This window comes from Manihot esculenta, chromosome 17 (genome assembly GCF_001659605.2).
Source record: "Manihot esculenta cultivar AM560-2 chromosome 17, M.esculenta_v8, whole genome shotgun sequence".
Lineage (NCBI taxonomy): Eukaryota > Viridiplantae > Streptophyta > Magnoliopsida > Malpighiales > Euphorbiaceae > Manihot > Manihot esculenta.
The window spans coordinates 14,917,182-14,989,270 of NC_035177.2; the positions used below are offsets into that span (position 1 = coordinate 14,917,182).

At 40.3% G+C, this 72,089-nt stretch overlaps 1 protein-coding gene across 1 annotated transcript; it reads right to left on the reverse strand.

The window, feature by feature from the left end:
* Positions 1-38,937: 38,937 nt before the first annotated feature.
* On the reverse strand, positions 38,938-41,383 carry LOC122722225. Its single transcript, XM_043952409.1, has 3 exons — positions 41,179-41,383; positions 39,997-40,916; positions 38,938-39,561 (listed from the first exon to the last, which is right to left on the reverse strand). Exons 1-3 carry the CDS (start codon positions 41,381-41,383, stop codon positions 38,938-38,940), a joined length of 1,749 nt encoding a protein of 582 aa, XP_043808344.1.
* Between the last annotated feature and the right edge of the window lie 30,706 nt (positions 41,384-72,089).

The following is a 72,089-nucleotide window of genomic DNA, read 5'->3' on the forward strand; positions in this document are numbered from 1 at the left end:
ACTCCCATAGCGGAGGATCCCCTTACTGTCAAATCTGAACTCACTGTCCTTGCTTGACTGAACAGTCCTGGCAACCTTCACTAACTCTGGGTCCTCATGCTGTTTCTGAGCCACTTGCTTCAGAAACACAGGTGTCACTCTCATCTGGGCCACTAAAGCACTGGTACCAGACAACTCCAACTGTAGACCTTCATCAATGAGCTTGTAAAACTCCTTCACCACTGGTCTCCTCTCTGCCGTGATGTGGGATAGACTGCCTAGTGACTTCCGGCTTAGGGCGTCTGCCACGACATTCGCCTTACCCGGATGATACTGAATCTTGCAATCATAGTCACTCAGCAGCTCTACCCATCTCCTCTGTCTCAAATTCAAGTCTCTTTGACTCAGGATGTACTGCAGGCTTTTATGATCTGTGAAGATCTCACATTTTACCCCATAGAGGTAATGCCTCCACATCTTGAGTGCAAAGATCACTGCTGCCATCTCAAGGTCATGTGTGGGGTAATTCAACTCATGCTTCTTTAGCTACCTAGAAGCATAAGCAATCACCCTCTCATTCTGCATCAGCACACAACCCAGTCCCACACGGGACGCATCACAAAAGACTGTAAAGTCCTCATCACTGGATGGCAGAGCTAAAACTGGTGCTAAAGTCAACCTCTTCTTAAGCTCTTCAAAACTCTCTTCGCACTGGTCGGTCCACAGAAACTTCTGATTCTTCCTGGTTAGTCTGGTCAGAGGAGCTGCTATTTTCGAGAAGTCCTGAACGAACCTCCTGTAGTAACCTGCCAAACCCAAGAAACTTCTAATCTCTATCACTGAAGTGGGTCTAGGCCAGTTAGCCACAGTTTCTATCTTCTTGGGGTCCACCTCTATCCCATTCTCTGACACTACATGCCCCAAGAACGAAATGCTCCTCAGCCAGAACTCACACTTAGAGAACTTGGCATACAAGCCATGTTCCCTCAAGGTCTGTAAAACCAACCGCAGATGATGGGCATGCTCCTCTGCATTCCTGGAATACACCAAGATATCATCTATGAAGACAATAACAAAGTGATCCAGGTACTGGCTAAACACTCTATTCATGAGGTCCATGAATGCTGCAGGGGCGTTAGTTAACCCGAACGGCATTACAAGGAACTCAAAATGCCCATATCTGGTCCTGAAAGCCGTCTTTGGCACATCCTCATCTCTGATCCTCAGCTGATGGTACCCAGATCTCATATCTATTTTGGAGAAACAACCCGCTCCTGCTAGCTGGTCGAATAGATCGTCGATCCTAGGCAAAGGGTACTTGTTCTTGGTAGTGACTTTGTTCAACTGCCTGTAGTCGATACAAAGTCTAAGGGACCCATCCTTCTTTCTGACAAACAAGACTGGAGCACCCCAGGGTGAGGTACTCGGTCGGATGAAGCCCTTGTCTACCAGCTCTTGCAATTGTTCTTTCAATTCTTTCAACTCGGCTGGAGCCATCCTGTAGGGAGGGATAGAGATCGGTCGGGTTCCAGGCATCAATTCTATCTCGAACTCTATCTCCCTGGCAGGTGGTAAACTTGGAAACTCGTCTGGGAAGACGTCTAGAAACTCCCTAACCACTGGCACCAAGGCGGGCTCTCTAACCTAACTGCTAAGCTCTCTCACATGAGCCAAATACCCCTGACATCCCCTCCTAAGCAACCTACGAGCCTGAAGAGCTGATATCAGACCTCTAGGTGTACCCCTCCTGTCTCCTCTGAAGACTACCTCTGACCCATCCTGACCTCTGAATCTGACTACCTTGTCCCTGCAGTCCAAGGTAGCACCATGGGTAGATAACCAGTCCATCCCTAGAATGACGTCAAAATCTGTCAAATCTAGAACCACTAGGTCGGTGGACAAGCATCTTCCCTCTACAAACACAGGACTATACTGGCAGACTGACTCTGCCACTGATGGATCACACTTGGGTCCACTGACCCAGAGAGGACACTCTAACCCAGAGATCATCAACCCTAACCTCTGAACGGCTCTCGGAGCAATAAAAGAATGAGATGCACCAGGGTCCATCAAGGCATACACATCTGAACAACCAATGACTAAGTTACCTGCCACCACGGTGTTAGATGCGTCTGCCTCCTGCTGAGTCATCGTGAAGATCCGTGCTGGAGCTGATGGACCTTCATCTCTGAAACCCACTGAAGAAGAGGCTGCCCCTCTCCCTCTGCCTCTGCCACTGGCCTGAGTCACGGCTGGAGCTGCTGGCTGCGCTACACTACCTGAAGCTGTCTGCTGGGACTGAGCCATCGGGGCTGCCCTCGGACACTCTCGAGACATATGCCCCTCCTGACCACATCTGTAACAGGCTGTCATCCCAAACCGAGATACTCCCCTGTGTGGCTTACCACACCTTGCACAGACTGCATTATCCGCACCAGAGCTTGAGCCACTCCCTAGTCCCAGACTGGACTTAACCTTGTTCCAGAACTTGTTCTTCTTAGACTTCCTGGGACCTCTGTCCCACTTATTGCTACCTGAAATTGCTGCACTCATTGAAGAAGAGCCTGGGGTCTTAGAACCAGAAGGCTATGCCACTGACTGTTTAACTGTCCCCTGAACGATGGCACTGGCCTCCATTTTCCGGGCCATATCCACTATGGCATGGAAGCTCTCCCTGTCTGCTGACTGGATCAAGGAGGAATATCTGAAGTGGAGTTTCATGATATACCTCCTTGACCTTTTCTGGTCTGAGTCAAGGTTTTGCCCTGCAAATGGCAACAACTCCAAAAATCTGTCTATGAACTCCTCTACACCCATCTCATCAGTCTGTCTCAACTGCTCAAACTCTAACATCTTCAGCTCTCTTGAACTATCTGGGAAAGCCCATCCTGCAAACTCGTTTGCAAACTCCTCCCAAGACATGCTATCCACTTTCGGGTTCACATAATTCTTGAACCACTCTCGTGCCTTCTTGCACTTAAGTGTGAACCCAGCCATCTGAATGGCTCTACTATCATCAGCCCCAATCTTATCTGTGATCACCTTGACCCTCTCAAGATACACAAACGGGTCATCCCCTTTTTCATACTGGGGAGCACCCAACTTCATGTAGTCGGTCATCTTGACCTTGCTCCCACTGGCTGAGTTAGGTCTAGAAGGTTGAGCAACTGGGGCGGCTGGTTCTGCTGGAGGAGGAGGAGGTGCAGCATCCCCTGGGGTAGGGTTTGCTGGATTTGGATAGTAAGGTGGGGGTGGATACATTGGGTATTGTGAATATGGTGGATAATAAGGTGGGTATGGCATCTGTGTGGGATAAGCGCTAAAGCTATGGTGATCCGATGTGCCTCCCATCGAATACCCGGGGTTTTGTGAGAAGGGTGGGTAGTAAGGTGGCTGAACAAATCCCGAGGCCTGAGTGCCTCCTTGGGATTCTCCCATTCCTTCTTCTGACATGCTAATTCCCAGACTGCCATCCCTCCTCTGCTCTACATCCACATCATCCCCCATGTCCTCTGACACTCCTCCCTGAACTGTTCCTCTGACTGATCTGCTTCTACCCAGATCCAAAGACCTTCTAAGGTCTCTTACTGCTCTTTCTCTGCTAGACCTACTAGACATTGCCCTAGGCAATGCTGGAGGACGGGCGCTCGTGCCCTCATCCTCAGGTGGTACTCCAGTCAATCTTGCTGATCGACGAGTTGCTCTCATCCTGTTTTCTGAAAAACAGTACACATCACATAAACATTAGCATCATATGGTTCATGTGGGCACACATGAACCCGCATCACACATCATAGCATGTCATTCATATCATAACATTTCACATCATCATGTAAGATAGGACTCCACATCCTATCCTAGTGGACATGACCTTCCTATTGTGCTTGACCTTCTATAACATCTATGAGCCCGACACTCTAGGTCCGACCATATGAACCTAGGGCTCTGATACCATTCTGTAACGACCCGAAAATCGGACCGCTACCGGCGCTAGGATCCAGATCGGCTTAAGGTCGCCGGGATCCGTAGCAAGCCTGACATGAAACCTGTAAACCTGTATAATCCCATACATGATCAACAAACATTCATAAAAATTAAAACTTTTCTATTCATCATGAACTCATACACCAACTCAACCTGTACAGAACATAAACATAACTATAAACATTGATCCCTCTGTGGGACCTCATCAATGCCCCCGATGGGTGGCATAACATATAGTGAGTTGGTTAAACATCAACATCATTAAACATTAAGATCATGTGGCAAAAAGGGATTACAATGTACTATGGTCAAGCACACTTCTAAACCTCAATATCATTACATTACATATCTATACATCATTATACAATTTGTCATGTCCACATTCTAGCTATTACATGCACAAGACTTCATTACTCTTGCCGACCTCCTGGTCTACCCTGTACCTGCAAGCCTGGGGGTTAAGGGAGAGGGGTGAGCTACTAGAGCCCAGTGAGCAGAATCATAAAGCATTTAAAACACATGCTATCATGGAATGCATCACATCACAACTAATCATATCAAGGATGAACTTGTCACCATTTAGCCCTCTGCATATTCCAATCATGCCAGGGGCGTAGTACAGGCCACACCTGGTCTTTCTCTTATACATAACATAACATACATAATCCATAGTGCCGGGGGCGTAGTGCAGGCCACGTCCGGTCTTTCTCTTACATAGTGCCAGGGGCGTAGTGCAGGCCACACCTGGACTTCCATACCATATCATCATGTCATAACATATGAGGGCTAATGGATCATTCAACATTCATCCACATCAACAACATATTATGCAATGCAACATATTCGTGGTTTCTAATGCAAACAACCTAAAATATCACATGGCATCCGTGATGCATGAACATGCTCAAAACTGATTTATTTATTTATTTAAAAGCATAAGGGTTATTCTACTCACCTCTGACTAGCTCTGACACTGACAGAAGCAGCTGACTCACTGCTGAGGTCCTCTGTAACGACCCCAAAATGGACCGTCACCGGCGCTAGGATTCAGGTCGGCTTAAGGCCGCCAGAACCCGTAGCAAGCCTGCTCTACTCTCTGTGTACCTGTAAATCTCATACATGATCATACATTTTCTGTATCCACGAATATGTTGCATTGCACAGTACATTGTTGATGTGAGTAAATGCTGAATGATCCAATAGTCACAGACAGGAAGTCCAGGAGCCTTTGACTATGCCCTGGCAAGTATAGAGAAGTCCAAGAGCCTTTGACTACGCCCTGGCAGGTATATAGTAAAGTCCAGGAGCCTTTGACTATGCCCTGGCAATGGTAAGTATAATGGTGTTATATACACATATACATATATGACAGGAAGTCCAGGAGCCTTTGACTACGCCCTGGCACAGAGTTACTGGGACTATGTGGTGACAGGTTTACTCTTGCTGTGAAATGTTTGTGTTATGACGCATTCCATGAGATCATGTGATGACCATGACCTTGTTTTCATGTTTTACAGAAGTTTTCTAAAGGTTTGGTTAGAGATGCTGCATGCTTAGGTTCAAAAGGATATTTTTGGTGATTTATGCTTGTAAGCATGATGAGGTGTTAGGTTTGATTTGTTTGTTGGGGTGTTTAGGTAGTTTTGGACCCCTATGTTCATATACTTGAGTATATGTGTGTTGAGGAGTTGAAGTATGCATGTTTGGAGAGGTTGAAGGGAAGGAGGAGTTTGGTTGCCGTCGGGGCTGAGTTCTGGATGAACTCAGGTTCGGCAGCCGAAGGTGCATTCGGCCGCCGAACCTCTTGCATGGTGACTTTGGCTGCCACAGCTTGCCCCCGAAAGTTTTGATGTTCGGCTCTGTTTGAGGGGTTCGGCCGCCGAAGGTGCCGCCGAAGGTTAGAGACTTTCATCTCTGGAGTGCCTTGTGGCCTCCGAAACTTGCCCCCAAAAGGGTTCGGCCGCCGAACATAGAGCTTCGGCCGCCGAAGGTGCTTGAGTTTCGTCTCTAGAGAGGACTTTCGGCCGCCGAACCTGCCGCCGAAAGTGTGCTGTCCAGCTTTCCTTTGCATGTTTTGCATGACTATTAGAGGGAGTTTTAGGGGATTCTTGGGGAGTTTTAATAAGAGTTGTTCATAAGCTAGTTTGGTCCCTCATGTGCGTCTATCTGTATAGGTACAGACCAGAGGAACCAGAGAGAGCAGTAGTGAGTTCTGCTCCAGAGCCTGCAGAGTCAGTCCAGTTAGCCAGAGGTGAGTGGAACTAAACTTAATGCTTTTGAATTGATCAATGACATGTTTTAGCATATCTCATGCATCATGATTATGCAATAGGTTGAATGCATTAGTATCCACGAATATGTTGCATTGCACAGTACATTGTTGATGTGAGTAAATGCTGAATGATCCAATAGTCACAGACAGGAAGTTCAGGAGCCTTTGACTACGCCCTGGCAAGTATAGAGAAGTCCAGGAGCCTTTGACTACGCCCTGGCAGGTATATAGTAAAGTCCAGGAGGGATTACAGCTCGAGTTGTCTGGTACAGGTGCGTTGATAGCTCAGATGAGAGTGACACCTGTGTTTCTGGAGCAGATAGCTCAGAGACAGCACGAGGACCCTAAGTTAATGAAAATTGCCAGGACTGTTCAGTCAGGCAACAGTGCAGAGTTCAGATTTGACAGCAAAGGGATCCTTCGTTATGGGAGTCGACTTTGCGTACCAGAGCGTGGCAGTGTGAAGGAAGACATTATGAGGGAAGCTCATAATGCGAGGTATAGTGTTCACCCAGGAGCCACCAAGATGTATCAGGATCTGAAAAGGGTCTATTGGTGGCCAGCCATGAAGAAAGAAGTAGCGCAGTTTGTGACAGCCTGTGAAGTTTGCCAAAGGCTGAAACTAGAGCATCAGAAACCAGCTGGAATGCTTAACCCATTACCGATTCCAGAGTGGAAATGGGAGAACATAGCCATGGATTTTGTAGTGGGTTTACCAGCAGTGTCCAACAGGATAGACTCGATATGGGTGATTGTGGACAGACTCACGAAATCTGCTCATTTTCTTCCAGTTCGGAATACCTATTCTGTGGATAAGTTGGCATAGATCTATCTAGATGAGATAGTGAGATTACATGGTGTTCCAGTATCGATAGTCTCAGATAGAGGACCTCAGTTTACTTCTAGATTTTGGCGAAGTCTGCAGACAGTTGAAGAAGCACGAGTTGAATTACCCCACCCATGACCTAGAGATGGCAGCAGTTATCTTTGCCCTTAAGATATGGCGGCATTACCTCTACGGGGTTAAATGCGAGATCTTCACTGATCACAAGAGTTTACAGTATATCTTGAGTCAGAGAGAGCTGAATTTGAGGCAGAGAAGATGGGTCGAATTGCTCAGTGATTATGATTGTAAGATCCAGTATCATCCGGGTAAGGCGAATGTTGTGGCAGACGCCCTAAGCCGGAAATCACTCAGCAGTTTATCCCATATAGCAGCAGAGCGGAGACCAGTAGTGATGGAGCTTTACAAGCTTTTAGAGGGGTTTTGGGAAGTTGTTTAAGAGTTAATAAGAGTATGTTTGACACCTCATTCGAGTCCATTTGTGTAGGATTGGACCCGAGGGATCGAGGAGGTCACCAGAGTTAGTCAGTCAGTTTCTGCTTGAGGAGCAGAGGTGAGTAGAACTAATCTTAATCTTTTTATTAAAGAAACAGAATGCTTTTCAGCATAGTTCATGCATCATGAATACTATGATATGTATTAGGGTGATTGCATTAGAATCACAATTAAAACTCCCCAAGAATCCCCTAAAACTCCCGCTAATAGTCATGCAAAACATGCAAAGGAAAGCTGGACAGCACACTTTCGGCGGCAGGTTCGGCGGCCGAAAGTCCTCTCCAGAGACGAAACTCAAGCACCTTCGGCGGCCGAAGCTCTATGTTCGCGGCCGAACCCTTTCGGGGGCAAGTTTCGGAGGCCACAAGGCACTCCAGAGACGAAAGTCTCTAACCTTCGGCGGCACCTTCGGCGGCCGAACCCCTCAAACAGAGCTGAACATCAAAACTTTCGGGGGCAAGCTGTGGCAGCCAAAGTCACCATGCAAGAGGTTCGGCGCCCGAATGCACCTTCGGCTGCCGAACCTGAGTTCATCCAGAACTCAGCCCCGACGGCAACCAAACTCCTCCTTCCCTTCAACCTCTCCAAACATGCATACTTCAACTCCTCAACACTCATATACTCTTGTTTAGGTAGTTTTGGACCCCTATGTTCATATACTCAAGTATATGAACATAGGGGTCCAAAACTACCTAAACACCCCAACAAACAAATCAAACATAACACCTCATCATGCTTACACGCATAAATCACCAAAAATATCCTTTTGAACCTAAGCATGCAGCATCTCTAACCAAACCTTTAGAAAACTTCTGTAAAACATGAAAACAAGGTCATGGTCATCACGTACCTCTTGTACACAAGAAGATGAACGGTCTAACCAAAGAAAATGGATCAACTTCTCTTCAAACTCATAAACACTCAAACCAAGCTTTTTCACTTCACAACCTTCAAACACCTTAAACACACACCAAAACGTTGCATGAGCTGGTAAAGAGGTGCAGATAAGTCATGGGGAACATGGCCAAACTTCTGGCAACAAGTTGGAGCTAACACCTGTCCAAAATGATGACTAAGGATGGCACAACAGCTGGCTGAGCAACTCAGCTTCGGCTGCCGAATCGCATGCAAAACCATGCAACATTCAGGGGCCGAACCTGAACTTCAGAAGCTGAACATTGGGCACTTTCGGCGGCCGAACTTACCTTCGGCGGCCGAACTTGGCAAATAGACTTTTCTCTACACAACTCAACTCCATGTAACGTAAAAACCTGAAAACATCTCACATACTGAAGAACAACCATAAAGCCTACCCTTCTATAGCATTCCAACACCCTGGATTCCATCGGAAGACAGGAATTCTAACGCCGGACTCTAGCCGGGTATTACATCCTCGGTTCCTCAGGTCCGAACCTACACAGGTGGACTCAAATGAGGGACCAAACAACTAGAACATAACTCTAAAAACATCTCCTAAAAACCCCCTAAAACATCACCAAACAACCATAGAAGAACATGCAAAGAAGGCCTGGACAGGGCACTTTCGGCGGCAGGTTCGGCGGCCGAAAGTCCCTCCAGAGCCGAAAGTCAGGCAGGTTCGGCGGCACCTTCGGCGGCCGAAACTCCCAAACAGAGACGAAACTCATGCATGTTCGGCGGCACTTTCGGCGGCGAAAGTCCTCTTTCGGGGGCAAGCTTCGGCAGCCGAAGGCTGCTTCCACAAGAGGGTTCGGCGGCCGAAAGTCCCTTCGGCTGCCGAACCTGGTTTCTCCCGAAGGGCAGAAACTTGGTTCAAACATGCACAACCGCCTCAAATTCATACCATCATGCATTTAGCTCAATCAAAACATGCACACAAGCTCCTAGGGGTCTCAAACTAACTTAAACCCCAACTACAACACACATACACAAGCATTTGCAAGTCACATTGTTCATGAACATACATTTATACCCATAAACATAACTATAACCTAAACATGCATTCTACCCCCATGAACTTCATAAAACTTGCTTAAAACATGATATAAGCTAGAGATCGACTCTTACCTCTTGAAGATCGAGAGTAGAGGCGACCAAACTTGGAGTTGGGAGAGATTTGAGTTCTTGAACCTCAAAGCTCCAAAACTTTGCTCAAAAGCTCAAATCTTCAAAACAAAGTTAAAACAAATGAAAAACTTGAAAGATCTAGAGGAAAAACATCAAAGATCGGTGAGGGACGGCGGAGAGCTCACCTTGGCCGAAAATGGGGAAAAAGCTCGCCCGTTTTCGGCTAAGGGACCCTTTTATAGTGGCTGGCCAGGCCACGTTCGGGGGCCGAATGTGCCTCCGCATGCATGCCATGTTCGGCGGCCGAACTTGAGGTTCGGCGGCCGAACCTGGACTTCCCTCACTTATGCCTTCGGGGGCCTAAGGCTCACCCGAAATGCATGCATGTTCGGCGGCCGAACTTTGCGTTTCGGCTGCCGAACCTGAGTTTTCCTCCAAGGATATTTTCATGCAAAAACTCATTTCCTTTTCATTTAAAATCATGAAAAACATTAAAACATTTCATGAAAACATAGTTTTACCCTTCTAGAGGTCTCCGACATCCGAGATTCCACCGGACGATAGGAATTCCGATACCGGAGTCTAGCCGGGTATTACAAACCCGCATCACATACATAACATATCATTAATATACATGCATATTATCATGGCATTTCACATCATTATTCAAGACAGGACTCCACATTCTATCCTAGTGGACATGATTTTCCTATTGTGCTTGACCTTCTAAAACATCTATGAGCCCGACACTCTAGGTCTGACCATATGAACCAAGGGCTCTGATACCAATCTGTAACGACCCGAAAATCGGACCGCTACCGGCGCTAGGATCCAGATCGGCTTAAGGCCGCCGGGACCCGTAGCAAGCCTAACATTCATCCTAAATACCTGTTTAATCCCATACATGATCAACAATTACATAAAAATTTAAAACTTTCTCATTTAATCATTCATTCATTCATTCTTTCTTTCTTTCATTCATTCTTTCATTCATCAAGCTTAACCTATGCATGCACAAACCATAACACAAAACCTCGCACTGGAGTCCTCATCAAATACTCCAATGGGGTAACATAACATACATTAAGCTTGGGTTACAATAATCATTATTAAACATTTAAGATCATGTACTAGAAAGAGATCAACATAATACTATGGTCAAGCACAACTCTAAACTTCCATAAGCATCATTACATTACATTCTATTTATGTCCACATCTAGGTATTACATAAAATATGACTCTACTTCTGCTGACCTCCTGGTCTACCCTGTACCTGCAAATATGGGGGTTAAGGGAGAGGGGTGAGCTATAAAGCCCAGTGAGCAGAATAAATAAACATTCAATTTAAATTTCATGCTTTCATGAAATGCAGCACATCACAAACAAATCACATCAAGGATGGTATTGTCACCAATAGTCCTCTACATTCCAAGGTGCCGGGACGTAGAATGGGTCAACCGGACTTTCTCTTAAACATAACATATCATGACATTCCAACGTGCCGGGACATAGAATGGGTCAACCGGTCTTTCTCTTACATAGTGCCGTGACGTAGAATAGGTCAATCGGACTTCCATACCATACCATACCATATCATATTACATCGTATCATATTGAGGACTAAGGATCATCCAACATCCATCCACATCATCATCAAATTATGCAATGCAACATATTCATGAATTCTAACGCAAACAACCTAGAATATCACATGGCATTCGTGATGCATGAACATGCTCAAATCTATATTTATTTGCTTTAAAACATAAGTGTTTATTCTACTCACCTCAGGTTAGCTCTGACAAAACACTGAAGCAGCTTTCTCACTGCTGGGGTCCTCGGTTCCTCGGGTCCGAACCTACACAGGTGGACTCAAATGAGGGACCAAACTTCCATGAACATGACTCTAAAATACTCCCCAAAAACCCCCTAAAACACCTTAAAACAATCACATAAATCATGCAAAGGAAGGCTGAACCGGGCACTTTCGGCGGCAGGTTCAGCGGCCGAAAGTCCCTCCAGAGCCGAAAGTCATGCACCTTCGACGGCACTTTCGCGGCCGAAGGTTCCCTCCAGAGACGAAACTCATGCATGTTTGGCAGCACCTTCGGCGGCCGAAACTTCCTTCCAGAGCAGAAAGTCCACTTTCGGGGGCAGGGTTCGGCAGCCAAAAGTTGGCCTCCACAGGCAAGTTCGGCGGCCGAAAGTCCCTTCGGCTGCCGAACCTGAGTTCTTCCAAAAGGCAGAACTCAGCCTCTTTCATGCACAAATGCCTCCTAATCCATTCCATCATGCATTTACCTAGTCTACAATAAGCAACTCAAGCCAACAAGCATAAAGGGGTCTCAAACTAACCTAAACCCCAACCAAAGCACATCAAACATGCATAAACAGCCCATATTGCTCAAAAACTCAACAATAACCTAAACATGCATTTCTACCCCACAAAACTCATAAAACTTATTTAAAACATACTAGAATGGCAGGATCGAAGCTTACCTCTTGAAGATCTAGAGGAGAAACGATCCTAACTTGGAGATGGGGGAGATCTCAACTCTTTGGTCTTCAAGCTCCAAAACTTGCTCTTTTGCTCAAATATCTTCAAATCAAGATAAAACTCGTTAAAACTCTAAAGATCAGAGGCAAAACATCAAAAATGAACCATGGGAGAGCAGGAACTCACCGTGGCCGAAAATGGGGAGAAAACTCGCCCGTTTTTGCCATGGAGCCCTTTTATAGGGGCTGCCAGACTACCTTTCGGCAGCCTAAAGTGCCTCCAAAAGTCATGCAGGTTCGGCGGCCGAACATGAGGTTCGGCGGCCGAACCTTTGAAACTTTCGGAAGCCTAACTTGCCCTCCTAAACTATCCAATGTTCGGCGGCCGAACTTAAGGTTCGGCAGCCGAACCTGAAAATGCCTCCTTGGTCTTTTTCATTCATAACTCAATTTTCTTTCTTGCTTAAAACCATAAAATACATTAAAACATTTTATGAAAACATGGTTTTACCCTTCTAGAGGTTTTCGACAACCGAGATTCCACCAGACGGTAGGAATTTCGATACCGAAGTCTAGCCGGGTATTACAGCAGATGTGACGTTCACCTGCTTCCGCTACAGAAGCCATCCCACATTAACAGATTGTGGAAAATTTAAATTGTATATAATAGCGAGCACAAAACTACTAAATAACTTGAGTTAACCATTTTGGACCGAGTGAAAAGTGAGTCCAAAAGTTATTTGGGTCAGTTTGAGCGGGGCTATTTTAATTGGTATTAGAGCCATCCTGAGTCAGAAAAAATTATGCAGAGCTAGTTAGCCTGCGAAGAAAGGGCTACCCTTGTGAGACGAGGTGGAGCTGCCCGAGACACTAGTGAACCATAATACCCGAGAGTCCGGACCTAGTTAGCAATTGTACCTGATTCAATTGCGACGAGGACGTCACAAATTTAGTGGGGGAGAGTGTGACGTTCACCTGCTTCTGCTGCGGAAGTCGTCCCACATCGGCAAATTGTGGGAAATTTAAATTGTATATAATAGCTAGTACGAAACTACTAAATAACTTGAGTTAACCATTTTGGACTGAGTGGAAAGTGGGTCCAAAAGTTATTAGGTCAGTTTAGGCGGGGCTGTTTCAGCAGAGCCATAATAAGATTATGGTTCAGTGTCGATTTTCTATTCCTCACCTGGATGACATGTTGGATCACTTATCAGGGTCTAAAGTCTTCTCAAAGATTGATCTTAAAAGTGGCTACTATCAAGTTTGAATTAAGAAGGGAGATGAATGGAAGACAGTTTTTAAAACTAAGGAAGGTTTGTACGAGTGGCTGGTTATGCCGTTTGATTTGATGAATACACCTAGTACATTCATGAGACTTATGAACTAGGTTTTGCATACTTTCTTATGCAAATTCATGAAAAAAATTTATTTTGATGATATTTTGATTTTTAGTCACAATGAAAAAAATATTTACAGCACCTTCTTCAAGTCAGGACAACCTTGTAAAAAAATTAGCTGGTTATTAATTTAAAAAGATACATTTATATGACGAAGTGCATTCTGTTTCTTGGATATGTTGTTAGTGCAGAAGAGATACATGTTAATGAGAAGAAGGTAGAAGCAATACGGAACTGGCTTATTCCCAAAAATATTTTAGAAGTTCTCAGTTTTCATGAACTTGCTACTTTCTATCAGCAGTTTATCAGAAATTTTAGCAACATCGTTGCCCCTATCATAGATTGTTTAAAAAAAGAGAGAGTGTAGAAATTTACGTCGACTGAAACTTCCAACAAAAGATTTGAGGAGATTAAATATAAGGTTACTTCTACCCCTATTCTTGCTCTACCTGGTTTTGATAAACTGTTTGAGGTTGAATGTTGTAACGACCCGCAAACCGGACTGCTATCGACGCTAGGGTTTAGATCGACTTAAAGTCGCCGGAACCCATAGCAAGCCTACTATACATCCTGTTACACCTGATAAAATCTCATATATGATCACAAGAATACATAAACATAAACATTTTATGAACCAAGGCTCGACCTGTGCATGTATTAAACTGAAAACATAAAATCCATACTAGAGCCCTCATCAAATGCCCCAGTATGGTAAACATCACATGCCTTAAGCTTAGTCCAAACATAACTCATAATTAAAACTTTTACATAAGGATCATGTAAACATGGATTACAAGGATAAACACTAGGGCAAAGCACAATTCTAAAACCATAAATAATACATGTCCACATCTATACTATTACAAGAAGGCTATACTAGCAACTCAGCCGATCTCCCCCGAGCTAACTCTGATCCTGCAAACCTGGGGTTAGGGGAAAGGGATAAGATACAAGAGCCTAGTGAGTAGAACATAAAAACAGTTCAACAAATATATGATCAAATGAAATGCATCACAACACAAACAATTCACATCAAGAAGGATTTGTCACCAGTAACCTCTACAAATTCCAATAGTGCCCGATCCACGACGGGTGCTCCTCAGGACTTCCTCTTAAACATAACATAACATAATAAATCCATAGTGCTAGGGGCGTAGAATGGGCCTTGACCTGGACTTCCGTATACATCATAACATATCATATTTGAGGGCTAGTGGGTCATCCAACATCCATCCACAACAGCAGTAAATTATGCAATGCATCATATTCGTGAATTCTAATGCAAACAACCTAATACATATACATGGCATTCGTGATGTATGAGCATGCTTAAAAGGCTTGATTACTTTAAAATAATAGATTAGTTTAGTTATACTCACCTCTGGCTGACGCTCACATAAAACTGATGCAGTTATCTCACTGCAGGCCTCTACGGTCTCTCAAGTCGGATCCTATACAGATGGACTCAGATGAGGGACCAAACATAACTTTTCCAAGACTCTAAACAACTCCCCAAGAACCCCCTAAAACATACCAAAACATGTATATAAAGCAAGCAGGGGAAGGTTGGGCAGGGGACTTTCGGCAGCAGATTTGGCGGCCGAAAGTCCCTCACATATCCGAAAGTCAATAACTTTCGGGGGCAAGTTCGGTGGCCTAAACACCTTCACATATCCGAAAGTCAAGCCTTCAGGGGCGGTTTAGGTGGCCAAAAGGCTGCCTCTACCTGCAGGTTTGGCGGCCGAACCTGGATTCTCTAGCAAGGCAGAACTCGATTCTGCCCTAACATGCAGCCTCCCACAAGCCTCCAAACACAAACCAAACACATATGCAAAAACCCTAACAGCTATCAAACATGCTAAACACACAAAAAGGACCTTAAAACTTGCCCTAAACTCAAACATGCATCACAGATTCTCAAGAGGCAAACATTCACATCAAAACTAAAATAAACCTTAAACTTTATGGATAAACCATCATGCATGCCCTAAAAGCTTGTAAAACTTGGTTTAAAAAACTTCAGAAAACATAGAGGAAGTAAGGATCAACTTACCTCTTGAAGAAAACGGAACACACAACAATCAAAGCTTTAAGAAGAGGGAAAAACGACTCTCAGAAGGTCTCCATAGTTTAAACCCCCAGATTCAAACTCCAACTTCAAAACCACAGTAGAAAAACAGAAAAACTTTAAGGGATTTAGAGAAAAACAGTAAAAAAGACCAAAATTGTGCATGCAAACACCTCTGCCCAAAAATGGAGAAGGAAACCTTGCACTTTCGGGCTGGTGGCTATTTATAGGTGGCTGAGGAAACCACGTTCGGTGGCCGAACCTTGTGATTACTCAAACACCATTTTCTCTCTCTTTCTTTTAACAAGATTTTCAAAAACTTCATAAACAAACATTTGTGAAAACCTTATTTTACCCTTCTAAAGATTTCAATGTCGAGATTTCGGATTCCGATGGAGATTCCGTTGGAAGGTGGGAATTTCGATGCCGGAGTTTAGCTGGGTGTTACAAATGTGATGCTTGTGGAGTTAGGATTGACAGTATGTTATCGCAGTCTAGTAGGTCTATTGCCTTCTTTAGTGAGAAATTGAATGATGCTAGAAAGAAGTGGTCTACTTATGAGCATGAATTTTATGTAGTGTTTCGGGCCTTTAAGACTTGGAAACAGTATCTGAGGAGGTGAGTGTTTATTATTCACACAAATCATCAATCTTTTATTCATTTTAAGACTCAAAAACATGTGAATAAGATGCATGTTTAATGGGTAGCTTATTTTGGAGTTTTTCATTATGTCATAAAATATAATGATGGCCATAGTAATAAGATATCAGACCTTTGAGTAGAAGGGTTGCTTGTTGATTACAGTTAGTCAGGAGGTCATGAGTTTTGAATTTCTGAAGAATTTATATCCTGTAGATGATGATTTTACTGATATATGAGTGAATGTCCACGCTCATCAACCTGTAGATGGGTTTTTTTTTTTATACATGATTGATTTCTTTTTAAGGAGAATAGGTTATGTATTCCTCAATCTTCTCTGCAGAAAAATTGATTCGAGAGGTCCATGGTGGAGGTTTGAGTGGTCATTTGGGGCGTGATAAGACTATTGCTGGTTTAGAGGAGCATTTTCATTGCCACAATTAAAAAAAGATACAAGTCGAATGGTATATAAGTGCCCAGTTTGTCAAATTCAGAAGGGTCATTCGCAGAATATGAGGTTATACACTCCATTACCTATTCCAGAATGCCCATGGGAGGACTTGTCTATGGATTTTATTCTTGGTCTTCCACGTACTCAATGTGGATCTGATTTCATTTTTATTATTGTTGACAGATTCTCCAAAATAGTACATTGATACTTCTCATATTGTAAAACTGTTCTTCCAGGAGATTATTCGTTTACATGACATTCCTAAGACCATTACTTTTGAAAGAGATGTGAAGTTTCTAACTCACTTTTGGGTGACTTCATGGAAGCATTTTGAGACTGAACTTTGATACAACAGTGCTGCTCATCCTCAAATTGATGACTAAACTGAAGTAGTGAACTACACTAATGACAATCTTTTGTGTTGTATATGCAATGATAAGAAAACTGCTTGGGATCTTGCTATTGTCCAAGCCGAATTTGCTTACAACAGTTCTGTCTACAGCTCTACAAAGATATCACTATTTGCAGTTATGTACAGAAAAATTCCAGCACATATAGTTGATCTTATTGCCCTTCCTATAGGTTTTCATAATAGTATTGCAACAAACAACTTGACAAATTAGCATTTGGACGTTTTTCAATAGGTACAACAATATTTTACGGAAGCCAATGATAAATATAAAAATGCAGCTGATAAACATAAGATTTTCAAGTCCTTCAATATCGGTGATTAAGTTATAGTATATTTGAGCAAGGAACGTAGTGGAAAACAGAAAAAGTTTGACCTAAAGAAGATTGGTCCTTTTTGGATTGTTCAGAAGATTAATGACAATACCTATGCTCTTGATCTCCCAGATTATATGAAAATTTTTAAGACGTTTAACGTGTCTGATCAGTTTTAGTACTATCCTACTAATGATAACTCGAGGTCGAGTTCTTTATAAATGGAAATGAATGATGTGGAGCAATTAGCCTTGAATTTTATGAAAGACTTGGACTGGACTCAAGCGATAAAAAAAAAGGGCTTAACTTCTGCTTACAACGTCCATTTGAGACTCACAATAGCTTTCCGAAAAGGGAATTTCGAGATGGACGACATTCAGAAATACGACGAGAGCCATAGACCTATTGCAAAGTTCGAGGTCCAAATCCTATCGTTTAGAGAGTCAATTTTGCATTTTAATTATTTTTAAATTTTTTTCGTAAATTTTGACATTAGGGTTTTTTGTTATTATAAATAGTTCTTTTCATCGCTGTTTGTGGGATTTTTGAATTTTTGAGAATTGTATAAGAAATTTCGATTTTTAGCATTTTTGAATTTTGTCTTAATTAAATGATATTAGTTAAAATTTCTGACAGGTATAAATCGTTCTGTTTCACTTGTGGAGATGAATGGTTGCATGATAATTTGATTATTCGTGAAGGACCCTCCACACAAAAGCTAAAAGAGATAATTAAGGAGATCGTAGATGTTGAAAATAATAACACTCAATTGCAAGTTTGAATTTAGGTATTCTGAAAATTTGAAGGTTTTTTGTTTTTAAAAAATCAGTGTGTGATATGATAAGCTGTTAAAATTTTATAATTGTAACCATCCTTATCAAATGGGATAAGGATATTAATTTTTTGCTATAAATATGCTTGTTGGATTCAATAATAATATTGTTCTTTTTTTTTTTTTCTGCATCTTCTCTTTTCTTTTTCCTTTAATTTTTCATTATATTTTTAATCTTTAAATTTGTTCAACCTTTAAACCCTTTCAAACTTCAAACAAAATTCTTTAAACCTAAGAATTGTAAGTTTCAAGCTTTAAACTAAATCCTTTTAGATCCAACAATTGATATCATAGCTTTTATTATTTTCAAATGACCTTTGAAGAATCAATATTAATTCAAAATCCGTAACCTCCTTTAAATTCTATTTTGTCAACAAACCACATAAAATATATTATTAAATTCAATGTTATTTGCAGAATTTGTAAACAAATAGGTCATATCACAAAGTGTGCAAATCCAAGAAAAATGTCCAAAACAAAGAATAAATATAAATTGTGGATGCTGAAAGTCAAAGGGAGTATTGTTTTAAAAAAAAAAGATGTTGATAGGTGTTTCACCTAGATGTTAAGGAGTGTTGAAAATTATAACGTCTGGCTGCAAGTTTGAATTCAAGTAGTTTTAAAATTTTAAATTTTTTTAGTTTTCAAAAAATAAAATAGTATGAACTGATAAGTTAACTTCTATATTTGTAACTGATAGGTCCCAGTCAAAGCCAAGATAGTATTCTACTTATGGTGAGAATGAACCAAAGAGATTTTCTCTTAATTGATATTTTTTCCTCCTTTCTGCTGAAAATACAAAAGGTTTAAATAGAAAAAGAATGAAACAAAATGAAACAACTTGATCCTATTTCTAAGGCCACCAACGGCACTACATACAATATATTAGCCATGATTTGCTGAGAAAATCAAGCACTAATTTGACTTATTAAATGATAATTAATAAATGAATAATATTGCAGCAAACAAAAACTAAAGCAGCAGACTAAACTATAGACTTTTGAGTCTATCAGTAACCTTACTCATCATATAAAACTGGGTTGTTAATTTTTCACTATAAATATGCTTGTTGAATTCAAAAATAATATGTAGGCAATATATTCATTTCTTCTCCATTTCTTCTTTAGCTTTTGGCTATATTTTAAATTTTTAAAACATGTTTAACCTTTATACATATTTAATCTTTAAACCCTTTTGACCTTTAAAATAAATCCTTTAAATCCAATGATTGTTAGTTTCAGCTTTTAAATCAAATCATTTTAAACCCAATAATTAGTATCAAAGCCCTTATTGTTTCCAAAGAATCTTTGAAGAACCAAAACCATTTTAAAATTCATAACCTCCTTCAAATCCATTTCAAAATTCATAATCTCTTTTAAATCCTGTTTTGTTAAGAAATCACATAAAAAATATCATAAGACTCGAGATTGTTTATAAAATTTGTAAACAAATATATCATGTCACAAAAGTATGAAAATCCATGAAATGCAATAAAAACTAAAGAATAAGTACAAGTTGTGGATACTGAAAGTCAAGAGCATTTTTCAAAAAAAAAAAGAATATTACTTGATGTTTTATCTGGATGTTAAGGAGAAGCGTTCAAAATAATAATATCCTGATGTAAGTTTAAATTCAAGTATTTTTAAATTTTAAATTTTTTTTAGTTTTTAAAAAATCAAATAGTGTGATCCAATAAGTTATTAAAATTTTATAGTTGTAACCATTCTTATGAGATGAAATTGGGTTGTTAATTTCAAATTTTAAACCAAATTTTTTAAACCCAACAATTAGTATAAGAGCCCTTATTATTTTCAAAAGATATTTTAAAAAATAAAATCATTTTAAAATCTATAACCTCCTTTAAATTTTGTTTTGTCAAGAAAATACGTAAAGAAAATATTGTTAAACTTTGATGTTATTTTATCAAGAAACCAAATCCTTTAAATCAAAAGGTTGTTTCAACCTTAAACCAAATCCTTTTAAAGTCGATGATTGGTATCAAAGCTCTTATTGTTTTAAAAAGACCTTTGAAGAACCAAAATTATTTCAAAATCCATAACAGCCTTTAAATTTATTTTCAAATCCATAATCTCCTCCAAATCCATTTTAAACTCTATAACTTCTTTTAAATCCTATTTTGTCAAGAAATCACGTAAAAAAATATTATTGGACTCGATGTTACTCGATGTTATTTGTAGAATTTATAAACAAACAAGTTATGTCACATAAGTGTGCAAATCTAAGAAGAATAACCAAAATAATGAATAAGCACAAATTATGGATATTAAAAGTCAGGAGTTAAAATAGGACTGTAGACTCCATCAGGAATTTTAATCAATAACATTTTATTAAGATGAAATTCAGAATACAAAGACTAGAAGTTGAAATTTTTTATTAAATTCTCGAAAATTGAAAAGTGTCTCACACAAGCAAGAAAAATGTTATTTATAATAGAAAAAATCCTAATATGAAAAATTATGAAAAAAATCTTAAAAAATAATAAAATTATAAAATTGACTCCCTAAACGATAGAATTTTCGTCTCAAACTTTGTGATAGGCCTATGGTCTTCATAACACTTTTGAAAGTCGTGCGTCTCAAAATTTCCTTTTTGAAAAGTTATTGTGGGTCTCCAACAGACGTTAACAACAAAAATTAAGTCCGATCCAAATCTGTCATAAAATCCAAAACTAATTGCTCCGCATCAAGAGTATTCTTTTGAAAAAAAATATTGCTTAGTGTTTCATCTGGATGTTAATGAAGAGTGTTAACAACATCCAAATGCAATTTTGAATTCAAGTATTTTAAAATTTTGAATATTTTATAGTGTTCAAAATATTAGATATCGTGATGATAAGTTATTAAAATTTTATAAATGTAACTATCCTTATCAAATGAATTGGGTTGTTAATTTTTCACTATAAATATACTTTTTGGATTCAATAATAATATGCATTTATTATGTTCATTTCTTCTCCATCTCTTGTTTTTCTTTAGCTCTTTTTATTATATATATATTTTAAACTTTTAAGCATATTTAATCTTTAAACTATTTCAACCTTCAAACCATAACATTTAAATACAAGGATTATTAGTTCCAACATTTAAACCCAACAATTGGTATCAGAGCGCTTATTATTTTTAAGTTCCAACATTTACCCAACAATTGGTATTAGAGCGCTTATTATTTTTAAAGGACATTTAAGAACCAAAACCATTTCAAGATTTATAACGTTTTTTTCAAATCCATAACCTCCTTTAAACCCTATTTTATCAACAAACCACATAAAAATATATTGTTGGACTCGATTTTATTTACAGAGTTTATAAACAAATATGTCATATCACAAAAGTGTACAAATTTAATAAGTATGACGAGAATAATTGACACGGAGCAATCAGTCTTGGATTTTATTATAAATTTGGACCGGACTTAATTTTTACTGTCGACGTCCGATGGAGACCCACGATAGCTTTTTGAAAAGAAACTTTCGAGACGCACGACTTTCAAAAATGTGACAAATGTCCTAGGCCTGTCACAAAATTCAAGGTAAAAATTTCACCGTTTACGGGGTCAATTTTGCAGTTTAATTATTTTTTTGATATTTTTATAATTTTGCATACTAGAGTTTTTTTTCTATTATAAATAGCCTTCCTTGACTATTTGGAACTCACTTTTTCAATCTTTGAAGAATTTCAATAAGACTTTTCGGCTTCTAGCCTATCGTTTCTCTTATATCATCTTAGCCAAATGATATTAGTTAAAACTCCTGATGGAGTCTAATGTATCAGACCCAAGTTCGACTATGGCAGACAACCAAGAGGCGCGACTTGCTGCAATTGAAGCATCTTTGGCAGAATTGAGGGAGATGATCGGACAGTTAGCTCTGTAGCAAGGAATCCACCAACCCGCTGCCACTGAATACCTCCAGCCAGTCACCAATCCTGTGGTTGCCAATCCTGTGCTTGCAAATCCCCAACAAAATTATCGAGAAGGTTACAAGATAAAGATAGACCTTCAAAACTTTTCTGGTTCGTTGGATGCAGAATCTTTCTTGATTAGTTCGCAGAGGTTGAATGTTTCTTCGAGTTATGAACGTGGAAGAGGATCGCAAGATTCCGATTGTGGCCTATAAGTTAAAAGGGGGTGCAACATCCTGGTGGAATTCAGTTCAAAACGAACGCTATCGGAGGAGGCTGGAACCTATACGAAATTGGGTGTTGATGAAGCAGATGATTGAACAACGGTTCTTGCATAGCGATCACACTCAGGTTTTATATAACTAGTATCATGACTGTGTATAGGGGAATCGAAGGGTGGATGAATATATCGAGGAGTTTTTGAAGTTGCAGGCGAGGTGTGAAAATTGTGAGAACAAAGCCCAGCAGTTTGCTCATTACCAGAGGATCCTGAATCACAAAATTCGCTGCATGATGGGAGTAGCTGCGATTTTCAATTTAGCAGACGCCATTGAGATGACAAAAAGGACAGAAGAGCGTGTTGATTGGCAGCCACGACAGCAGTATAATCAAAATTTTAATTACAGAAATTCTGGTTCGATAGGGACGCAGCAGTATAGAGGCAATTACATCGGATAACCTTCTAAGGTTGTAAATTTTGGCAATCCTCAAAATACTATGGAAGAAAGGATAGATAGTAAGGGAAAAGCAGTCGCCACTACAGCAGATAAAGGAGGCAAAACCAATCCTTATCAGGAGCCAATGGAAAACATATGTTACCGTTGTAGGCAACCTGGTCATCGATCGAATAATTGTCTAAATGTAGAGGAGTTAATAATGATCGCCGACAGGTTAATGTGGTTGAGCAGGTGGCTGAATTTGAGGAGGAAGTGGATGACGATGACGGATCTATTGCTGGTTCTGAAGATGGAGAGGTCACCTATCTGGTGAAGAAAATTGTATACTTGACAAAATAGGAGGATGAGACGCAAATGAGGAAGATTTTCCAGGCAAAGTGTCGAGTAGGAGAAGCAATTTGCAGGCTAATTATAGATAGTTGCAGTTGTGAGAATCTGATAGCTAAGCAATTGGTAGAGAAATTGCAGTTGCCTACACAGCCGCACCCTTCGCCATACAAATTCGGAGGGATTAAGGAAGGTCTGACAATTGAGGTCAACAGAATCTGCAGCGTGCCTATCTCGATTGGTAAATCTTACACTAAACCTATTAATTGTGATGTTGTGGATATGGATTGCTGTAAAATTTTGCTAGGTCGCCCTTGGCAGTTCGATGTTGATACTTTGTATAAAGGGAATGAGAATTCATACATGTTCACGTGGAATCGAAAGAAGATTACTATTTTGCTTTCCGGTTCTATGAAACATTCTAAAGTGGAAGTGAAGAATGTTGTTGCTATTTCTACGGGAGTGCAAAGGCTATCAGGTGCAATTGAAAAATCTGGAGGTACACTGGCTTTATTGGTGAGAGCAAAAGGTGCAATGGAGGATACAATATTTTTACCACCACCCGTCAAAGAGTTGTTGAAGGAGTTTGCTAAGATAGTGGAGGAATCCTCCAAGCTTCCTCCTATGTTGGATATCCAACATCATATTGATCTCATTCCTGGATCAAAATTATCGAATCTGCCTCATTAAAAGTTGAGTCCAAAGGAGAGTAAAATCCTACAAAAATAGATTGAAGAATTATTAAAGAAGGGGCATATTCGAGAGAGCATTAGCCCCTGCCGAGTACCTGCCCTATTAATTCTAAAAAAAGATGGGACTTGGAGATGTGCGTGGATAGCACGACTATCAACAAAATTACAATTCAGTATTGATTTCCTATTCCACAACTGGATGACATGCTGGATCAGCTATCCGGGTCTAAAGTCTTCTCTAAGATCGATCTTAAAAGCGGCTATCACCAAGTTCGGATTAAGGAGGGAGATGAATGGAAGACAACCTTCAAGACTAAGGAAGGCTTGTACGAGTGGCTGGTTATGCCCTTTGATTTGACGAATGCACCTAGCACTTTATGCGACTTATGAACCAGGTTTTGCATCATTTCTTAAGCAAATTTGTGGTTGTTTATTTGATGATATCTTGATTTTAGTCGCAGCGAAGAAGAACATTTACAACATCTTCGTCAAGTCATGACATCCTTGCAATAAAGTGAGCTGGTTATTAATCTAAAACAATGCATTTATATGACGGAGCGCATTCTGTTCCTGGGATTTGTTGTTAGTGCAGAAGGGATATATATTGATGAGAAGAAGGTAGAAACAATATGGAATTGGCTCATTCCCAAAACTATTTCTGAAGTTCACAGCTTCATGGCCTTGCTACTTTCTATCAACGGTTTATCAGAAATTTCAGCAGCATCATTGCCCCTATCACAGATTGTTTGAAGAAAGAGAGAGTGCAGAAATTTGTTTGGACTGACACTACCAACAAGAGCTTTGAAGAGATTAAAGATAAGCTTACTTCTGCCCTTATTCTTGTTCTACTCGATTTTGATAAACTGTTTGAGGTTGAATGCATTGCTTGTGGAGTTGGGATTGGCAGAGTATTGTCATAATGTAAAAGGCCTATTGCCTTCTTTAATGAGAAATTGAATGAAGTTAGGAAGAAGTGGTCTACTTATGAGCATGAGTTATATGTAGTATTCCGGGTTTTTAAAACTTGGGAGCAGTATTTGATGGGATGGGAGTTTATTATTCACACAAATCATCAATCTTTGATCCACTTTAAAACTAAAAAATATGTGAATAAGATGCATGCTCGATGGGCAGCTTATATTGGAGCCTTTCATTATGTCATAAAACATAAGGCTGGCCATAGTAATAAGGTGGCAGATGCTTTGAGTAGAAGGGTTGCTCTGTTGATTACAATTAATCAAGAGGTTGTAGGTTTTGAATTTCTGAAGGATTTGTATGCTACAAATGATAACTTTGCTGATATATGGGCTAAAGTCCAGGCTCACCAATTTTCTTTTTAAGGAGAACAAGTTATGAATTTCTCGATCTTCTCTACAGGAAAAATTGATTCGGGAGGTCCATAGAGGAGGTTTGAGTGGTCATTTGGGGCATGATAAGACTATTACTGGGTTGGAGGAGCATTTTTACTGGCCACAATTAAAAAGGGATACAGGTCGGATGATCCAGAAGTGCCCAGTTTGTCAAACTCAGAAAGGTCATTTGCAGAATACGCGCTTATACACTCCACTGCCTATTCCAGCATATCTTTGGGAGGACTTGTCTATGGATTTTGTTCTTGGTCTTCCACGTACTCAATGTCGATTTGATTTCATTTTTGTTGTTGTTGATTGGTTCTCCAAAATGGCGCATTTCATTCCTTGCAAGAAAACTAATGATGCTTCTCATGTTGCAAAATTATTTTTCCAGGAGGTTAATCGTTTACATGGCGTCCCTAAGACCATTACTTCTGACAGAGATGTAAAGTTTCTAACTCACTTCTGGGTGACTTTATGGAAACATTTTGGAACTGAATTTCGATACAATAGTGTTGCCCATCCCCAAACTGATGGACAAACTGAAGTGGTGAACCGCACGCTTGGCAATCTTCTGCACTGCATCTGCAGGAATAAGAAAACTGCTTGGGATCTTGCTCTTGCTTAAGCAGAATTTTCTTACAACAGTGCTGTCCGCAGCTCCACAAAGATGTCACCCTTTGCAGTTGTGTACAGAAAAGTCCCAGCGTATACAATTGATCTTACTGCCCTTCCTATAGGTTCTCACAACAGTATTGCAACAAGCAACTTGGCAAAGCAGCATGTGGATATTTTCAAACAGGTACAATAATGCCTTACAGAAGCCAATAATAAATATAAAGCTATAGCTGATAAACATAGGCATTTCAAGTCCTTCAATGTCGGTGACCAAGTTATGGTGTATATACGCAAGGAACGTTGTGGAGGAGAGAAAAAACTTGATTCCAAGAAGATTGGTCCATTTCCGATCATTCAAAAGATTAATGACAATACCTATATTCTTGACCTACCAAATAAGATGAAATTTTCCAAAACGTTTAACATAGCAGATCTATTTCAGTACTACCCTACTGATGACAACTCGAGGTCGAGTTCTTTATAAGTGGAAGGGAATGATATGGAGCAATTAGCCTTGGACTTTACGGCAGACTTAGACCAAGCCTAACTTTTGCTGTCAATGTCCGATAGAGACCCACAATAACTTTTCAGAAAGAGAATTTCGAAACGCACGACTTTCAAAAATATGACAAGGGCCATAGGTTTGTCACAAAGTTCGAAGCGAAAATTCTATAGTTTAGAGGTCAATTTTGCATTTTAATTATTTTTTTGGATATTTTTATAATTTTGTATTAGGGGTTTTTTTTTTTTTATAAATAACTTTTCCTTATTATTTAAAACTCACTTTTCAATTTTTGAAGAATTTCAATAAGACTTTTCGGATTCTAATCTATTATTTCTTTTATATCTTCTTAACCAAACGATATTGGTTAAAATTCCTGACGGAGTTTAATCAGTCCTTTATCAGAATATGATACTATAATGATGGACTTCATTATCTAAAATTCATTTATCATGAAAACTAAAAAAATAAAAGATGGTTATAAGTATTGCCACTCTACGTATTTGTATGCTTCGTTTATATATTAAATTTCATTCTCATACTAAAATTAGTTAAATTTCATTCTCATACTAAAATTAGTACCTCATCTCCTCTGCATAAGATTGCCCATGAACTTGTGACTGATTAAGATTTATAAAATATGAACATACCCTTAGTGAATGTACTATATTCTTCTCCAATGATCATATCTATAAACATTGTATATAGACTAATGGTGTGCAAATCCTTCAAGGATTGAGCATCTATCACTCTTGGGATCAACGTTATCACTTTATTATTAAATTCCTTAAGTATTTTCACGCAAAAAAAAAAAAAAAATCATCTATCCCATGACAACGTCACCTCCCAAAATATTCCAATAATGTCGATAGAATAAGGGAATAAAACCATATTCACCAAGCACTTTTTTAGGACTAGCAAAAACTATTTTTTTAAATCTGTTGCACTAGAAGTGGTGTAATAAAAGCCTCATTCATTGAATTCTTAACATGTGGTTATAAATATCTTGGGACTTTTTCAAAGTTGTTTGAGCATGAAAAAGTGTAAAAACTATAAAAGTAATTTAAAGCAATTATTGTATCGGATTTCTCAATATATACATTTAACTCTAATCACTACAAAAAAAATAAGACTTTTAAGGAGAATCTTTTTTACACTAAAATTGTAAATTTCAACATTATATATATTTATAGCACAAATAAAATTTGCCAAAAGATTGCCAGTAAAAGTGCAACACAAAAGAGTACAATGGCGAAATCACTATATTTTTTATGGCAAAATATGATTCCCCAGGAAAAGACATATTTGGTGAAATTTTTCCTCAATAAAATGCAATACAATTATGGTGAAATTTTCCTTCGACAAGACATTTGTGGTAAAATTATTCCCATTAAAAGTTTTTTTAACGAAATTAAATATTAATGTCACTTGCTAAATAATAATAATTATTATTATTGATAATGAGCTTACTCGCATATATTTTAGTTAGCCTATTTACTAATCTCATTTTATCAAAGCGTTTGATTAAGAAAAACATATATATATATATACTCACATGCATACAAACATATATATAGTATGCATATACATATATATTTTATGTATAGATGTAGAGTACATTCACAAGAAAAATAAAATAAAATAATAGAAGTATATAAGTACAAAAATTTTTCCAACATATTCATCCAAGTAGAAACACAAGTAAGCTTGTGCTCACTATCACCCATGCTTCCTTGTCATTTGGGTCAACAAGAAGAAAAAATGAGTCTGCATTTATATACTACTGAAGCTGATAACTGGAATTATTTGAGCGGAATTATAACATTAAAGGGACAATTAGGAACCTTATACATTTTAACGCAATTACTTATCAGGATAATTTTTCATAATTTCAATATCAACTAAAGTCATGTTGAAAGAAATATGTTTTCTTAGGTTAATTATAAATTTTGAACTTGATTCAATTATGGCACTGGTAAATCTATTTTTATATTTTTTTCAGGATCTTGATGCAATTCTAGCTATCATTTTAAATACTACCTAGGTATAGCTCAATTAAGTAGTCTAGGTTCAACAATAATGCTCTTTAGAAAAGAAAATGAAATTGTAGCATTAAGATAAAATTGACACAATAGGAGGTTATAAACAATTAAGATCTTTTTCTAATTGGCATTCTGAAAGATGCATTATCTTAAATGTATATATTCTAATCAATTTCATCTAGTAGAAACAGGATGCATAGTTATAAAATAAAATATCATTGAGTATAGCATATAGTGGAAATAATAATAAATGCCCATCGTGAATGAAGGTATCATAGTTCTTTGAAAACAAACTTCTTCATAATACTGAAAAAGTAAAGAATAAGAAACTACTAATAAATTACCAAAATTTTAAGGGCAAAAAGAAACACATTAGAGAACTCTCCTTTGAATCATGAAAAGAGTTAATAATTTTAGAGGGAAAAAGGATTGTTCACTACAAAAAAAAAGGACATTTCTCGATGATATTACTGGGGAGATTTTATTATCCGCCTCAAAACAATTCATTTAATAAAATCAATGCTTTTTCTCTGAGGTGGTTTGAGAATATGCCTCTAAATAGAGGCAGAGAGTGGGCTAGAATAGGTTAAAGCCTCTCCTCCCTCACTCTTTCATAAGAACCTATCTCACGCAACTTTTTGGAACGGTGGATCGGTTATGACCAGAAAATGTGCTTGCTTCCAGATGCTGGTTAATTCCTTAGGCACGCAATCCATAGTATTGTGATTATTCATGCGCTTTGTTGAAATTAGAAGCTTTCTTTATTTCCAGTGACAACATCCTCAAATATGTTCTTTTTAGTATATTAGAATTCTTCTATTTCTGGTCTCTTTAATTAGGGTTTTTTAATTTCATATTTAGACTTTCCATGAGAGGTTATGGACTGCTGAATTTGAGAATATTTGCAATCAGGAGGCTTTACGGGATTCCTGAATTCTTGATTTGGTTTCTCTTTTTCTCTTTCTCTCTCACAACTCATTTTGACATTCCCTAATTTTAACTTGTAATTATTTATTTAAGTTTATTTTAATTGAATCCCTTATATTTTATTTTGTAGTGCAGGATACTGTTCATATCATTTAATTTGGTTCTGCAGGAGACTAGTTTCATGTTATACATGCTTCTGCTCATCATAGATTTGGCAATGATAATGGTTATTTTGCTTGTAGTTTGGTTTATTTTTAATTTCATAAACCCATTGTTTGAATTTGTATTTGGTATTTTTTGGTTTGGTTATCACTGTTAAAATGTAGGCAAAGGAAATAATTGAAAATTTAAAACCTTAAAGTTCCTTAATTGAGATATTTTTTATGGTTGAGATGTGGAATTTATCATTATTGATTTGATTTCTCAGTAGCTAAGCATAACATGGAGTCAATGATTTAGATTTACCATTATTAATTTCATGTGACACCCATAAAATGGAGTCTAATTATTGCCTATTCACACTTACATTCCTTTAGGTACATCCATTGTGTTGAATATGTACCATAAGCGCCTTGAATTGTATCTTTATAATGAGATCCAATTTTATTGTTGTTCACTTTTATCTCTAAGTCTTCTGTTGCTGTGAAAATTCAATGCATTTGCTTCTCTTAAGGCTTTACTTCTTTGCAAATCATATGTTTTATTAAATTTCTGTACAAATGATGACATGATGAACTAAGGTTGTCTGTGGTTCTGCTGTTTATTATTACTGTAGTCTAGGATGTTATGAAACAAGCTAAGGTAGTCAAAGTGCTCATATAATTAGCATGTGCCTTAATTTTTTTAGTAAACTTAATTATTTTCTTTCTTCCCAATTAGATTTTTTTTATCCCAATAAACTTATGTGTTTATGTAGCTATTAGCTTGCTTACTTATATGTGCTTATCCCCTGACATATTTAGCTAATTATCATTATTATTATTACAATCATGGATTGTTAGTTGCTATTTAGAAGTTTCTTTGCTTTGAATTAATGATCCTTGTTTTGGCTACTCTAAGCCTACTTTTTTGGCATGCTTTTTCTTTGACTTTAGTGATAATTTTATCATTTAGTAATTCTTTCATGTTATTTTATGATGATAATTTGTAGTGTTCTATTTTTTTCTTTACCAGGTTAAGGATGATAGCAGCAGCAGACTCGCAGTCCATGTGTTTAGTTCCCCCTGATGATCGCTGGATTTCACTACCCTGGTCTAAGACTAGGCCCATGATGACAGCCCACGATCTGAAGGCCTCTAAGTCTCCCGCATGAGTCAGGTCCAACCCACTCAGTCACAGGACTACGCTCCACTTAGATTTCTCAATCAGGTCGACCCAGCCTTTTCGGCCCAATAATCAGACCCCCTCTAGGCTCACCCTTAATCTCCTCTTCCAGCCCAGCCCGGAAGAAGGAATGTGGTCAGCCCATCCGCCCGGTGGGTCCCCCTGCATGCGTGCCAGAGGAGAATTAAATGGCTGTTACGCATGAGACAGAGATCTGATACTCTCGTACGTCCGTATCAGTATGGCAGAGACAGGTGGCCCAATGGAAGCAAGGTCGTTACACGTCACTAACTGGCAGAGGAAAGGAATAAAAGGAGAGGAACGGAATAAAAGGAGAGGAACACCCTCCTCTCAGACTAAGCTTACAGAACGCTTTATAAACCCTATTTTCGGGATCTCAGATTATCAATTGGCACCGTCTGTGGGGACGAAGGAGATCTTTTCATCGTCGGAGTTCTACTCTTACAATACCCACTGAGATCCACAATGGCCAATCATAATGAAAACAACCTTGCTAACACCCCCAATGACCTGAGCTCTGTCCAGGAGGGGCAACAGTTCTCTTTCTCCAGCCCCACAACCCCAAACAACCAAACACCAATCCCCTTCAACCAATCGCCGAGCTTGGCAGGGAACGCATCCGGGACTGTCTTATCCAACCAAGACCTCCAAGCCATGGCCCTTCAACTACAAAACACCGCCCACTGGCTGGGGCAGATGATGCAACAGAGGGGCCTTAGCACCCCAATGAATGTGACGCCGGTAGTAGAAGAATTCCGAACCAATGAACCCCAGCCCACCTTCAACCACCCCTAAGCCATCAACCGAGAAACCAGAGAAAGGGGGTGAAGAACAGGAGGAGAAGATGAACCAGAAGCTAGAGTTCATGGAAGAAAGGTGAGGGAGCTGATAGAAAATGACGAGGCAGACAGTTACTCTGCCGAAACAACCAGGAGGGCGGAGAGTGGGGCGCAGGAAAGGGAGTATCGTCCGAAGAAGAGGCCCAGACAAGACGAGGAAAATGTAGATCAAAAACTGCAGAAGCTGAGGGAACAGCTCCTGGCTGAGTTAGGAGCGAAAGACCATAGCCAGACTCTATTACCCACCTCTTCACCCTTCTCGAAATGGGTGCAGCAGGAGACTGTCCCCAAGAAGTTTATGATGCCACCTATGGCAGGATACGATGGAGCCGGGAACCCCAGGGAGCACGTCTTGAACTATAATACTTTCATGGAGTTGTAGACTTTATCAGATGCCTTGATGTGCAAGGTATTCCCAACGACGCTTACGGAGCCGACACGGGCGTGGTTTAACAGCTTGGAGGTTGGGAGTATCAGGAGCTTGAGGGATCTGGCCAACACCTTCATCAGCCGGTTTATAGCCGGGGTACCAGCGGATAGGAAGACCAGCTATTTGGAGACGGTCAGACAGAGAAGGGGCGAGTCGCTGAGGGAGTATGTTGCCCGTTTTAATACGGAGGCCCTACAGATTCCCGAGTTGGATGAGGGGAGAGCGGTGGAGGCCATGCAAAAGGGGACGACCTCCGCCGAGTTTTTTGGCTCGTTGAGTAGAAAGCCCCCCACCACGCTGGCAGAGCTGATGAAGAGGGCAGAGAAATATATAAGGCAAGATGACGCCTTAATGACGAGTGGATTCGCAAAGGGGGCGGAAGACAGAGGAAAAGCCCCCGAAGAAAGGAGATCGGAGAGGCATGAGAAGAAGCAGGGCAAGAAACCTTAGCCCTACAGGCAGCCCTGGGACCGGAGAGACCAAAGACCTTTCCCTCCTTGGGTTCCAAAACAAAAGCCATTCCCTCCGCGTATTCTAGAGAACCTGACCCCGCTCAACGCATCCAGAGCCGAGGTGCTCATGGCAATTCAAGATAAGGAGTTTCTACAATGGCCCAGGCCTATGAGGGCAGAAGCAGACCAGCGAGATCCTAACAAGTATTGTCAGTATCATCGCACCCACGGCCATGATACCAACAACTGCTACCAGCTGATTAGTGAGATCGAAAGGCTGATCAAGAAGGGACACCTCAGGAACTTTGTGAAGAAGCCGGAGGGGTAAAGGCCTCAGCCGAACCCAGCAGCACAAGCACCCAGGCGGACCGGAGCAGGGCTGGTGAATGATGGCTCAAGTGGAACCATCAACATGATCGTTGGAGGAACCGGAGGTCGGATGAGCCGAAGGGGAAAGAAGAGAGGCCGAGATGGGGAGAGCGGCAGCGCTGAAGTCATGCAGGTAGTTGAGCACTCTCCAGTAACTATCACCTTCTCTCCGGAGGATGCCCAAGGTGTTCAGATGCCTCATGACGACGCCCTTGTTATTGAAGCCGTCATCCACAACTACCGGGTTAAGAAGATCTTGGTGGATGATGGGAGTAAGGTGAACTTGCTGCCGTACAGGGTCTTCCAGCAGATGGGAATCCCTGGGGAGCAATTGGTTCGGGACCAAGTGTAATACCCGGTTAGAGTCCGGCATCGGAATGCCTGTCGTCCGGTAGAATCCAAGATGTCGGAATTCTCTAGACGGGTAGGATTTATGTGTTTCTAAAGTCATGAAGTATGTTTTCATGTTTTCAAGTTAAATGGAACTAAATTTTTGAAAGAAAAGAACCAAGGCAGAAAAGTCAGGTTCGGCCGCCGAAGGTGACATTCGGCCGCCGAACATGCATGGCTTTCGGTTTCACGTGTGGCCGCCGAAGGTGGTCTGGCCAGCCACCTATAAAAGGCCCTCAGTCGGTTGAAAGGATAACTATTGTCGTTTTCTTTCACTTTCTGAGGTGAGACCCTGTCCTTCTTCAGTTTTCTTCATGTTTTCATTACCTCATGCAAAGATTTGATTGAGTTTTTTAGGATTTTGAAGGTTTTGAGCTAACTACTTGAGATTTTGAAGTTTGGAGAGTTTGAAGGAGAGTTGCTTCAAAACTCCACGTTAGGATCGTTCTTCTTCTTGGCTTCAAGAGGTAAGTGAAGATCCTGAGCTTGTTTTCATGATTTATGGAAGATTTTTGAGGTTTTGGGGTAGAGTTGCATGATTAGGGTAAAAGAGAGGTCTGTTTTTATACTATTTTACAGAGTATGTGAAAAACCAGGCTTACTAGGTATGAGGTAACCCATCTAGAGCAAGCTCTAGTCAGGGGTACAGAGTACAGAGTACAGAGATAGTGCATGCACAGGTTAAGCCTTGGTTCAGAAAATAGTTTTTATTTTCACAGAAAATGTATGATCATGTATGAGATTTACAGGTACACAGAGAGTATAGCAGGCTTGCTACGGGTTCTGGCGGCCTTAAGCCGACCTGAATCCTAGCGCCGGTGACGGTCCATTTTGGGGTCGTTACACCAAGCCCCAGTCAAAGGGATCGGGGGAGCCCCAGTACCTGTGGAGGGGAAAGTAAAGCTGGCCCTCACCCTAGGAGAAGTGCCAAAGACTCGCACTCATTATGCAGTGTTCTTAGTAGTCAAACTCCCCCTAAGCTACAACGCAATACTGGGATGACCTGTGCTGTTCGACTTTGAGGCTGTAACCAGCATCAGGTATCTGGCCATGAAATTCCCAACAGAAGCGGGAGTGGGGGGTAGTCAGAGGAAGCCAGGAAGAGGCAAGAGCAGTGTACCTGGCCACTGTATCAGAGCCAAACTCGGTAGGAGAGAAACTTGACTCAGAAGTTCTAGAGGTCTGAGACGAGAAAAAAGAGGCCAGAACAGAGCCGGTTGGAGAGTTGGAGACCTTTCCCTTATCAGAAGCAGATAGATAAGATCTTCAGTCTTAACGCCGGCCTCACTAAAGAGTAGAAGATGGAAGTCATGGCCCTGATCCGAGGTCACGCATCGAGCTTTGCCTGGAAGCCTTCTGACATGCCCGGGATTGACCCCAGAGTGATGACACACAACTTGAATGTCCTCCCAGAGGCCAGACCGATGAAGCAGAAAAAAAGGGTGGTAGGAAGGGAGAAGCAACAGGCCACCAGGGAGGAGGTACAAAAGCTAGAAGAGGTCGGGTTTATTAGGGAAGTGATGTACCCCCAATGGTTAGCAAATCCTGTATTAGTCAAAAAAGCCAATGGCAAATATAGGATGTGTATAGACTTCACTGACCTAAATCAAGCATGTCTCAAAGATTGTTACCCCCTCTCTGATATTAATAAAATGGTCGATTCTACGGCCGGATTTGATTACATGTCGTCTTTGGATGCTATGTCTGGTTATCACCAAATTCCAATGGATAGGTCGGATGAAGAAAAAACCTCGTTCATAACAGAAGACGGGACCTACTGCTATAAAGCCATGCCTTTCGGACTGAAGAATGTTGGGGCGACATATCAAAGATTGATGAATAAAATCTTCAAGGATCAGATCGGCAGGAATGTCGAGGTATATGTGGATGATATGGTGGTGAAGAGTTCGACTTTTCAACAGCACTTGGTGGATCTAAAGAAGGTGTTCGAGGTGCTAGAGCAGTACATAATGAGGCTGAACCCAGCGAAGTGTGCCTTCTTTATCAAGGGAGGAAAATTCCTGGGATACATGGTGAGTGGAAAAGGCATTGAGCCCAATCCGAAGAAAGTGGAAGCTATCCTGAATATGCCTGAACCGACCTGTGTGAGGGATGTCCAAAGACTTACTGGAAGAGTGGTGGCGCTCAATCGTTTCATGTCGAGGTCGGCAGAAAGATGCTTGCTGTTCTTTAAAAAGTTAAGGAAAATGCCAAACTTCGAATGGACTGAGGATTGCCGAGAAGCTTTCAAAGAGCTCAAAAGCTATCTCAGCTCGCCTCATGTACTTAGCAGTCCATTGGAAGAAGAAGAGCTCCTGATTTACTTGGCAGCCTCTGAGCAAGCAGTCAGTGCAGTGTTGGCAAGAGTAGAAGAGGGAGAACAGAAACCGGTGTTTTACGTCAGCAAGGTGCTTAAAGATGCCGAGATCAGATATTTGAACATCGAGAAGATAGCCTATGCTCTGTTGTTGGCAGTCAGGAAATTTAGAGTGTATTTGGAAAGCCACCAGGGGGTAGTGATGACAGACCAACCGCTGAAGAAGATCCTCCATAGGCCAGAAACATCAGGTCGGATGCTTGCCTGGTCCATCGAGATTAGTCCCTACTGTTTAGAATACTGACTTCGGACCACCATAAAATCTCAAGCCCTTGCTGACTTCATAGCAGAGTGCTCGTTCAATGAAGAACGGATGGAACGAGGTGAGTCATCCTTGGAAAAGTTTGAAAATGAAAGAGAAGGACAGTCCTCTCAAGAATTCAGCTGGAAATTGTATGTAGACGGGGCATCAGGCGCTACGCCTAGAATTCAAGGCTTCTAATAATGTTGAAGGGACCTGAAGAATTTAAGGTTTGCTACGCCCTACGCCTAGAATTCAAGGCTTCTAATAATGTGGCGGAGTATGAAGCCTTAATAAATGGAATGCTGGTAGCAATGGAGGTAGGGGCAACCGACCTCGAGGTGAATAGTGACTCCCAGCTAGTGATCAATCAGATAACAGGGGCATATCAAGCCAGAGACCCTACCATGCAGAACTACCTAGCGAAGGCAAAGGCCATAGAAGCCGAATTCAAGAGTCGGGGAATTGCAGTTAGGTATCAGAGAATACCTCGGGAAGAGAATGAAAAGGCAGACCTGCTCAGCTGATTGTCTAAAGAGGAGCTAGAACAACTCCCTGACGAGGTATACATCCAACACATTAGCACACCTGCCTTTAACAAAACGGCCACTGTATTGCAGGTGGAGCAAAGCCATAGCTGGATGACCCTATACCTGGAATACCTGGAGAAGGGAAAGCTCCCTGAAGACAAGGATGAAGCAAAGAAGATAGCAGCTCGTGCCGCTAATTACCAAGCAGTAAGGGGACTTTATACAGAAGGGGGAAATTCAGCCCGTGGCTCCAATGTGTGAGCCCGGAGGAGGCAATAAAGGTGATGGAAGAAATACACAGGGGAATGTGTGGAGCTCACGAAGGAGCAGGAACGCTAGCAAACAAGATATTCAGGCAGGGATAATACTGGCCCACTGTTAAAAAAGAGGCAAAAGAATTTGTCCGGAGATGCGATGTATGCCAGAGGTTTGCCAATGCCATCAATGTTCCGGCCACTCCTCAGTCCAGCATATCCAGCCCGTGGCCGTTCTCACAGTAGGGAATAGACATCCTTAAACCCTTTCCCAAGACCATAGGGCAGAAGAAATTTATAGTGGTGGCTGTGGAGTACTTCTCGAAATGGCCAGAAGCAGAGGCGATCCCCACAATCACAGCTCGTAAGATGATAGACTTCGTATGGGGCAACATCATCTCCAGGTTTAGAATACCGAGGGTACTCATCTCAGACAATGGCAGACAATTTGACTGCAGCGCCTTCAGAACATTCACAGCGAATATGGGCATCTGGCACAAATTCTCCTCGGTGGCCCATCCTTAGACCAACGATCAAACAGAGGTTACTAACAGAGCCATCCTCCAGGGATTGAAGAAGCGGCTGGATGGGGCAAAGGCGAATTGGGCAGAAGAGCTCAATAGCATCCTGTGGGCACTCCGAACTACCCCCAGGACGTCCACTAAAGAAACGCCTTTTGCACTCGTGTTTGGCACTGAAGCTGTGGTTCCAATCGAGCTACAAGTCCCTACCCATCGAGTCCAATTCAATAGCGAGAGCACCAACGACGATAAGTTAAGAAGTAACCTGGATGCTCTGGAAGAAGTTAGGGAGGAAGCTCAAGTCCGAACTGCCGCTTATCAGCAAAGGGCGGCCCGTTATTACAATCAAAGGGTTAGAGAAAGAAGCCTGAAAGTAGGAGATCTGGCCCTGAGAAACCTGGAAGCTACTGGAAAGAGAGCGGCAGTAGGAAAGTTGGCACCGACCTGGGAGGGTCCCTTCAGAGTAGCAAAAGTGCTCAAACCGGGGGTATATCGAATTGAGGACATGCAAGGAAACCTTGAGCCTCATGCTTGGAATATTCAGCATTTGAAAAGGTACTTCCCCTGAGATGTTATCAAATGTAAAAAGATCGATTGTACTTTAAAGCATGGTAATAAAATAGACATTGTCATCGTCCAAAATTTTTATTTGCCATAACTTACGTTGCTTTCATGAAAGAAAAAACGAGAAAACTAAAACAGGCACCAAGGCCCAAAGCCTCAGGGAGGTAGGTGACCGGGATCCCCAAGATCTCCCGGTGCCACAAAGCCGAACTGAGATGACAAGACCTCGGGAAGATATAAGACCGGGATCCCCAAGATCTCCCGGAACCACAAGACCGGGATCCCCAAGATCACCCGGTGCTACAAAGCCGAACTGAGATGACAAGACCTTGGGAAGATACAAGATCGGGATCCCCAAGATCTCCCGGAACCACAAGACCGGGATCCCCAAGATCTCCCGATACTACAAGACCTGGATCCCCAAGATCTCCCGGACCCACAAGACCGGGATCCCCAAGATCTCCCGGCACCATATGACCAGGATTCCCAAGATCTCATGGCATCATAAAACCGACTGAGACAACTGTCCGCAGGCAGGTAGGTGACTGGGATCCCCAAGATCTCCCAGTACTAAAAAACCGAGCTGAAAAGACAAAAGTAACGTGAAGACAAAAGTGCCGATCTGAGACACGCAAACATAAGCCCGGAAAGGCCGAACTCAGCGAGCTATAAGCCTCCCAAGATCTCACGGCATCACTTTAAAAGGTACATAATCCTTTTTACTTTAGTTATATGAAGGTTATACACCCAAGCCCATATTAATGAAGTAATAGAAGAAAAAAATGAGGACGTCCAGTCAATTGTTAAAAATTGAACTCATGAAGATTAATTAAACACGTAGCTTAAAGATTTTTATCCCTAAGGCAGATCCAGTTCAAAAAAGGCCTACAGATAAGAACGCCCTTGTAAAATTGGAAAAGTTCATAAATCAAAAGTCAAGTCTCTTGCTAGTTTTCTAGCCCTGATTATCTTAAGTGTAAGGAATAAAGGACAGTATGCTCGATTCCTCAGAAATTATTGGGCATAGCTTAAGGGCTTTATTCTTAAGTCTTTAATAAATTGAACCAGTTAGGTTTTTAACAAACTAAGTAGCTTGGTGAAGCAGAAAAAATAAACAAAGATAAAAATAGCTCAAGTATAAGCATGAAGCAGAGGATAAAAGTAAAATTTCACTAAAAGAAAAGTATATTACAAACCTATTCTAAGCACCTACTCTACTGAAGGAAAAACCGTCCTTAGAGGACTTACATGCCTAGGTGTATCTACATTGTCTACATCACTATTTCCTATACTACTATTTACAAAGGGTAAAATTTCCCCCCCTTGGGGCCCTGGTTCCTCCTACCCCTGAGGCCTAGCACCTTCATCTCCCTTCCCCAGCTCGGTGTTTGCCTCAGAAGGCCCAGCTGTAGTGCGAGAAGCTCCTTTAGGCAAGGGTCTGTCATCCTCCCTGTATAGCACCTCCTCGCCATCATAGTCCTCCTCAGCAGCTCGGAGTTCAGCCAACGAGGTGGAGGGGGCATATATGGCAGTCCTCAGGCCTCGATTGTATCCAGAGACGAACATGCTGAAGCCCTTATTCCATATGGCCGTCTTCATCTCGCTAGAGGCTTTAAATTCCGCAAGTCGCTCCTTGCAGGCCTCAGCTATCTTGGCTTTCAGCTCCGAAGAGTCCTTATAGCTCTGAAGATGAGCCTTACAGGCCTGTTCAATCTCTTTTTTGAGCTCAGCCGACTCCTTGTACTCCCTTAAGCGCTCCTCGCACTCCAGCTGGACTCTATCCTCAGCCAGCTTGGCATCTTCGAGCAAGGCTGAGCACCTCTTCTCCAAAGCATTGACTTGTTGGCAGAGTTGTTGATTTTGAAGTTTGGACTCCTCTGCCGCCAAGGTCAAGCCCTTAATGCTGTCAGCTTGCTTGCTCAGCTCTTGCTCTAGGACTACGACCTGAGCTAGGGCTTCTTCTCTCTGCGCCAGCACGGCATCAAAATCTGCCTTCAGTAGCTCGTGCTAGTGCCGGGCCTCGTCTTTCTGGCTCAGGACCTTAACCCTTTCTCGCCGGATCTCCTCCAAGGAGGACAGCTGCTTTAAAGCCTTGTCACACTGATCTTCTGCCTCAACTGCCCTCCCATCAGCTCTTTTGAGGGCCTCCAGCGCAGTATGTAGCTCTATCTGGAGGGACCTGGAGTGTTCCCGAGCGGCCGCGAGATTGCCCTGGGCGTCGCTGGTTGCTGATAAGTTCTCCTCCAGGCGTGCCTCCTCAATCCGGCGATCTACAGACTCCCGGAGAGAGTGGTCACGAGCATCCACCTCCATAAAAAGGCCCATCACCTAGCACAAAGAAAAAACCGTTAAAACAAAGAAACAAAGAAAGCCAAAACGAAAATAAAAGGGACAACTTACCATCAGGAGCATCTCCCTGATTCTATCTCCGAGCTCCCCTCGAGGTCGAGACTGAAATGCTGCTTGCTCTCGAGTAAAACCAGCCAAAAGGCCAGTTAGAGTAAGCAGACGAGGGTCCGAAGCCTCCGTGATCCCACTGAACATCTGCTCCCTCAAGATCTCCGCTACAACGCTCGCTGGAGTTTGATGAGTAATATCCTCCGCGTTCAAAATGTCGTTGTCAGGAGCAGACAACAGGGGCACCACGGGAGCCTCTTTCTTCTTCTCGAGAGGAGGGAGGGCTGGAGCCGGTCTTCTAAAAGCCCGAGACTTCTTAGGGACGGAAACCGGGGCAGGCACTTCGGCTGGAGCAGGACGCTTGCCCCCGACCTTCACTGCGACATCCCCACCATCAATGGGTCCGGGCCCCATTCCCTCGGAAGTAGGGATAACCCCAAGAGGGGCCTCCTGGGAACCTTTGCCCGCCGGGATAACCTCCATTCCTTTTTCCGAAGCCCTCTCCTCAGCGGCGGAGGTCTCCAGCCTCACCTCAGGAACCTCCTCAGAAGGAAGGACAGGATCCGTCCTCACCAGCTCGGTGCCTTCAACCGGCCTAGAGATGACCCCTAGAGCCTCTTCCATCCCTTCATTAGAATTCCGTCGAGACCGGGGGGCTTGGGAGGACTGAGGAGCCGAGCTCGATCTGCTACGGCTAGATGGCCGAGAAGACTTGCTACTTCGGGAGCTCGGCTTGGGAGCTCGAGAAGGAGTTGGGACAGGGGGCCGGCTAGCCGACTTGGAGGAGATGACTTCGACCACCCTTTGAGTAGCCTCTCCCACGAATCGCCTAGCCAGGAGGTCATCCAGAGCCGCGTTCATGCTCTCCCAGGAAAATGTAAAATTCTTAGGAGGCTTGATTTGGTCCATCTTCACTTCAGAAGCTGCAAAAATCCAAAATCAGGGCAAGTTAGAGCAACCCTCAACAAAAATCACAAAAGTAAGGCAAGACAGGCAAATGAAATAGAATACCCGCGTCCTGAATATCCCGGAGATTGGATGCAAACATGCACTTCTCGACATCATACTTCTTTTCGACAGAAGTCAGTCGAACAAACCCGACCTGCTCGGTAAGGCTCAACTGGGGCAGGTCGTTGCAACCTAGAGAGACATCTTCCCAATCGAGGTCTAACCCCCACGACAGACCAGAATCCTTCTTCAACTCCACCACTACAAAACCCTCTACCCAGCCCTTTATGAAGTCCTTATAGCCCGTGAAAATGGACAATCCACCACGGGAGGCGAAATAGTAGAAACATTGAATGGCCCGGACGAGGCGGAAAAAGGTCACAAACAGAATCGCTGTGGGTGTGAACCCCCAGCTCCGACAGACTGACTCGAAGGAACACATGAACGTAATGGAGTTAGGGGATAGCATCCGGGGGGTTATCCCGAAGTACTGAAAGACCTCGATGAAGAACGGGGTAAAGGGGAAGGTTAGACCGTAGTCTCATTGTTTGACAAAGAAAACTAGGCTGAGATCTTTTTGGGGATCTATCAGGCCAGAAGGAGGAGGATCGGGAAGAACAATCCTCTCGTTCCGGTAAGGAGCCCTAATGTGGTAAAGAGGAGTGTCCAAATACCTCCGAGAAAAGAAGTTGGTTAGGGTAGATGGGGTAACGCAAGACTCAAAATTAAAAACCTCAGGGAGTTTTGGGCCTTCCATGATAAAAGGAGGAGCGTACCTAGAAAGCGATTAGCGCAGGTGAACGAATCGAGCAAGACGAACAGAAAGCAGAGGAAAGCAGAAGTTCAGAGAAGACAAAGAGAATTTGATATTTTGAAACAATAGTGAGATGAAAAGATGTTTTGGGGCAGACTATATTTAGGCGGCGCGGTCATAATGATTCTCGATATTTACCCCCTCATCATTCGGACAATAACTGATGAGAAGGTAAAGGGGCAATTGATGACCGCTGGATTTCACTACCCTGGTCTAAGGCTAGGCCCATGATGACAGCCCACGATCTGAAAGCCTCTAAGTCTCCCGCATGAGCCAGGTCCAACCCACTCAGCCGCAGGACTAGGCTCCACTTAGATTTCTCAATCAGGTCGGCCCAGCCTTTTTGGCCCAATAATCAGACCCCTCTAGGCTCACCCTTAATCTCCTCTTCCAGCCCAGCCCAGAAGAAGGAATGTGGTCAGCCCATCCGCCTGGTGGGTCCCCCTGCATGCGTGCCAGAGGAGAATTAAATGGCCGTTACACATGGGACAGAGATATGATACTCTCGTACGTCCGTATCAGTATGGCAGAGACAGGTGGCCCAATGGAAGCAAGGTCGTTACACGTCACTGACTAGCAGAGGAAAGGAATAAAAGGATAGGAATACCCTCCTCTCATACTAAGCTTACAGAACGCTTTGTAAACCTTATTTTCGGGATCTCAGATTATCACCCCAATCAAGTCATAGTCATTGTTTTAGCAATTGCATTGGATATTGTATTTACTTGTTAAAGTAGGACTTGAATTATATTTTTGGACATGCTATTGATTTATTTAATAATAGACTCAATTGTTTGTTAGGATTTAATTTTTTTTACTTGAATACTAAAGAATATGATTGTAATTGTTCATTCTTATAGTTGAAATTTAATATTAGAACATGTTATTTAAATCCTCCAGTTTATTTTCTTGCCTTTAAATATGTTATAATTAAATTATGCCATAAAATTTCACCTATTTCAATTTATTTTTTAGTAGGTTAAAATAAGATTCAGCGTCAAAACAACTCTAATTCAGTAATGGCGGCAAAATTCATATAGCGGCGGTTTTAACCGTCTTTATTATGATTTTAATTTTGCCCTAAATGTATTTTAAATGGACAATCAAATGAATTATACAGGCACTTTTCTCTGCTGCAAAAATAATGTAGAGACGGTTTTGATTGTCCTTATTGAATCGCAGCCAAATTAATTTCTACCCAGGCGTATATGAAAACCGCCTCAAATTTATAGAGACGGTGGTAACGGGAGCGGTTTTGGGGCGGTTCAATAAACTGCCTCTATGCATTGCAGAGGCGATTTAAACCGCTGCTAGAGGAGAAAAAAAATCGCCTTTAAAAGTCCATTTTGTTGTCGAGGGTGGTTCTCTTTCGAACTAGAAAATTATATTCTTGAAATTTTTATTTTATTCATTTATTTTTATTCTTATTACTTTTTAAAGACACTTAAATTAGAATTCTTCTTCAAACCATAAAAGATTTTTAATTTTAGAAAAAAAAATTGGTTCAAAGAGGATTCTCTTTCAAACTGCAAAATTGTATTCTTGAAATTTTTATTTTATTCATTTATTTTTATTATTTTTAAAGATAATTCAATGAGGACTCTCATTCAAACCATAAAGGAAAAACAATTTTAATGTCACTAAACCTAATGTCTAAAACTCCTAACAACGTTTTTATTTCCCCTGATAAGGAATAACTTAACAACTGGAAGAAGGGGTAAACCTTTAGCCATTAGATGGAGAAATATGCTAAAACCACTAACTAGATAAACCCATACTTATAGCAAAGAAATGTAAAATCAAAAGAAGATGTATCCAAGATGCACTTTTGAATGCACAAGATCATCATTTCACAATTCTAGCGATTTAAGATAATAACCAAAAAGTAATAGGCAATCCATAATTATCAAGTAACCCCTAGGACTATGCAATATTAGATTCAAAATAAAATAACTGATAGAACTAAATAAATTTGGAATTTTCCCTTGATTTTATTTTCTTTTCGAATCGGTTTGGTTCAATTTTAATTTTTAAAAATTTAAGCTATTTCTATTTAAAATTAGTTTAGATTTCAAAAAGATTTTATGGTTATTAAAAATTTTATGATCGTTGAAAATTTCATGGTAATTAGAAATTTTATGATCGTTGAAGATTTTATGGTAATTAAAGATTTTATGATCATTGAATATTTTATTTATGAGATTTAAATATAATATTAAATATGACCGTTATGATTTTATTTTAAGATTTTTATAACCATATATAGCGGTTAGTTTTTCCACAAGAAACATCCTTCATCTTTACAGAGATAGCGACTCCCATTTTCCTACTTTATTCTTTCTTTCCTCTATGCTATCTGCTGGGTTATAAATCAGAGATAAATTCTTGTTGTTCTGATCCTGGAAATTAAATCCCAGAAGAACCTGTTTAATCCTAGGGGATCACAAAATAAATCCTTAAGGACAGTGTTCAACACGACTCAGGTTTCATTATTTTATCCTATATTTCCAACAATCTTAAGGATTTATCAGTACACAAATGGAACCAAATGTTGTTAGCTTCTGCACTACCCGCTTCCAATGACATTATTATTGTCTCTGTTTCTGCAAATGGTGGGTCTTTTCTGCCTGCTATTCCATACGCTAAACATTTTCCTAACATCTTGAAGATTGAGAATCAAGACCTGTACCTGCTGTTGATCCAAAGTTGCATGAAATCTAAACCTATTTTAATAAGGTATGTAGGCATACAATTATCAGCACCTTTTCTAACAATCTCTTTGATAACTACTATTCCTACAAAGAACCCAAGGAAATATGGGATTCAATGAATTTGAAATATACTGCTAAGGATGCTGGCTACAAGAGCAAATCTTGTACAAAAAAAAAGTGCACAAATCAAATAACAGGTACGAAAATAAGAAACCTGATTACAAACCTAAGTTTAATAATTCCATCTTTAAAAGGAAAAGATATTGTCTTATATGTGGTAAGCTGGGTCATAATGCACCCCAGTGCAGGAAAAGAGTGATAAATGACAATCCTCCTAAACCAAAAGTGAATTTAGTTGAAGGAGATGACATTATTGTTGCGGTCATTTCTCAAACTTTTCTTGTAGCTAATGTGCAAGAATGAGTAGTAGATTCTGGTGCTACTAGGTATATCTGTACAAACAGAAATGCGTTTACCTCATACTCTATAGTGGAGGAAGTAGAAGAACATGTGTATTTGGGTGATTTTAGGACTGCAAGTGTCCTTGGTAAAGGAAAAGTTCGTCTCAAACTCACATCTGGCAAGACCTTGGCACTTAATGAGATACTTCATGTACCTAATATGAGAGCTAATTTGATTTCTGTTTTCCTATTGGGAAAGGCTGGGATTAATGTGTCTTTTGGGTCAGATAAAATTATACTAACTAAAAATGATATTTTATTGGAAAAGGTTATTGTAATCAGGGACTCTTTGTTCTCAATATTTCTACAATAACAAATGGAAATGTATCTTCTTGTACTTTCTTGCTTGATTATTTTAATTTATAGCATGCTAGATTAGGATATGTTAGTGCTTCTTATATTAAAATAAAATGCAATATTTTGGTATAATATCTGACACTGGTAATACATATTTAAATAAATATGAGATTTGTGTAGAATCTAAGTCAATCAAAAAATCATGTTTAACTACACGTAGAGAATTTGAATTACTTAGTTTAATACATACTTAGGGGATTTAAAACAAATTATGACTAGACGTGGTAAAAAATATTATGTAACTTTTATTGATAACTATTCTAGATATACTAAAGTATATTTGCTTAGAAACAAAGATGAAGCATTTGATATATTTCAATTGTATAAAGCTGGAGTAGAAAATCAATTAAATAAATAAAAAAAAATTAGATCAGATAGAGGTGGAGAATATATCTTATTTAATGACTTTTGTGAAAAAGAATAAATAATTCATGAATTTACTCCACCCTATTTACCTGAATCTAATGAAGTAGCAGAAAGAAAAAATGGAACATTAAAAGAAATTATGAATGCTTTATTAATAAATTCTTCCTCACTTAATAATCTTTGGGGGAAGCTTTACTATCTGCTTGTCACCTACAAAATATGATACTTGGAAAGGTTATACACCTAACTTAAAATATTTAAAAGTGTTGGGGTGTCTTGCTAAAGTAATTTTTTCTGATCCTAAGAAATGAAAAATAGGTTCAAAAACTTCTGATTGCATGTTTATAGGTTATGCTGAACATAGTGCTGCATATAGATTTCTTGTTTTGAAAAGTGATGTGCTTGATTGTAATACTATAATTGAGACAAAAAATACTGAGTTTTTTGAACATATTTTTCCTTTAAAAGTTGAGAAAATTTCTCATGCACCTAATGAAGATATTTATGAAAATCATTTTGAAAATAATAATGAAGATTTAAGAAGAAGTAAAAGACAAAGAAAAGAGACTTTTTTGGAAATGATTTTTACACTTATCTTGTTGAAAATGAACCTTTAAGTTTTTCTGAAACTATTAAATCTTCTAAACCTGCTTTTTGGAAAGAAATAATTAAAGCTGAAATTGATTCTATTACTCAAAATGGTACTTGGACTTTAGTAGACTTGCCTCTAAGAGCTAAACCTATTGGTTGTAAATGGATTTTCAAAATAAAATATAACCCAAATGGGTCAATTGAAAAGTATAAAGCAAGGTTAGTAGCAAAACGTTTTTCTCAAAAACAAAATATAGATTATTTTGACACTTTGCTCCTGAAGCTAGAATTTCTTCTATTAGAGTATTAATTGCGTTAGCCTCTATACATAAACTTGTTATTCATCAAATGAATGTTAAAATAGCTTTTTTAAATGGAGACTTGGAAGAAGAAATTCATATGGTACAACCTGATGGTTGTATTGTTTTTAGTCAAGAAAATAAAGTCTGCAAAATTCTTAGATCATTATATGGTTTAAAACAAGCCCCCCAAACAGTGGCATGAGAAATTTAATCAAGTTTTGTTGAATGATGGTTTTACCTCCGTTGAAGTTGATAAGTGTGTATATACAAAATATATAAATGGTGAATCTGTGATTATTTGTTTATATGTGGATGATATGCTTATTTTTTGTAGAATTTACGATATAGTTTGTAAATCAAAAGCTTTCCTTGCCTCTAAATTTGATATGAAAGATATGGGAGAGGCAAACATAATTTTGGGAGTTAGAATCATAAGGAAGAATGATAGTGTAATGCTATCACAAGAGCATTATGTTGAGAAGCTTTTAAGAAAGTTTGGACATTTCAATATCAAACCAGTGAGTACCCCTTATGATCATAACTGTCAATTAAAGAAAAATAAAGGTGATGTTGTTGCTCAATCTGAATATGCACAGATCATTGGGAGTCTGTTGCATCTAATGAATTTTTCACGACCTGATATAGCTTATGCTGTATGTAGATTGAGTAGGTATACACATAATCCCAATAACGATCATTGGGCTGCATTAGTTAGACTAATGAAATATTTTAGAGGTACCATGAACCATGGTATTTTATATAGTGGATTTCCCACTGTATTAGAAGGATACAGTAATACTAACTGGATTTCAGATTCATATGAGATAAAATCCACTAGTGTTATGTATTCACTTTAGGAGATAGTGCAATTACATGGAAATTAACCAAACAAAATATCATTGCTAAATCCACAATGGAGTCAAAGTTTATTGCTCTGGAATTAGCTGGAACTGAGGCTGAGTGGCTAAGAAACTTCTTAGCAAATATTCCGTTGGGAATAAAACTAACACCATCTGTATCAATGCATTGTGATTGCCAAGCGGCAATAGCCATTGCAAAGAATAAAACTTCAATGGTAAGAATAGACATATTCGTCTGAGACATAATGTTATTAAGCAATTGCTGAAAGATGGAATTATTTCCATTGATTATGTGAAGTCAGAAGCAAATTTGGCCAATTCTCTTACTAAACTTTTTAGAGAGAAAACTAATAGATGAAATATCGAGAGGAATGGGACTTGAGCCAATTTGAAATTAACAGTGATGGAAACTCAACCTTTATGATTTGAGATCCCATGAAAAAGGTTCATATGGGTAATAACAAGTCACTTGTTAGTTCTGATAGCACTATTTATTGTTGTCCCTTCCTATGGTGTGAGAAGTGCTATACTGCATTAATGAGATGATGAGATGAAAGCTCTTAATGATATTTATATCTCTTATGGGTGGTGTATAAATTGCAGTATACACTTGATGATATCACCTATATAAGTGTGGAGTGAGGCCGCTTTTATGAGATTGTGGCATAATCTCTAAAGCACTTATGAACTATCAGGCGCACGCATGGCCTATTAGCGCAAAACGGCGTTGACAACAAGATCAGTGGAGTGTTATGAGATTGATGAGAAATTAACATACAAAAAATAGTTTTGGTTCAAAGAAATAAAAGTTTCACCAATTACTCTGTATGTTAAGTCTTATTAATCCAGGTCTGGTTCATAGTCTAAAAGACACCAAATTTGACACATATGTACTAAATTTCTAAATCTAGCAATGAAAATCTTTTGAAATCTGTGGGGGATTGTTGTAAAATTAGTTTAGATTTCAAACAGATTTTATGATCATTAAAGATTTTATGATCGTTAAAGATTTCATGATAATTAGAGATTTTATAGTCGTTGAAGATCTTATGATAATTATATATTTTATGGTTATTAAATATTTTATTTATGAGATTTAAATATAATATTAAATATGACCGTTATGATTTTATTTCAAAATTTTTATAACCATATATAACGGCCAGTTTTTCCACAAGAAACAGCCTTTGTCTTTACAAAGATAGGGACTCCTATTTTTTTACTTTATTCTTTCTTTCCTTTGTGCTATCTGCTGAGTTATAAATCAAAAATAAATTCTTGTTGTCCTGATTCTAGAAATTAAATCCCAGAAGAACCTGTTTAATTCTGGGGGATCACAAAATAAATCCTTAAGAACAGTATCCAACACGACTCAGGTTTCATTATTTTATCCTATATTTCCAACAATTTCAATTCGATTCAGTTTTGGCAAAAACATTTTTATAAAACGAAACTAAATAGTTACTTTTAGATGATTTTCTATGAATATGAATATGAACTTGAAGTTTTTTTTTAAAAAAAAAATTGTACTAAAATTTGTTATTTTTTCTTGTTTATAATGTTTAATGGATATCATTAGAAAAAATAGGTTTGATTTTCCTTTCTATTTAGATACTGTCTCTATGTATAAATATGTTTAATCCCTATTGTGAAATATAACAAATATTATCCTTCTACACGAATGGCTTGATGGGTTTTGGGTTTGTACTCTTCTCTGGGTCCGGCCTCACTTCAGAGTATAAAAAACCCGGCACTCATCAAGTATTAACTAAAAACGCTGTACCCATTTAATACCAAACAACTTAACTAAATGACACTAAATACATGCATAATCAGAGGATAGGTCTAGCTATTGCAAGATAATATTGCATTTAAGTCATGTACATTAAAGTTTAGACAGCATCACCCTCCCCTCTCAGCAAATCCATAGATTTAGTTCAAAAAGCATTATCAGCACAACATAAACATGCCAAAGAGAAATAAATTTTAAACCTAATAGATGTAGTCACAGAGATTTGAGTTGTACCCACGCATATCAAAGTTTCAAAATTGAGTAGAAGAAACCATCGGATCTTCAAAGGTGAATGGTTGGATCATCGTGACTCTGGTTTGGGGCGATGGAACATAATGGTGGAGGCACATGATAAGAATAGGTTGTCTAAGCAATGATGTTGTCATTGAGGGGGCTGAGATACTACTAAAATATGTTTGTAAATGGCCGGAATAGAAGGATTATTGATGTGTGTCAGGTGTGGATAAAAGTTGTAAATTTTTGGGAAAAAAGAGTAAGGAAGAGAATCGGGAATAAGTTCATTAAAAAAAAGGAGACGATAATAGTGAGAATAAGCCGGGGATGGTGAGGTGTAATGATTAATGGCTCTCGATGGAGGGGAAACAGTGAAAGGAGATGAGAAAAAAATGAGTATGTTGAGAACGAGAGGTTGAGGGAGATGGAGAGTAAAGAGGGGTATGGGTCTTGTGGGTTTGGCGAGGATTTAACTTGGCATGGTGGAGTCAATTCAGTGAAGGAGAGGTACGTGGGTTTTGATAGTCTCCAAAAGTGGGGTTTTTTGTCTAGTAAAGGGAAAAAAAGAAATTATTTCTTCCACCCGGGTTTGGAGATAATATATTTTTTAAATCAAGATAAATTGCTGCAAAACTTCGCACATAATTTTTAATTAATATTTTATTTTTTTTAAATAAAATCCTCGGTATAATCAAATCGAGTCAAGTTTTATAAAACTCATACTCATTTATTAAAAAATTTTATAGGCTCGAGCTCCAATATTGAGCTCAAACTCGATTTAAAAATTAAATATTATAATCGAGTTTGATTCGAGTTTGACTCGTGAAAAACTCGTTTAAACTAATAACAAGTATAATTGAAATTCGAACTCAAAAATTCGATTAAAAAGCTCGTTTAAACTAATAACGAGTCTAATTCGAATTCGAGCTCAAAAGTTCAATTAAAAAGCTCGTTAATAAAATTTAATTAATTTAAATTTTTAAATATTAAAATTTTAAACTAAAAGATGAAAAGAAGCTTTAATAAAATTAAATATAATTTAATTAAAGTCTATTCTAACCAAATCCTTAATTTAAAATGGAAAGTAAAATTTTTATTTATAGAAGAGTTTTATTTCTCAATCTCTATAAGTTTTCGATATGGAATAGAAGATATTGTTTTAGTAACATTCGATATCTCATATGTAAAATAACGTATAGTAATTTTACGAAAGTAAATTTGTAATCTAATAGTTAATGAAAAGTGATTTTTTAAAAGTTTTGGGTTCGTTGATAATTAAATTTTTTTTATTATTTAAATTTTTTATTTTTTTATTATTTAAATTTTAATATTTAAATATTTATTTATTTATTTATAACATCAACTAATATTTATTATTTAAATACTAATTATAAACTTTAATTAATTATATAAAATATATTTAATATAAAATTAACAATATAATACTAAATTTAATAATTATTTATTTAAATATTTATATCACATGAAAAATTAATTAAAATATATATATAATAAATATATAAATCTATATATAAACGGTCTATGAAAGATGAAATTTCTTTTTAAATTATATAATTCTTTTAATTATATAATTTTAATTAAATTTGTATAATTTTATTATTAGTATTAATAGATATTTTTACATAAAATTTATTAATATATTTTCATTGATTATTTATATGTTATTATTTTATTATTTATATATCATTATTTATTTTTATTTAAATATATAATTTATATTAAATTACTTTATTGTATAAAAAATACTATACATATGATATAAATATAAAATATTACATAAAATAAATATATTAATATAAGTATAATCAATTTAAATTATATAATTACAAATATACATTATACTCAAAATTTTATTATTAGAATCATATTGATTTATATTTAAATTATATAAAAATTTTAATTTATAAAAGTAAGCGAATAATATAAAGTAGGAAAATAATAATATAAATACATATATAAACATATGAAAGTAATAATAATAACAATAATTTATTAAGAGATTTAATAGTTTAAAAAGAGATATATAAATTAATAATATAATTATATAATTAAGGGATAAAAATATAAAAATTAACAATGGTAAATAGATTAAGTGGCATAGGATTGTAATTGAATCGAGCTCAGTTTCTTAACGAGTTTGCTCGACAAGCATCTTAACAAGTTTGTTCATGAATCTCTTAACGAGTTTGTTCACGAGTCTCTTAATGAGTCTGTTCACGAGTCTCTTAGCGAATTCATTTACAAGCTTGTTCATGAGTCTCTTAACTAGTCAGCTCATGAAATTTAACGAGCCGAATACTACGGAACTCAAGTTTGGCTCGTTTAATAAACGAGTCCAAAAATTAAGCTCGAATTTGATTCATTTAGAAATCGAATCAAATCTAATCGAATTTTTATCGAGTCGAGTCTCAAATAGCTTACGAATAATTTGGTTCATTTACTGCCCTAACCGTACGTCAAACATGCAAGAAGGTTTTATATAATAATAATAATAATAATAATAATAATAATAATAATAATAATAATTATTATTATTATTATTATTATTATTATTATTATTAAAAATAATAAATTACTATCAAATTTATAAACTTTTAAAAAATTTATTAATTTATTCTTATTGTAAAATCACTCAATTAAACACGTCTTTATATTTTATATTAGTCAAAGAGTAAAAAAAGGATGCATCAGGACTCCTTATTCAGACTTTTTTTTAATGTTGGATCCATATGAATATAGTTTGATATAGGTCGATCTAACAATTTACACTAATTTCGCACTTAAGAATAGGACAAAGAGTATTTTATTACCATACTAAAATAAGCTCCCTTTTCCGTCTAAATAAAAATTAACACAACCTTACAATTTTTATTTTTTAAATCAGCCCCTTATTCTAAATTGGCTAGATATTATAAACAAGCCTCCTATATAAAATATTTTAGTCAAATAATTTTCGTTTTATTTTTATCCCTTATTAAACTGCTATTAATGTGTAAACAAGTACTATCATTCTTATGCTGGGTTGACGTCAATTTTTTACATTATAGTTCCACCCAAAAATAGTTTGATTGAGCAAAATTTTTTTGAGTAAACTACTATATAAAATTGGCTTGATTTAGGTGAATCCGAAAATTTTAATTAAAATTAAAAAGAAGAATCGGCTAAAATTATGAAATGACACAATATAAACGCGTTCAAAAGTAAATTCTATATAGGTTTAAAGAAAAACGTATAATTTTAAATAGAAAAATATGTTGTTTCACACAATATGACGCATGCTTTAAATAGGTGTAAAAAAAAATTGAAAAAGCCTTAAAATATTGATAAAAAATTTTCAGATATCATTTTGAAGTTCTAAACAGCGTTTTTGAGCGTCGTGACAGACCATCACTTATCCTAAGACAAATAATAAACGTAAATCTTTAAACGAACTTTTTGAATTAAGGTCTTAATAGCGATTATCGTATTTCTAGTAAAAGTTATAGTCAAAATATTTTTTGCTGAGTGAGCGCATTTGGACCGATCTGTCCATTTTAAATATTTCAGCCCATCTCATCCGCATCATAATTATGTAAAAAATTGACTAAAATATATAATTTATCATTATTAATGTGAGTTCCACGTTAAAAAAAAATATATTTTCTTTGCTGATTAAGTAGCTACATTAGTAATTTTTTTATTCTTTTTTTCAAACTCTGATTAAAATTATAACTAAACATTTTAATTTGGCTAAAACTATATGATGACTGCTGGATTTCTTCACCCCGGCCTAAAGGCCAGGCCCATGAAAACAGTCCATGATTCGAAGGCTTCAATATTCCCCTCGAGAGCCAGGTCTAGCCCGCTCAGTCACAGGGCCGGACTCTGCCTAGATTCCTCAATCAAGCCGGCCCAAACCTCTCGGCCCAATAATCAGGCCCTCACCAGGCTCAACTTCAGCCCTACCATTCAACCCAGCCCAGAAAGAGGAAAATGACTAATCTGCCCCGCTGATGGATCCTTCCGCATGCGTATCAGAGGAGAATTAATGGCCGTTACGCATGGAGCAGGCGCCTGACACATCCGTACATACAGAGCTAGGCGGCAAAAGACAGCTAGCATTGTGGCAAAGAGACAGATATATATATCACGGTAGAGGCCACGCAAAGGGGGTTCTCTCTTCTTCTTCCTTCTCCTTCCTGGACACCATTTTTATTCTTTCTGCAACTCTTGCCTGAATATACTACCCTGAGCCATAAAATCTGACTTGAGCGTTGGAGGGCCTCCACCGGGGCACCCCCCGGTAGGCGCCTGACCATTCTTTCTTATTTTACAGGTCCCTTCACCGGATAGAACATGGAGAGACCCATTAGAGAGCCCAGCAAGAAGGGACCCAGAAGAAAACCAGATCTATCATGGACCAGGAGGAGGAAAAGATTTATCAATTGGCGCCGTCTGTGGGAAACGAAGGAGATCTTTTCATCACCGGAGTTTTCACTTTCAAAACCCACTGAGATCCACAATGGCAAACCACCAAGAAAATAACCTTAACGTCATTCCAAATAATCTGAGCTCTGCCCAAGAGGGGCAGCGGTTCTTATTTTCCAGTCCTACAACTTCAAACAACCAACCACCCATTCCTTTTAACCCCTCGCCGAGCTTGGCCGGGAATGTGCCCTCCACGAAAGAGATTTTACTATCTCAAAAGTTTTCAGATCCATCCATTGAGATCCACATAAGGTACGAAAGTTTGAGCAGATAACCCAGCTGAAAAGAAAGGTTCATTGTGCTAAAGAATATTTTGATGGTCTTTCAGATAATTTATTTTAATATTTATTAGATTTTATTACGGCTGATTTTTTCTTTGAAGTCTGGTGAATATTTTCTGTAAAAGAAAAAAAAAAGGGTGAGGAATATATGTATTGTTGAAATTCTGAGGTCCACTGTATATATAAAAAAAAAAAAAAAAAAAGAGAAGAAGAAGGTGAGAGAAAGAGAAGAGGAGTCCGTGAGAAAAAAGGAGGTCGGAGCCGTGTTTAGCAAGACAGAAAGGAACTCAGCAAATCCGACAACCACAGCGATAGATTGCTCGTTGAGGTCGGATCCATGTTTGAAACTAGATTCGTGGTCGAGGTTGGAGTCGCATTTCAGGACAGATGGAAAGCATCGGGGCGACAGGGAGACAATACAAAAAAGAAAGCTTACACGAAAAAGAAAGCTGGAGATTTACAGTAACCCAGCTGAAAAGAAAGACCCAGCTGGTGTAAGAATGTCTTGACAGTCTCTTAATCTTCATTTTCCTACCCTCGTTGTTTATTTTAACATTTATTGAATTTTATTACTACTAACTTTTTCTTTGAGATCTGATGAGGTGATGAGGTGAAACTTCAGATTGAAATGCTTGTCTCTGAGTGTAGATTTTAATCTTTTCTGTAAAAGGAAAAGAGAATGAGAAGTATATATATATTTGTTGAAGTTGTGAGATCGGCTGTAAAATCTCATGTTAGCAAGTTAGAGAGAAAATTAATAAATGAAAAATAGACAAGTTCGGACTAACATTTCAGGTCGGACATAGCCATCCAACTCTGTTGCAGAGCAACGCCCCTCAAGTATCAGAGCAACCTGGAGATAATAGGAAATAATCAAATATCCAGGCAAGGTGGATAAGCTCGGACGCAGTATGTCATCCAGCTCGAAGACAAGGTGAACTGAGATACCCAGGTTGGCATGGTCGGCCTTAGTCCGTTTGACTGTCGAAAGAACGACTGATCAAACACCGCTAATAAGACCGTCAATGGTTTCGCTGGTCGGAGTAGCAGAACTGAAAGGAGCTCGACATATCCAACGACCCCAACATTAGATTACTCGTTGAGGTCGGATCTATGCTCGAGCTTAGACATGTGATCGAGGTCAGACCCGTGTTTGAAGCGTTACCTTTCTTCCTGGGTTTTGGCTTCTGGAACCAGTGTTCTGCAGAGAAATATTTCTGGGTTGGTTGGTCGGAATAGTAAGACAAAAGGAACTCGGCAAATCTGACAACGACAGCGACAGATTGCTCGTTGAGGTCGAACCCGTGCTCGAGCTTAGATGTGATCGAGGACGGAACCGTGTCTGAGATCGGCCTCACACTTCAGGTCAGATAAAAATTATCGTCGCGTCCAGTCGCGTCAGTCTGTAACGACCCGGAAACCGGTACCCCTCTGTAACGGCCCGAACCATCACTGGCACTAGGATCCAGATCGGCTTAAGGCCGCCGGGACCCGTAGCAAGCCGACTATACTCTCTGTGTACCTGATAAATCCCATACATGATACAAAGATACTCAACAATCCTGTAAAACTCTGTAGGCTTAACTACTGCTACTCAGATATATCAATCTGAAATGGCCCTCAGGGCCTATACCAGGGACTACTATCTGCTGTGGATCAAGGGATTGAAACCCTTTTACTCTGTAACACAATCCACTGGTATCACATCAAAGCCATACATTAAGCCTAACTCACACATTTCTCATCAAGAAATGTAAAACAGGATTCATGTACAAGGGATTAATCATACATCACACTATAGCAATGATACTAGGAAAAGCACAAGTCTATCCAGTATACGACAGTACATATCTATACATTACATTACATTACAACTACTCTTTTAATTACATCATGTCCACTACGCTATTACAACATACATTCAAGCACAACTTTCCTCTGTACTCTTGCTGACTTTGACTTCCCATAGCTATCTCAGAACCTGCAAAACTGGGGTTAAGGGAGTGGGATGAGCTCTATAGCCCAGTGAGGAGGAACAGTAAAACAGTTCATTAATTACATGTTATCATGAAATGCGTCACATCACAAACAAATCATCAAACGGATGAACTTGTCACCTATAGCCCCCTACTATAAACAAATACCCTACTTGCTAGGGAGGCAGAGCCATCACCTAGACTTCTATACCCAACTGTGCTAGGGAGGTAGAACCATCACCCAGTCTTCTCTGTACTGTATCATATCACAACAAATCCAATAATGCTAGGGAGGCGGAGCCATCACCCAGTCTTCTCTTATGCTGTATGTCTATCTGTAACTGAGTACCAGGAGCGACCTGGACTATCCAGGAGCGACCTGGAATGGCTATCTCATGCCATATCTCTGTAGTCGTATCTTATCTCATGTCAAGGGCTAAGGATCATCCAACGTTCATCCACACCACAACAACAACTTATGCAATGCATCAAATTCGTGGAGTCTAATGCAATACAACCTATTACATAACATGGCATTTTATGATGCATGGATCATGCTAGAATCGTGTCATTTCTCAAAATAAAATATTCAGTTTAGTTCCACTCACCTCTAGCCAATGCTGGCTAACTCTGGGCCAACTCTAACTCTGGAGCCTCCTCGGTTCCTCGGTCCAATCCTACACAGATGGACATAAATGAGGTACCAAACATACTCTAACATAACTAGGAACATCTCTCCAAAAACCCTCTAAAACATCACAAAACATGCATGCAAAACAAGCAAAGGAAGGCTGGACAGGGCACCTTCGGCAGCACCTTCGGCGGCCGAATGTCTCCTCCAGAGACGAAAGTCAGGCATGTTCGGCGGCCTAACTTGGACTTTCGGGGGCCGAACCTGAGTTTAGCCAGAACTCAGTTTCGTGCACAAGGACGCCTGCCAGTCCCTCCATCACCTGTTCAGACCTCAACACATGCATTTAACCCTTCTAAAACATGCATAAACACTTCAACAAGCCTAAGGGAGCTTCAAATAACGTTAAACTCCAACAAACAAGCTCACAAGACACACATCAAACATAAAGGATTCATAAACCCTATGATGCACATCTCATGCAAACTCATGCCTAGCTCCCTTTTCCCTTTACAACACTCATAAAAACATCAGAAGAACCATGGATCAACACTTACCTCTTGAAGAACAAAGGCTGAGATGATCCAAACTCAAAGATATGGAGAAACCAAGCTTCAAAAGCTTCAAACTCCAAAACCTTGTTTCAAGCTCACAACTCTTCAAAACAAGGGTAAAACTCATAAAAACCATGAAAGATTTGAAGAAAAACCATGAAAATACTTTAAGGAGATCAAGACCTCACCTAGGTCAGAAGGAGAGAAGAAACCTCCTCCTTTTTCTGCCACTCGGTGCACTTATAGATGAGCAACCGCCTCAGGTTCGGCTGCCGAATCGCATGCAAAACTATGCAACTTTCGGGGGCCGAACATAACCTTCGGGGGCCGAACATTGGGCACTTTAGGCGGCCGAACTTAACCTTAGGGGGCCGAACATTGCAAAATGCCTCCTTGGCCATATCTCTTCAAAACTCAATCCTTTTCTACGCTAAACCTTTAAAACACTTGCACATATTTTAGAAAACTTTCTCTTACCCTTCCAGAGACCTCTGACATCCTCGAACTCCCCCGGACGGTAGGAATTCCGATGTCTGAATCTAGCCGGGTATTACATTCTTCCCTCCTTTAAAAACATTCGTCCTCGAATGTTAAAACAACAACAAGTATGTACATCCTCGAACTCCCCCGGACGGTAGGAATTCCGATGTCTGAATCTAGCCGGGTATTACACAGTCCATCTCTCATCACCCATTGAAGATCCCCTCTACAAGCGTATCTCTCCATTTCTCCTTGAAACAGAGTTCAAAAACGTAAGATAATTCCAAAACTCCTTATTATTTCCAATGGATCCGTCAATGGCAGAGGAACCCGCCTCGTCGTCTCTGGCGGCGCAATCGCAGCAGCAATCACAGTCTGCGCCGCTTGGTTCCTCAGTCATACCGATGGTGAATAAGTTGCAGGACATACTCGCGCAACTCGGGAGCCAGTCGACGATCGAGCTGTCGCAGGTGACGGTCGTTGGAAGCCAGAGCAGTGGGAAATCCAGCGTGCTGAAAGCTCTTGTCGGGAGGGATTTCTTGCCTCGGGGAAAATATATTTGCACCCGACGGCCGTTGGTTTTGCAGCTGTTGCAGATTAAAAGAAAGGCCGATGCCACAGAGGAGGAGTGGGGCGAGCTCCTGCACCTTCCTGGAAAATGCTTCTATGATTTCTCCGAAATCCAGAAAGAAATTCAGGTACATGTGGACTGTACAGAAGAAGTGGTTCATTTATTTATTTATTTATTTTGCTTTTATAAAAGTGAAATATTCAGTAGTATAAAATTCTAGCTTATTACGAAGTGCTATTCAAGTGGCACTGTCAGAAGAGGTATTGGGAGTACAAATTTTGGTGTTGGGAATGGGGTCTGCTCAAGAATTTCTTGTTGTCATGATTACTGTCAACATACAAAGTTATAAATAGGTAAAATATAATTTAATTTTCAAGAATGCCTTTAGTTATCGGCAGTTATTTTAAGCATCATTAAAAATAAATAATTTTATAAGTCGATTAAAGGGCAGGTTTCGCATGTAAATAATAAGATTAAGTTTAATTAAAATAAAACTCTATGAGTTTAGATATCCTGATAATAGCTTGCATTTTATAGATTGAAAAGTCTTGAAGAAATTTACACAGGCAAAATATCAAATATTGCATCTCTAAAACTGCATGGGTTAACGTTGTAAGAGTTAATACTTGCATTTGTTCATCTGAAGTATGAAACTAAGTGACATGTGTGATATATTATTGATGAATATTGTTGAATTAACAATGAGCATCCTCGTTATATACGCCCTGTGCAAGCTCTTATTTTGCAGAAAGCATTCTGAATCTTGCCCAAGACCTCAGTTAGGCACAAAACCAGCTGAGATGACGAAGCGACAGTAAGGCCAATGAGCCTGAATCCCATGCAAGGCTAAAGAGCCTGGAAGCTACAGTAAGGCCAATGAGCCTGAATCCCATGCAAGGCTAAAGAGCCTGGAAGCGACAGTAAGGCCAATGAGCCTGAATCCCGTGCAAGGCTAAAGAGCCTGGAAGCGACAGTAAGGCCAATGAGCCTGAATCTTGTGCAAAACCTCAAGGAGGTACAAAAAACAGCCGGCGGGGCCCCGAGGTCACCCCGGAACGGCCGGTGAGGATCTTAAAAGACCTCCCGGAGCATGAAGACCGGGATCCCCTAGAACTCCCGGGAAAACAAAGCAAAAATCAGCCGGCGGGGCCCCGAGGTCACCCCGGAACGGCCGGTGAGGATCTTAAAAGACCTCCCGGAGCATGAAGACCGGGATCCCCTAGAACTCCCGGGAAAACAAAGCAAAAAATCAGCCGGCAGGGCCCCGAGGTCACCCCGGAATAAAAACGGCCGGTGAGGATCTTAAAAGACCTCCCGGAGCATGAAGACCGGGATCCCCTAGAACTCTCGGGAAAACAAAGAAGATCGGGATCCCCTAGAACTCCCGGGAAAATAAAATAAAAACGGCCGGTGAGGATCTTAAAAGACCTCCCGGAGCATGAAGACCGGGATCCCCTAGAACTCCCGGGAAAACAAAGAAGACCGGGATCCCCTAGAACTCCCGGGAAAACAAAATAAAAACGGCCGGTGAGGATCTTAAAAGACCTCCCGAAGCATGAAGACCGGGATTCCCTAGAACTCCCGGGAAAACAAAATAAAAACGGCCGGTGAGGATCTTAAAAGACCTCCCGGAGAATGAAGACCAGGGTCCCCAAGATCTCCTGGCAAAGAAAGACCTCAATAAGGTCTTGCCAAGAGAAGACCTCACTGAGGTCCTAGCAAATGAAGACCTCACTGAGGTCCTGACAAAAGAAGACCTCACTGAGGTCCTAGCAAAAGAAGACCTCACTGAGGTCCTGGCAAAAGAAGACCTCAAAAAGGTCTTGACAAAAGAAGACCTCACTGAGGTCCTACCAAGGGAAGACCTCAATGAGGCAGAAGACCTCAAAGAGGCAGAAGACCTCACTGAGGCAGAAGACCTCAATGAGGCAGAAGACCTCAATGAGGCAGAAGACCTCAAAGAGGCAGAAGACCTCAAAGAGGCAGAAGACCTCAATGAGGCAGAAGACCTCACTGAGGCAGAAGACCTCAATGAGGCAGAAGACCTCAAAGAGCCAGAAGACCTCAATGAGGCAGAAGACCTCAAAGAGGCAGAAGACCTCAATGAGGTAGAAGACCTCAATGAGGCAGAAGACCTCAAAGAGGCAGAAGACCTCAAAGAGGCAGAAGACCTCAATGAGGCAGAAGACCTCAAAGAGGCAGAAGACCTCAAAGAGGCAGAAGTCCTCAATGAGGCAGAAGACCTCAAAGAGGCAGAAGACCTCAAAGAGGCAGAAGACCTCAATGAGGCAGAAGACCTCAAAGAGGCAGAAGACCTCAATGAGGCAGAAGACCTCAATGAGGCAGAAGACCTCAATGAGGCAGAAGACCTCAAAGAGGCAGAAGACCTCAAAGAGGCAGAAGACCTCAATGAGGCAGAAGACCTCAAAGAGGCAGAAGACCTCAATGAGGCAGAAGACCTCACTGAGAGGCAGAAGACCTCACTGAGGCAGAAGACCTCACTGAGAGGGAGAAGACCTCACTGAGGTAGAAGACCAGTGAAGATCTCAAAGATCTCCCGAAGCAAAAATGGCCGGAATCCCCAAGATCATCTGGTGCTACAAGCAAAAACAACTCATAAGAACATAGTTCTGATCTTACATAAAAGATTGGGGCACGGGACCATAAATGAAAAGCTAAACTACGACCTCCCAAAGGAGCTCGAGTCATCAGGTAGAGAGACTTTGATCTCACACAACAGCCAAAAGTACCAAAGCATCATACCGATCTCAAGAAAACGAGCGCAGTACTAGTAAACCCAATAGGCAGACCGAATTAAGGCAAGGTGATTCCTAAGCAAAATGCATACCAAAATACAAAGCCAAACAGAGAATCAGGGGCAATCATAAGAGGTACCGAACTCAAGAATTGACCGCTCACACTAAACCAACTCAGCTGACCTAGAGAGAGGTCCAGGCAACAAAGAGCCCGCAAAAGGCTCGAGAGCAGACAGCCCATAAATACTCGGGGGCAAAAAACATACACGAGAGTCCAACGCTCAGATAAAGAATCAAGGAGGCAAGACGGTCAAATCCAAAAACAGATAGTCCGACCCCTGCAATCCAAGGTCGACCTTCCCGGAAGCCTGGAGGGGCCTCACATCTGGACCGGCAAGGCTATAAGCCTATAAAAGAAAAGTTAAAACCAAACAAATGAACAGTCAGACTGAAACACAGCCCGAATAAGGCTCGACAAGAAAGCAAGAAATCATGTCCGACTTCACAAAAGAGCTCGGGGCACCAAAGTGAAGAAAGTGAAATTCCGAACTTCGGAGCTCGCGATATAGACACCGTCACAGGCTATAGGCACAAAAGCCTAAGCGAAAAACAAAGAACCGAGCTCCCAGCTCGGATGAACTCGTAACAGGAAAACAACAAAAGAACGAGTACTCTATCCCAGTGGAGCTTACAACTCAAACCACACCGATTACCGGAAGGATATCTCAAGAGGAACAAGGTATTATATTCCTGAGCTCGCGACAATGATGAGATCGCGAGCCAAAAACAGAAATGCCCTCATGAGAATAAGAAAAATTCGCAAGTTAGAAGCTTAACCAGACTCTGAGCTCTTAGCCTGGATCGGTTCAACCAGCAAAGACCCAGTAGAGCCGGCCTGATCCAACAAGTAAGTAAAGTTGACAAAACCAGAAGACAGTGTGAGTAGAAAATAATGATGAGGTACATGCCGAGGTGAAATATCATTTGTCATCGAACACACATTTCCATAACGCCATACATTCAAACATCAAAGTAAAGAGACAAAAATAATAAAAAGGGAAAGAAATGGAACTTTTGACAAGAGCAGTTCTCAGACCACACATGAATAGAAATTAAAGATTTATCCCCTCACCAGTCATGGAATAACTGCTGAGGAGATAAAGGGGCAATTGATGACTGCTGGATTTCTTCACCCCGGCCTAAAGGCCAGGCCCATGAAAACAGTCCATGATTCGAAGGCTTCAATATTCCCCTCGAGAGCCAGGTCTAGCCCGCTCAGTCACAGGGCCGGACTCTGCCTAGATTCCTCAATCAAGCCGGCCCAAACCTCTCGGCCCAATAATCAGGCCCTCACCAGGCTCAACTTCAGCCCTACCATTCAACCCAGCCCAGAAAGAGGAAAATGACTAATCTGCCCCGCTGATGGATCCTTCTGCATGCGTATCAGAGGAGAATTAATGGCCGTTACGCATGGAGCAGGCGCCTGACACATCCGTACATACAGAGCTGGGCGGCAGAAGACAGCTAGCATTGTGGCAGAGAGACAGATATATATATCACGGTAGAGGCCACGCAAAGGGGGTTCTCTCTTCTTCTTCCTTCTCCTTCCTGGACACCATTTTTATTCTTTCTGCAACTCTTGCCTGAATATACTACCCTGAGCCATAAAATCTGACTTGAGCGTTGGAGGGCCTCCACCGGGGCACCCCCGGTAGGCCCCTGACCATTCTTTCTTATTTTACAGGTCCCTTCACCAGATAGAACATGGAGAGACCCATTAGAGAGCCCAGCAAGAAGGGACCCAGAAGAAAACCAGATCTATCATGGACCAGGAGGAGGAAAAGATTTATCACTATATATATAAAATAGAACTGGTAAAATTTGAAAATCATAAATATTTAGCTATAAAATATAGTTTATCATAAATTAAATTACTTATATTAATACGATAAAAAAAATATATAATGCAATACTGCTATAAAAAAGTTGACACAAATTGAAAATTAAGTAATTTGGATTAATACATTACTATTTAATAGGCTTTTTAAAAATTTCAAAAGTATCCAAATAATAAATTTTCCTTTATCACATGTATTAAATAATAAATATTTATCAATTAAAACTAATGGAGGGAATAATTAGTAAATTTTTTAAAATTTAAAGATGTTTTAATGTATTTTTTAAAATAATAGATTAATTAATAAGTTTTTTTATATTATAAAAATTTAAAAATAATTTCTTTAATTTCTATATATATAAATATATTTTATAACCCTTAAAGGTAAGGGCTTGTGAGATACACTAAGCCACTTTCATCAAATTAAAATAATTTGACCGCATATGTGAGTCGCAGTAAAATTATTATTATTATTATATGTGTTGATGATCGCTGGATTTCTTCACCCCGGTATAAAGGCCAGGCCCATGAAAACAGTTCATGATCCGAAGGCTTCAATATTCCCCTCGAGAGCCAGGTCCAGCCCGCTCAGTCACAGGGCCGGACTCCGCCTAGACTCCTCAATCAAACCGGCCCAAACCTCTCGGCTCAGTAATCAGGCCCTCACCAGGCTCAACTTCAGCCCTACCATTCAACCCAGCCCGGAAAGGGGAAAATAACCAAGATGCCCCGCTGGTAGGTCCTTCCGCATGCGTATCAGAGGAGAATCATACGTATCAGAGGAGAATTAATGGCCGTTACGCATGGAGCAGGCGCCTGACACATCCGTACATACGGAGCTAGGCGACAGAAGACAGCTAGCATTGTGGCAGAGAGACAGATATATATATCACGGTAGAGGCCACGCAGAGGGGGGCTCTCTTCTTCTTCTTTCTCCTTCCTGGACACCATTTTTTATTCTTTCTGTAACCCTTGCCTAAATATACTACTCTGAGCCATAAAATCTGACTTGAGCGTCGGAGGGCCTCTGCCAGGGCACACCCGGTAGGCCCCTGACCATTCTTTCTTATTTTACAGGTCCCTTCACCAGGAAGAATATGGAGAGATCCACCAGGGAGCCCAGCAAGAAGGGATCCAGAAGAAAACCAGATCTATCATGGACCAGGAAGAGGAAAATATTTATCAAATGGCGCCGTCTGTGGGAAACGAAGGAGATCTTTTCATCACCGGAGTTTTCACTTTCAAAACCCACTGAGATCCACAATGGCAAACCACCAAGAAAATAACCTTAACGTCATTCCAAATAATCTGAGCTCTGCCCAAGAGGGGCAGCGGTTCTTATTTTCCAGTCCTACAACTCCAAACAACCAACCACCCATTCCTTTTAACCCCTCGCCGAGCTTGGCCGGGAATGTGCCCTCCACGAAAGAGATTTTACTATCTCAAAAGTTTTCAGATCCACCCATTGAGATCCACATAAGGTACGAAAGTTTGAGCAGATAACCCAGCTGAAAAGAAAGGTTTATTGTGCTAAAGAATATTTTGATGGTCTTTCAGATAATTTATTTTAATATTTATTAGATTTTATTACGGCTGATTTTTTCTTTGAAGTCTGGTGAATATTTTCTGTAAAAGAAAAAAAGGGTGAGGAATATATGTATTGTTGAAATTCTGAGGTCCGCTGTATATATAAAAAAAATAAATAAAAAAAAAGAGAAGAAGAAGGTGAGAGAAAGAGAAGAGGAGTCCGTGAGAAAAAAGGAGGTCGGAGCCGTGTTTAGCAAGACAGAAAGGAACTCAGCAAATCCGACGACCACAGCGATAGATTGCTCGTTGAGGTCGGATCCATGTTCGAAACTAGATTCGTGGTCGAGGTTGGAGTCGCATTTCAGGACAGATGGAAAGCATCGGGGCGACAGGGAGACAATACAAAAAAGAAAGCTTACACGAAAAAGAAAGCTGGAGATTTACAGTAACCCAACTGAAAAGAAAGACCCAGCTGGTGTAAGAATATCTTGACAGTCTCTTAATCTTCATTTTCCTACCCTCGTTGTTTATTTTAACATTTATTGAATTTTATTATTACTAACTTTTTCTTTGAGATCTGACGAGGTGAAACTTCAGATCGAAATGCTTGTCTCTGAGTGTAGATTTTAATCTTTTTTATAAAAAAAAAAAAGAATGAGAAGTATATATATATATTTGTTGAAGTTGTGAGGTCGGCTGTAAAATATCAGGTTAGCAAGTTAAAGAGAAAATTAATAAATGAAAAATAGGAGAGGTCGGACTAACATTTCAGGTCGGATAAGGCGCAAGGTCGGAAGAAACACGATTCATAGCCAGCCAACTCGGTTGCAGAGCAACGCCCCTCAAGTATCAGAGCAACTTGGCGACAATAGGAAATAATCAAATATTAAGGGCAGGTCGCGTCCAGTCATGGGTGTCACCGGCGAAGCCCGAAGCCGTGTGTTGTAACAGCAGAGAAAGCTCGATCATCTCGAGGATGGGGAAGACAACTACGGGAGATCGCGGGGTCTCTTGCAACGCCTTCGACTTCGTATGCGCCGGCGGCGGAAAGGAAATCCGGCGAAGCACAAAGGTTGTCCTGTCATTGGCAATCCGGGCTGGCGACGCCAGCGGGTCGGCTATGCATGCACTTGGAGTGCGGCTGCTGCCTGAGATCGCTGAAGTTGAGCGAGTCGCTGAAGTTGAACGAGTCGCCGAAGTCCAGCGAGTCGTGCACGAGATTGTTAAGGTTGAGAGGGCTCTCCCGTGAATGAAGACCCGATGGCCATGCAAATCTGCATCTGCTCAGAAAGGAGGAAAGAGGTCGGAGGAAAAGCTCAGACAAGTTGATAGAGCAAATTTGGAAAGAACAACTTCAACAAATCCACAAGAAATTCCCAGTAAATATCACAAACTCGGCTGGACAGTGAACCACATGAATAAATCAGCTCACGCTTAACAGTCGACGGACTCAAGCTCGGGATGGAAATCGTGAAGTCGGATAGAGGTACGCCTGAGGTCGAAGTCATGTCCGAGGTCGATCCTGCATTCCTGGTCGGATGGCCAGACCGCTCTTAAAATTTGAATTAACAAGTTGGTTGGTCGGAATAGCAAGGCAGATAGGAGCTCGGCAAATCCGACGACCCCAACGATAGATTGCCCATTGAGGTCGAACCCGTGCTCGAGCTGAGATGTGATCGAGGTCAGAGCCGTGTTTGTGATCGGGCCCACATTTCAGGTTAGATAAAAATAATCGTCTGGTACCGGGAGCTCGGCTCCACTATCGCTACGGGAGGAGGCCACCACTTGAAAGTCAATGCAAAAACAGAGTAAACTTGAAGCCACCAATCTATCATCTGAGGGAATACCCTTCCTCGCAATCTCAAATTGATCCAAAAATCGAACACCCAAATGGCTCAAATCCAAAGACCCAAAAGCATTATTGATTTTCTAGGAGAAGAAATAATCAGAATCATAACAACAGTATCAATCTGCATGTTCATTGTGGTGATTCTGGTCTCAATTCTCAACACGGACTCCTCGTCGGCATCAACAACAATAAACACCATAGCTACCATGGCTTACACTGAGACAACCTCGGACTCCTTCTGGGATAAGCTCGGAGGTACCCTTTTGAACTCTCTTGTGTTTGTGGCTGTTGTCACTGTTGTTACTTTCCTTCTGGTGCTTCTTTTTTACCTTAGATGCACTTAGTTCTTGAAAATATACATGGGTTTCTTACAATGGGCTAGGGCCTATAACAGCAAGACAAGTGTCCTCTGTTTGCCTTTTTGTTTGCCAATAATACATATACATTTGTAATTAAAAAATAAATAAATAAATAAAAATAAAAAAAAGAAATGGAAGAAAACAGCCACCAGCCGGGCCCACACCCTAACTTTTACATAGGGAGAGAGAGCAAGCAAGAGCAAACAGCAGTATATTATTACCTGACTACCATATATATTGGGGGGCCCACAAAAGTGAGATCACCTGAAAGTAGGGGAAATTGACAGCATTTGAAGACATATCAAAAACAGAAGGTCTAAATGCAAAGTCCCGGACTTCTGATGGACGAAATGATACTAAACCTGTCTCTAGTGGGGAGGAACAGATTAATAAATTGCAAGCTGATAATGCCTTTGCTGGTTATTCTACAAATGAGGAATCTTGAATCAACAATAGTAAGTGGAACAACCATCCCCAGAAGGTCCACTCAGGGCTTGCACAGTAAAGCTGATCATCGTGGTAAAGGAAGATTTAGTACTCAAGAAGCTGATGGCTGGCAGAAAAAATCTCAGGTTGCAGATCAACAATGTACAGTGTCAACTGCACATTATGAAATTTCTTCCGTTCATGGGCAAGCCCATAGTTCAGTGAAGGCTCTCAGAATTTTGTATTGCATCCTTCACTGAAGGATGAGGGATAATCATGCCAATTGACTATTGAAATAAGGTACACATAATTTGCTGTGTATATTTATTATCTTGCTTCAGAATTTCAAGAATGCCTTTAGTTATTGGAAGTTATTTTTAATTAAATATTATTGAATACAAATGATTTCATAGATTATTAAAAGGCATGCTTCGCATGTAAATAGTAAGACTAAATTTAATTAAAATATATCTCTATGAGTTTAGATATCCTAATAATTGCTTACATTATATAGATTGAAAAATTCTGGAGAAATTTACATATATCGTTCATTGCATCTCTAAAATTGCATGAGTTAATACTTGCATGCATCTGAAAATTGAAACTAAGTGGCATGAGCGCCATATCATTTATTGATGAATATTATTGAATTAACAACTGGCATCTTCGTTATATATGCTCTGTACAAGCTCTTATTTTGCAGAAAAATTCAGAAAAATGAACAAGACCTCAGTTAGGCACAAAAACCAGCTGAGATGACGAAGCGACAGTAAGGCCAATGAGCATGAATCTTACCCAAGACCTCAGTTAGGCACAAAACCAGCTGAGATGACGAAGCGACAGTAAGGCCGATGAGCCTGAACCTTGCGCAAGACCTCCTAAGGGAGCAAAGACAGCCGGCGGGGCCCTGAGGTCACCCCGGAAAAAAAACGGCCAGGATCCCGTAAGATCTCCTGGAGCAAAAATAACCGGCGAGGCCCCGAGGTCGTCCCGGAAATACAAAGAAGACCAGGATCCCGTAAGATCTCCTGGAACAAAAACAACCGGCGAGGCCCCGAGGTCGTCCCGGACATACAAAAATGACCAGGATCCCGTAAGATCTCTTGGAACAAAAACAGCCGGCGAGGCCCCGAGGTCGTCCCGGAAAAACAAAAACGGCCAGGATCCCGTAAGATCTCCTGGTGCAAAAACAGCCGGCGGGGCCCCGAGGTCACCCCGGAACAAAGAAGACCGGGATCCCCTAGAACTCCCGGGAAAACAAAACAAAAAACAGCCGGCGGGGCCCCTAGGTCACCCCGGAACAAAGAAGACCGGGATCCCCTAGAACTCCCGGGAAAACAAAACAAAAAACAGCCGGCGGGGCCCCTAGGTCACCCCGGAACAAAGAAGACCGGGATCCCCTAGAACTCCCGGGAAAACAAACAAGACCGGGATCCCCTAAGAACTCCCGGGTAAACAAAGAAGGCCGGGATCCCCTAAGAACTCCCGAAAAAAACAAAAGAAGACCTCAAAAAGATCTTGACAAAAGAAGACCTCACTGAGGTCCTAGCAAAGGAAGAACTCAATAAGGTCTTGACAAGGAAGACCTCAATAAGGTCTTGACAAGGAAGACCTCAATAAGGTCTTGACAAAAGAAGACCTCAATAAGGTCTTGACAAAAGAAGACCTCAATAAGGTCTTGACAAAAGAAGACCTCAATAAGGTCTTGACAAAAGAAGACCTCACTGAGGTCCTAGCAAAGGAAGACCTCAATAAGGTCTTGACAAGGAAGACCTCAATAAGGTCTTGACAAAAGAAGACCTCAATAAGGTCTTGACAAAAGAAGACCTCACCGAGGTCCTAGCAAAGGAAGACCTCAATAAGGTCTTGACAAGAGAAGACCTCAATAAGGTCTTGACAAGGAAGACCTCAATAAGGTCTTGACAAGAGAAGACCTCAATGAGGTGAGGTCATAGCAAAAGAAGACCTCAATGAGGTGAGGTCATAGCAAAAGAAGACCTCAATGAGGCAGAAGACCTCAAAAGAGGCAGAAGACCTCAATGGGGCAGAAGACCTCAATGGGGTAGAAGACCTCACTGAGGCAGAAGACCTCAATGAGGCAGAAGACCTCAATGAGGCAGAAGACCTCAATGAGGCAGAAGACCTCACTGAGGCAGAAGACCTCACTGAGGCAGAAGACCTCAACGAGGCAGAAGACGTCAACGAGGCAGAATACCTCAATGGGGCAGAAGACCTCAATGGGGTAGAAGACCTCACTGAGGCAGAAGACCTCAATGAGGCAGAAGACCTCAATGAGGCAGAAGACCTCACTGAGGCAGAAGACCTCACTGAGGCAGAAGACCTCAACGAGGCAGAAGACCTCAATGAGGCAGAAGACCTCAAAAGAGGCAGAAGACCTCAATGGGGCAGAAGACCTCAATGGGGCAGAAGACCTCAATGAGGCAGAAGACCTCACTGAGGCAGAAGACCTCACTGAGGCAGAAGACCTCAACGAGGCAGAAGACCTCAACGAGGCAGAAGACCTCAATGGGGTAGAAGACCTCAATGGGGTAGAAGACCTCAATGAGGCAGAAGACCTCAATGAGGCAGAAGACCTCAATGAGGCAGAAGACCTCACTGAGGCAGAAGACCTCACTGAGGCAGAAGACCTCACTGAGGCAGAAGACCTCAACGAGGCAGAAGACCTCAACGAGGCAGAAGACCTCAATGAGGCAGAAGACCTCAAAAGAGGCAGAAGACCTCAATGGGGCAGAAGACCTCAAAAGAGGCAGAAGACCTCAATGGGGCAGAAGACCTCAATGGGGTAGAAGACCTCACTGAGGCAGAAGACCTCACTGAGGCAGAAGACCTCAACGAGGCAGAAGACCTCAACGAGGCAGAAGACCTCAAAGAGGCAGAAGACCTCCAAGAGGCAGAAGACCTCACTGAGGCAGAAAACCTCACTGAGGCAGAAGACCTCAATGAGGCAGAAGACCTCACTGAGGTAGAAGACCGGCAAAGATCTCAAAGATCTCCCAGAGTAAAAATAGCCAGAATCCCCAAGATCATCCGGTGCTACAAGCAAAAACAACTCATAAAGAACATAGTTCTGATCTCACATAAAAGATTGGGGCACGGGACCATAAATGAAAAAGCTAAACTCCGACCTCCCAAAGGAGCTCAAGTCATCAGATAGAGAGACTTTAATCTCACACAACAGCCAAAAGTACCAAAGCATCATGCCGATCTCAAGAAAACGAGCGCAGTACTGGTAAACCCGATAAGACAGACCGAATTAAGGCAAGACGATTCCTAAGAAAACTGCATACCAAAATACAAAGCCAAACAGAGAATCAGGGGCAATCATGAGAGGCAACGACCTCGAGAATTGACCGCTCACACTAAACCAACTCAGCTGACCTAGAGAAAGGTCCAATCAACAAAGAGCCCGCAAAACGCTCGAAAGAAGACAGCCCATAAATACTCAGGGGCAAAAAATATACACAAGAGTCCAACGCTCAGGCAAAAATAATAAAAAGGCAAGAGAGGGATACTTTCGACAGGAGCAGTTCTCAGACCACACGGTCATGAATAGAGTTTAAAGATTTATCCCCTCACCAGTCATGGAATAACTGATGAGGAGATAAAGGGGCAATTAATGATCGCTGGATTTCTTCACCCCGGTATAAAGGCCAGGCCCATGAAAACAGTCCATGATCCGAAGGCTTCAATATTCCCCTCGAGAGCCAGGTCCAGCCCGCTCAGTCACAGGGCCGGACTCCGCCTAGACTCCTCAATCAAACCGGCCCAAACCTCTCGGCCCAGTAATCAGGCCCTCACCAGGCTCAACTTCAGCCCTACCATTCAACCCAGCCCGGAAAGGGGAAAATAACCAAGATGCCCCGCTGGTAGGTCCTTCCGCATGCGTATCAGAGGAGAATCATACGTATCAGAGGAGAATTAATGGCCGTTACTCATGGAGCAGGCGCCTGACACATCCGTACATATGGAGCTAGGCGACAGAAGACAGCTAGCATTGTGGCAGAGAGACAGATATATATATCACGGTAGAGGCCACGCAGAGGGGGGCTCTCTTCTTCTTCTTTCTCCTTCCTGGACACTATTTTTTATTCTTTCTGTAACCCTTGCCTAAATATACTACTCTGAGCCATAAAATCTGACTTGAGCGTCGGAGGGCCTCTGCCGAGGCACACCCGGTAGGCCCCTGACCATTCTTTCTTATTTTACAGGTCCCTTCACCAGGAAGAATATGGAGAGATCCACCAGGGAGCCCAGCAAGAAGGGATCCAGAAGAAAACCAGATCTATCATGGACCAGGAAGAGGAAAATATTTATCATGTGTATTTTACACAACTTAAGATATTTTATAAATACGAGAAGTATTACTACATTTGTGGTTTTTTTGACAAAATATCTTGATTTAAAAAATATTTTTTTTATTAATCTTGATTGGGCAAAAATCCTCCCAAGGTGAGGGTGCTATGGGTTTCCATTTCATGTAGGTGGTGATGGTATGGCGTCATGGATGGTGAAGCGCTAGAGAAAAGAAGAGGCTATGGCAAGGAGATTCGTCTGTTGTATCCTTATATAGATGAAAGTATGGAGTCTCGATAGTGAATGGATAATGGTCATAGAAATTATACATTTCCATGGAGACAATTTTATATGGTATAATAAATTAATAAAAATTATATAAACAAATAAAATTAAAATGTAAAATTTGCGATTCTTCTTATGAAAAGTCATTTTATTATCGATTTTAATTTTATTATATTTACTTCTTAAATTTTTAAATGATGAAATAATTTAATTTTTACAATTAATACATGATATTTACCGTTACCATATTATAAAAATTAAGTTAT

Coding starts and splice junctions, on each gene's coding strand:
- LOC122722225 (XM_043952409.1), bottom strand. CDS start 41,383: ATGTGTTCCTTCGAGTCAGTCTGTCGGAGCTGGGGGTTCACACCCACA. Junction 40,917..41,178: donor GGAGTTGAAGAAGGATTCTG/GTCTGTCGTGGG, acceptor GGATTTTTGCAG/CTTCTGAAGTGAAGATGGAC. Junction 39,562..39,996: donor TCAGGGAGATGCTCCTGATG/GTAAGTTGTCCC, acceptor GTGCTGGCGCAG/AGAGAAGAAGCCCTAGCTCA.